The 72,089-nt window shown below is 41.7% G+C and overlaps 1 protein-coding gene across 1 annotated transcript; it reads right to left on the bottom strand.

The window, feature by feature from the left end:
• Nucleotides 1–25,340: 25,340 nt before the first annotated feature.
• LOC144593566 (uncharacterized) lies at nucleotides 25,341–71,883 on the bottom strand. Its single transcript, XM_078399318.1, has 5 exons — nucleotides 71,556–71,883; nucleotides 34,469–34,613; nucleotides 32,191–32,681; nucleotides 31,664–31,874; nucleotides 25,341–27,584 (listed from the first exon to the last, which is right to left on the bottom strand). The coding sequence occupies exons 1-5, from the start codon at nucleotides 71,616–71,618 to the stop codon at nucleotides 27,418–27,420; spliced, it is 1,077 nt and encodes a 358-aa protein (XP_078255444.1). The 5' UTR covers nucleotides 71,619–71,883; the 3' UTR covers nucleotides 25,341–27,417.
• Nucleotides 71,884–72,089: the final 206 nt, after the last annotated feature.

Genomic DNA, 72,089 nt, shown 5'->3' with positions numbered 1-72,089 from the left:
CTCTCCACATCCACTCTATCCAAGCCTTTCACTATTCAGTAAGTTTCAATGAGGTCCCCTCCATGAAGCCCAGTGCCATCAAATGCTCATCATATGTTAGTCTTTCCAGAACACTCAGCTGTTGCAGGGGATCTACCTCAACATCCAGATTAATGGCTTTATTTTGCAGCACCTTGACTAATGTACTTAAATAGAACCAACAATTTCAACTTCACCACAATCTTATGTTTTCACATGGTTATTAACAAATCGGAACCCTTCAACTGTATGAATGCAACAAATTTACCATTTAAAATAATAATTAACTCAATAAAATTGAAGATGTAAACAAAATAAATAAAAAGCTATTTTATTTATAGTTAATTAAATATGCCTGTCCCAACACATTTGACAAGCAAAAAACGAAATATCTATTTTTCAAATAATTCAGTGATTTATCAAACAAGATTTTGAAAAGTCTAGAAAGGATTGTTACTTTGCTTCATTTAAACCTTTAATAAATCTACCATTTTAGCCTACATGCATTTCCACTTCCAGTTCCCTACAAGTGTGTGCGGGGATCACTGGGCGGCACGGACTTGGAGGGCCGAAAAGGCCTGTTTCCGGCTGTATGTATATGATATGATATGATAAGTGTCCCATGTGATCACAAGTATTAGTGCCAATTGTTAAACCTGGATGTGTCATTGCATCTTTTTTGATTCGTAAGCCTCTTGGTATGGAAATCATCTCTTTATCGTCAGAATTTGTAAGAAAGAGCATTCATTTGGATTGAAGTCCCTGATGTTTATAAATACACAAATACTCCATTATCATCTTTGTAAAAAGAGCTTCTTTCGTTATGCAGTGTATCTCAAAATAAGCATTTGGTTTCCTGTTAAGAATACATCCTAATAATTCTTTGCAATGGTTTAAGAGTCTTGAAATGAGTTGACTGAGGCAGATGGAATATATATTTCTGAGAGTTCATACTTATCCAGTAGAGCTGACTTTTATGTACCTATGTGCTGGTATGGAAAGATAGTGCACAAAGAAACACCTTCATATGATTTTCAGCAATCTTAAAAGATCAGCAGAAAGTTGCAGCAGTGCCCAGCACTGTATAAAGTTTTGGTGATTATTATGACAAACTTGAAACCTTCTCAGTCAATCGTCCTTGGTCCAATCTTAATCTGGGATGGAGAACAAAATGCAAATAGCCATTCATTGATGAATATGGCAGTCTTCTCTTCTATCACTGCAGGTTCGAAGCATTAGTGAGTGATTTGTCTTTCTTAGAGATTATGTTCTTTTATCATAATTTCTATTTAAATCCATTTATGTATCCCCAAAAATATATATTTTGACAGAATATGTAAGTTTAGCAGCATTCATCCACATTAAATCTACAACCAACGTGCTCTTTCCAATTTTTATGCGTCTCCTTGGCCCACACAGTTAATCTTATCGTCTACTAATAAGATTTATTTTCCTCCCTTTCGTTGGCTAATTAAACACAAAACCTGATCACTCCTGAAGAAACAAGGAATGGTTAATGCTGGTTAATACACAAAGGGCACAAAGTTCTGGAATAACGCCGCTGTCTACCACTGAACATCGCCGCAATGGGATGGGTCAGGACTCTCCCCCACCCCCCACCCCTGCTCCACCAATGGTGGCTGCCCGGTCCTGGAGGCGGGTTGCTACGGCCTGCTTCCGGGAGGGAGGGGGGAGTGATGGGGGGGGTTGGAGAAGGGGAGGGGGTGAGGTGGGGGAGGGAGGTGGTGGAGGAGGGGGGTGGAGGAAGGGAGGGGGAAGAGGGGAGGATGGGGGGGTGGGGGAGGGAGAGGGTGGAGGAGGGGAGGGAGGGAAGTGGAGGGGGAGGGGGAGGAGAGTTGGATAGGAGAGGGTGCTGCACCAATGCAGGAGAAGCAACCCCAGGGGGGGAGAGGGAGAGGGGGGACGGGGGAGAGGGGGAAGGGGGGAGAGGGAGAGGGGGGAAGGTGGGGAGAGGGGGAAGGGGGCGAGGGGGAAGGGAGAGGGGGGATGGGAAGGGAGGGGAGGGAGGGGGGAAGGAGGGGAGGGAGAAGTGCGGCACGGTAGCGCAGCGGTAGAGTTGCTGCTTTACAGCGAATGCAGCGCCGGAGACTCAGGTTCGATCCTGACTACGGGTGCTGCACTGTAAGGAGTTTGTACGTTCTCCCCGTGACCTGCGTGGGTTTTCTCCGAGATCTTCGGTTTCCTCCCACACTCCAAAGACGTACAGGTATGTAGGTTAATTGGCTGGGTAAATGTAAAAATTGTCCCTAGTGGATGTAGGATAGTGTTAATGTACGGGGATCGCTGGGCGGCACGAACTTGGTGGGCCGAAAAGGCCTGTTTCCGGCTGTATATATATGATATGATGATATGATAAGTGGGGGGTTAGAGGGGAGGGGGGAATGGGGGAGGAGAGGATGCTGCACCAATGCAGGAGTGGTTTGGGCCCAACGGGTCCACTTGGTCTAGTCACACTCCGTAGCATGAATGGGAACTGGACTGGAGTGAGGAACAAAGGTTAGAGATTGCAGATTTTTTGTTGATCACACGTCATCTGTACTTTCAGGAAGTGACTGTTGTGCATTTCCATGCTGTCTTAGTGCTTACTGCAAGCGTGACTGGAAAGTAATCTTTTACCAGCTGTAAAATAAACATTGTGTTCTCACTATATCTCAATCTTCATGAGGTGGCCTGGGTAATAGTATAACAAAATCACCAGTCCCTGCATTCCAGTTGCTGAAATGGTAGGAATCCTCGATTTTGGACCATGGATGTTCAGAAGGAGTTTGCGATAAATATTGTAATGCCAGATTCTCCTAATAAATCTGGAGAAACCTGTTTGTTTTGATAATGGCAGTTTGCACCTCCTCTGTCTGAATGTAACTCCACACACCTTTATTTAGTGAGTGGCTTTTCCTAGCTATTATCATGACATAACTAGCACACTGCCCTCTCAAAAGACACCAATAATTCATTGCATAGGTATGTTTGTAGAATTCATACACACTTTATCGATCCTGATTCAATCTCCGTTATCATTCTTCTTAAGGAGCTGGTGCAGGGTGCCTTGTTTCCCTTCACTGGTATGACTGTATGGCAAATCAAATTCCTCATATGTTGCAAAACATAGTTGGCTAATCAAGTACTATTATCATTATGATGATTATGATTATGATAGTCGTGGTGGCTACCCCTCGAGGTCAAGGATGATGGTCTACGTTCTGATGTCAGAACGAAGACGCGTGCGCGTGTGTTTGTTTAACGTGTACTTGATGTTGCACTCCATGAAGCACACGGTCCTTCACAAATCAATCAACTAATTCCAAAGGCAAGGGAACCAAGACGATTGGAGCTGATAGATTTGTTGCAGCCTTCATCCACCTTCACAGCCGTTGAGTTCAAGATAACTTTGTCCGCCTGGTCCGCCGTTGAGGTCTTGAACGTTGGATCGTTCTTAGTCTGGACCCTCATCCTCAACCTTACCGCCATGGGTGGCCCTACCAGAAGCAAGCCTCTTCACCACAACAAGGTGAACGATCCGAAGAGGTTATGATAGTAAGCACCATGCTAAATTAAGTAAGTATCTAAAATAATACTCAACCATACCCAAAAAAAGCTGAGAGCTCTACCACTTTTCTTAGTTTCTTCACATTCACAATTACTTCAGATTTGTCATGAAGTAATAGACTCTTAAAGCACAAGAAAGGCCCTAAAGTCCAACTTGTCCACATGGACTAAGCTGCCCCATCAAAGCTAGCCCCATTTGCCCAAGTTTTGCTCATATCCCTGTAAACCTTTCCTATCTATGTACCTGTCCAACTGACTTTTAAATGTTGTTATTATACTTGCTTCAACTACTTCCCATGGCAGCTCGTTCCATATAGTCACCACCCTTTGTGTGGAAAAAGTTGCTCCTCAAATTTGTATTGAATTTTGCCTCTCTCACCTATGCCCACGAGTTCTTGAACCCTGAACCCTGGAAAACGGTCTATGTGAATTCCCCTTATCTATGACCCTCTTATTTCATACTCCTCAATAAGATCACCCCTCAGCCTCCTGCAGTCCATGGAATAAAGACAAATCAAATCATGAAGAATATCCTAGCCTGTGAACTTCTCCCTTTAGCTCAGGCCCTCAAGTCCGAGTAACATCCTTGTAAATCTTCTCTGCGTTCTTTTCAGCTTTATGGCATCTGTGCTGTAGCAAGGTGACCAAAACTGAACACAATACACCAATGTGACCTCACCAATGTATTATACAACAATAACATAATGTCCCAACTGCTATATTCAATTCCTTGACTGATTAAAGACTGCATGCCTAAAGCCTTCCTCGCCATCCAAACTAACTGCATTGCCATTTTCAGAGAATAATGTACTTGTACTCCTAGATCCAACTGTTCTACAACACTCCTCAGGGACCTGCCTTGATTTGACTTCCTAAAAGGCAACTTAGATAGTGGTATTGTAGTTAGATAGAGCTCTAGGGGCTAGTGGAATCAAGGGATATGGGGAGAAGGCAGGCACGGGTTATTGATTGGGGACGATCAGCCATGATCACAATGAATGGTGGTGCTGGCTCAAAGGGCCGAATGGCCTCCTCCTGCACCTATTTTCTATGTTTCTATGTTTCACATATTTTGCCTCTCTCATCTAGATCACCTTGTGGTGGAGAAGATGCTGGAGTCAATTATTAAAGAGGCAATAACGGCGCATTTGGATAGCAGTAAAAGGATTGGTCCAAGTCAGCATGGATTTATGAAGGGGAAATCCTGCTTGCCTAACCTTCTGGAATTTTTTGAAGATGTGACAAGTAAAATAGATGAAGGAGAGCCAGTGGATGTAGTGTACCTAGACTTTCAGAAAGCCTTTGATAAGGTCCCACATGGGAGATTGGTGAACATAATTAGACCACATGGTATTGGGGGTAGGGTATTGACATGAATAGAGAATTGGTTGGCAGATAGGAAGCAAAGAGTAGCAATAAACAGGTCTTTTTCAAAATGGCAGGCAGTGGCGAGTGGAATGCAGCAAGGCTGGGTGCTGGGGCCGCAACTATTTACAATATATATTAATGATTTGGATGATGGAATTAGAAGTAACACTAGCAAGTTTGCAGATGACACAAAGCTGGCTGGCAGTGTGAACTGCGTAGAGGATGTTAGGAGGTTGCAGGGTGACTTGGACAGGTTGTGTGAATGGGCAGATGAATGGCAGATGCAGTATAATGTAGATAAATATGGGGTTATCCACTTTGGCGGCAAAAACAAGAAGGCAGATTATCATCTCAATGATGTCAGATTAGGTAAAGGGGAAGTGCAACGTGACATGGGTGTCCTTTTACACCAGTCACTGAAAGTAAGCGTGCAAGTACAGCAGGCAGTGAAGAAAGCGAATGGCATGTTGGCCTTCATAACGAGAGGATTTGAGTATAGGAGTAAAGAGGTCCTTCTACAGTTGTATAGGGCCCTGGTGAGACCGCATCTGGAGTATTGTGTGCAGTTGTGGTCTCCTAATTTGAGGAAGGACATCCTTGCTATTGAGGCAGTGCAGCGTAGGTTCACAAGGTTAATCCCCGGGATGGCAGGACTATCATATGAGGAAAGATTGGAAAGACTAGGCTTGTATTCACTGGAGCTCAGAAGGATGAGAGGGGATCTTAGAGACATATAAAATTATAAAAGGACTGGACAAGCTAGATGCAGGAAAAATGTGCCCAATGTTGCAGGAGTCCAGAACCAGGGGCCACAGTCTAAGAATAAAGGGGAGGCCATTTAAGACTGAGGTGAGAAGAAACATTTTCTCCCAGAGTGTTGTGAATTTGTGGAATTCTCTGCCACAGAAGGCAGTGGAGGCCAATTCACTGGATGAATTTAAAAGAGAGTTAGGTAGAGCTCTCGGGGCTAGTGGAATCAAGGGATATGGGGAGAAGGCAGGCACAGGTTACTGATTGTGGATGATCAGCCATGATCACAATGAATGGCGGTGCTGGCTCGAAGGGCCAAATGGCCTCCTCCTGCACCCATTTTTTATGTTTCTATGTTTCTATATTTTAATGCAATCTGCAGATTAACTAAGCATGCCCTGTACATTCTCATCTAAATCATTGATGTTGATGACAAACAGCAATGAGGCCAGCTCCAACCCCTAAGGCATATTAGTAGTCAGAGGCCTCCAGTCCAAAAAACAACTTTCCACCACCACCATCTGCCTCCTACCATGAAGTTAATTCTGTATCCATTTAGTTAGTTCTCACTGGATCCCTTGCGATCTAACCTTCCAGAGCATCCTACCATGTGGAACCTTATCAAAGGCCTTTGTGAAGTCCATAAAGGCCAGGTCTATGGACCTGCACTTATCAAGCTTCATGATTACATCTTCAGAAAAAAATAAATCAAATCAATGCACAAAATAATGCTGACTATCCCTCAGCAACCCATCTTTACAAATGCATATATTGTTTTCCCTCTGAATCCTCTCCAGTAACTTTCCTACCGCTGGTGTTAGGCTAAATGGGTTCCTATGTTTTTTGTCCTCAACAAACAGTAAATTATTGGCATTCATCATTAATTTGAGATCAATGACTTCTGATTAATTAGAAGTGCATTTACTTCATTTTAAGTTCCATGTTGCTTGCCATGAATCACTTGGGTGCCATCTCAACCAGTCTAAGGAGCAGAGCACTCGGGGGCCAATGTTTTTTTATGCAATGGGAAATTGTTGCTGCTTAGAATGATCCAGAGCGTGAAGGCAACCTTCACATTTACGGTAGATAGGGTGCATTTGAACAATAAACTTCTGTTAGTGCCTCAGCAATGCCCCTCATCTGTCAGTAAAGATAAAGGCTACTGTAATGTGTATGGAGCACCTACGGATACAGGATCTCAAAACCAGGTAGGATGCTGGAAGAGGCATCACATATGGAGTCATTACTCTTGGGTTGAAGAACATTCTCCCTTTCAAGGTCTGAAGAAGTGTCTCGACCTGAAACGTCACCTATTCCTTTTCTCTAGAGATGCTGCCTGTCCTGCTGAGTTACTCAGCATTTTAATAATAATAATAATAATAATCCATTTATTTTATATAGCGCCTTATCACATGCTCAAAGCGCTTTACAAAAACAATTAACATAGAAACAAACAGACAAACTATCCTGACGGAAAAGCGGCGAATATTCAACGCCAGCGTCCTCTCACGTCAGGGTCCGGCAGTAGACATTAAAGAGCACAAGACACACACATACACACACATTTTAGTGTCTATCTTCAGTGTAAACCAGCATCTGTAGTTCCTTCTTACACATTCACCCACTTAAACTCATTGAAAGGGTGGATTGGAGCTTAGTTCATGGAAAGCATATATTTTGGCTTTGGGAATTTGAAGTATCCATAAATATTCAAAATATTATCCTAGATTCATGTCAAGGCTCGGGTGTAACTATATACAGGATTCCTAAACCCTCTGGAACCACATCCCATCAAACATTTAAGCATTGAGTGAAATTCCTGAGAGAAAATAATGAACTTCCTTTTGTATTATAGTCCCAGTCCCAAAGCTGAGCAATCAGATCCAAAGGCTGTATATTGACTGTACGAATTGGAAAATAATGACAGTGCAAACATCTGAATGTGATAAAGGGATGTAAAAAAAAAAGGGAAAAGTAAATGGTTTTAATGTTACGAAAGTTTTGTACATTCTGTTATGTTATATAACATGATCAGTGTTTTGTGAACACACTCTTGTTTAGATAAATACTTTTTCCCTGCCCTCTAGTATCAGCAGGTCCTGTCAAGTTCCCTTTTGAAGATCACATTTCGTTCTTGGGCCATTAACATAATATAAGGCAAGCTTTAATTATCATTTTCTTTTGAATGTTGCCAAGGCAAATGTTAGTCCCTTGAAGTGCATCGCTCAAATATCATTAAAGTCGAACAGTCACTGACAGAACAAATTAAGAGTAACTTTGTGCAGAGGATGAATTCACAGGAATTAAGAATGCTTCCAATAAACCATTTACATAGACATAGAAACATAGAAAATAGGTGCATGACTAATCATGCAAAATCAGTACCCCGTTCTGGCCTTTTCCCCATATCCCTTGATTCCTTAGTCCTAAGAGCTAAATCTAACTCTCTCTTGAAAACATCCAGTGAATTGGCCTCCACTGCCTTCTGTGGCAGAGAATTCCACAGATTCACAATTCTCCGGGTGAAAACGTTTTTTCCTCATCTCAGTCCTAAATGGCCTACCCCTTATTCTTAAACAGTGACCCCTGGTTCTGGACTCCCCCAACATCAGGAACATTTGAGTATGGTAACTCAAATTTCACTGTACCTTACATGTGACAATAAATTGATCTTGAAATCATGAAATCTTGAATTTTTCCTGCATCTACCCTGTCCAATCCTCTAAGAATTTTATATGTATCTATAAGATCCCCTTGCATCCTTCTAAATTCCAGCGAATACAAGCCAAGTCAACCCATTCTTTCATCATATGTCAGTCCCGCCATCCCGGGAATTAACCTGGTGAACATACCCTGCACTCCCTCAATAGCAATAATGTCCTTCCTCAAATTAGGAGACCAAAATTGCACACAATATTCCAGGTGCAGTCTCACCAGGGCCCTGTACAACTGCAGTAGGACCTCCTTGCTCCTAAACTCAAATCCTCTCGCAATGAAGGCCAACATGCCATTGGCTTTCTTCACTGCCTGCCCGTCAAGTCCATAATGGCTGTGCAAGTCAGCTTGTCCTGTTCCTTTCCCCTCTAACATAGCCTGGTATTCCTTCCTTTCAGATACTTACAACAACCGAGTCTGTCTGGTCATGTACTACAGGCTCCCCTCAGCTCCCCAAAACAATGTCTCAGCTCCCCAAAACATTTTTTATCTAATGTCACATTTGATATTTTTGCCTATCCCCTTTATTTTGGGTTGCCGAGTTTGTGAACTCGCTTTATCTAAACAGCCTTTATACCCAATGATTATAAATTATCCTGTCAGATTGCCATGTATCCTCAATCTAGTTCAAGGAGAGCAACTACAGTATCTCTGTTCTAACCAGATGACTAAAGTCCCCCGGGTCTGGGATCCATGTAGTAAATCTTTTCTGTATTCTCCCAAAATCAATATACTTCTTAAAATTTAGTTCCTGAAAATGGGACTCAATTGGCCAGTTATGGCCAAACCAATGATTTATGTAGCAAATAGAAAACTAACTGTTGGAGGAACTCAGTAGATCAGGCAGTATCTGGGGAGGCAGAGGGATGGTTCATGTTTGGCCAATACCCTGCAGCAAAACAATGCTTAATTTAGGTCCTTCCAGACTTTGTTTACATTGTGACCTGATTTATAAAATCCAGGATCTTTATGAATTTTGAACCATTTTCTCAGCCTGTCCTTCTTCTTAAAAAACAACCAATGTACATATATCCTTAAGTCCTCTATTCAAGTATCCTCTTTGGAAATGTGGATTTTAGTTTATATTGCCAGTCTCATTCTTCCTACCAAATTCCTACCAAGCACACTTCACAGTTCTCAGCAATAAATGTTATCTGCCACCTACCAGCCTGTCTTATCTCCTCGAAGTCTTTGCCTATCTTCCTCACCATTCACCAAGCCACAAGAGTTATAGTTATATTTGGAAATTCTACCTTGTTACACTCATGCCCGAGTCATTTATGACATAGAACAGAGAATGGTGCAGCACTAGAAGACACCATTCGGCCCACAATGTCAGTGCCGAACATGACGGCAAGTTAAATTAATCTCCTCTGTCTGCACGTGATCCATATTCCTCCATATCCTTGCCTGTCTAAAAACCTCTTAAACAGCATGATCATATCTGCTTGCACCACCACCGATGGGAGCATGTTCCATCCACCCAACACTTTGTGTGTAAAAACATTGTCCTGCAATCTCCTTTAAGGTCTACCCCTCTTAACTTAAAGTTATGCCTTCTAATATTTGACATTTCCACTCCAGGAAACATTTATATGTTTGTCACATATATGTTGGCCTTTTGTGAGCAAGTTGGGCCGAAGGGCCTGTTTCCACACTCTATCACTCTATGACTCTATGATTCAATGAGTATGTTCCTTGTAGTCCTTGAGCATCCAAACATTACTCAATTACAATAACTGGGATGGACATTAATATAATGTGTGGTTTATCTGGATACATTGGATTTTCCTTGGCATAATCTATTTTGCTTTGAACATCATTTTATTTCCCAACTCTTAGTGATAAGAAAATCGCAATTTTAGACTGGACATAAATGTCTTTTGAGAAATATTTCAGAATTATTTTTATTGTTCTTGGTTTAATAATAGAATGATATGGAAAGCTAAAATATCATGAACTGAAATGATTGATATTTTCAAGCTAAATGTTTGAAGATCTAAAGTATATATGCAGAAAGTGGAACATTTTGGTCTCTTCAACAACTTTGATTGAGCAACTTCTCTAGAGTCCATTTGTGAGAGCCTTCAATTTGTATACATTATATACTTATATTTTATATTATAGTTCTAAATATTTTATCTGTCCACAATAATGATTCAAGTAGATAGGCTTAGTTCACGTTACATAAAACTCTAGCCATTTTAAAACCATACATAAAACTGCAAAATTTATATATAACTGCTTTGCAAAATCATTTTAATTGCAGACGACTGGAAGTCATTAATATTTAAAGTATAAGTTTAAGTGTGAGATTAAATGAAAATGTTTACTATATTATAATGAAAATCCACAATTCAGACAATCTAACTGCAATAGAATATACACAAGATGATTGTAAAAAATAATTGCAACCTTTATGTCCCATCATAGGTTTGCTCTGTTTCTCAGATGGCATTTTCTTACAAGACCACAATCTGTTCGAATTGGCAGAAATACTTCTTCCTAATTAACAATCAGTACGAGAGCATCTCAAGGCTGTGTGCTCAGTATAAAAATAAAAGAGAGGAAGTATAACATAGCAAAGATGAGCGGGAAGCCAGAGGATTGGGTCTCTTTTAAAGAGCATCAGAAGGTAACTAAAAAGGCAATTCGGGGAGAAAAGATGAGGTACAAAGGTAAGCTAGCCAAGAATATAAAGGAGGATAGTAAAAGCTTCTTTAGGTACGTGAAGAAGAAAAAAATAGTTAAGACAAATATGGGTCCCTTGAAGACAGAAGCAGGTGAATTTATTATGGGGAACAAGGAAATGGCAGACGAGTTGAACAGGTACTTTGGATCTATTCACAAAATGTTGGAGTAACTCAGCAGGTCAGGCAGCATCTCAGGAGAGAAGGAATGAGTGAAATGTCAAATATTAGAAGGCATAACTTCTTCAGACTGATGTCAGGGGGGCGGGACAAAGGAGGGATATAGGTGGAGACAGGAAGATAGAGGGGGAACTGGGAAGGGGGAGGGGAAGAGAGGGACAGAGGAACTATCTAAAGTTGGAGAAGTCAACGTTCATACCACTGGGCTGCAAGCTGACCAAGCGAAATATGAGGTGGGCCTCACTGGAGGAGGCCCCGGGGATGGGGTGGTTTGGGTAGGAAGGGACAAGTGGACCAGGGAGTTACGGAGGGAACGGTCTCTGCAGAATGCGGAAAGGGGAGGGGATGGGAAGAGGTGGCCAGTAGTGGGGTCCCGTTGGAGGTGATGGAAATGTTGGAGGATGATTTGAATCTGTCTTCACTAAGGAAGACACAAACAATCTCCCAGATGTTCTAGTAGCCAGAGATCCTAGGGTGACGGAGGAACTGAAGGAAATTCACATTAGGCAGGAAATGGTGTTGGGTAGACTGATGGGACTGAAGGTTGATAAATCCCCAGGGCCTGATGGTCTGCATCCCAGGGTACTTAAGGAAGTGGCTCTAGAAATCGTGGACGCATTGGTGATCATTTCCCAATGTTCTATAGATTCAGGATCAGTTCCTGTGGATTGGAGGGTAGCTAATGTTACTTTCTTTTTAAGAAAGGAGGAAGAGAGAAAATAAGAAATTATAGACCAATTAGCCTGACATCAGTGATGGGGAAGATGCTGGAGTGAGGGGGTATGGGGAGAAGGCAGGAACGGGGTACTGATTGAGAGTGATCAGCCATGATCGCATTGAATGGCGGTGCTGGCTCGAAGGGCTGAATGGCCTACTCCTGCACCTATTGTCTATTGTCTATTGTCTATTGGAGTCAATTATAAAAGAAGAAATAGCAGCACATTTGGATAGCAGTAACAGGATCGTTCCGAGTCAGCATGGATTTACAAAGGGGAAATCATGCTTGACTAATCTTCTGGAATTTTTTGAGGATATAACTAGGAAAATGGACAAGGGAGAGCCAGTGGATGTAGTGTACCTGGACTTTCAGAAAGCCTTTGATAAGATCCCACATAGGAGATTAGTGTGCAAAATTAGAGCACATGGTATTGGGGGTCGGTTACTGACAATGGATAGAAAATTGGTTGGCAGACAGGAAACAAAGAGTAGGTATCACAAAATGCTGGAGTAACTCAGCAGGTCAGGCAGCATCTAGGAGAGAGGGAATGGGTGACGTTTCGGGTCGAGACCCTTCTTAGAGTAGGGATAAATGGGTCCCTTTCAGAATGGGGTACCACAAGGCTCGGTGCTGGGACCGCAGCTATTTACAATATACATTAATGACTTAGATGAAGGGATTAAAAGTTACATTAGCAAACTTGCGGATGACACAAAGCTGGGTGGCAGTGTGAAGTGTGAGGAGGATGCTATGAGGATGCAGGGTGACTTGGACAGGTTGTGTGAATGGGCAGATGCATGGCAGATGCAGTTTAATGTGAATAAATGTGAGGTTATCCACTTTGGTGGTAAGAACAGGATGGCAGATTATTATCTGAATGGTGTCAAGTTACGAAAAGGGGAAGTACAATGAGATCTGGGTGTCCTAGTTCATCAGTCACTGAAAGTAAGCATGCAGGTACAGCAGGCAGTGAAGAAAGCTAATGGAATGTTGGCCTTCATAACAGGAGTTGAGTATAGGAGCAAAGAGGTCCTTCTGCAGTTGTATAGGGCCCTAGTGAGACCACATCTGAAGTATTGTGAGCAGTTTTGGTCTCCAAATGTGAGGAAGGACATTCTTACTATTGAGGGCGTGCAGCGTAGGTTCACGAGGTTAATTCCCGGAATGGCGGGACTGTTGTTTGTTGAAAGACTGGAGCGACTGGGCTTGTATACTCTGGAATTTAGAAGGATGAGAGGGGAATCTTATTGAAACATATAAGAATATTGAGGGATTGGACACGCGAGAGGCAGGAAACATGTTCCCGATGTTGGGGGAGTCCCGAACCAGGGGCCACAGTTTAAGAATAAGGGGTAGGCCATTTAGAACGGAGATGAGGAAAATCCTTCTCACTCAGAGAGTTGAATACTCATGACTGTGTAGCCGCACATAGTGCAAACTCCATCTTCAAGTTTGCCGACGACTCCACTGTTGTAGACGAAATACAGATGGTGATGAGTACAGATGGTATAGAAGTGAGATTGACCGATTGACCAAATGGTACCAGCCTGGCTCTCTATATCAGTAAAACCAATGAACTGATTGTGGACTTTGGAAGAGAAAGGAAGAAGACCCACAATCCTGTTTATATCAATGGGACGATGGTGGAGAGAGTCAAAAACTTCAAATACCTAGGCGTGCATAATTCAGAAGATCTTTCCTGGCCCAGCACACTGAAGCAATTATAAATAAAGCAAATCAACACCTCTACTTCCTGAGAAAATTAAGGAGATTCGGTATGTTAAAGAGGATTCTCTTGAACTTCTACAGGTGTGCAGTAGAGAGCATATTGATCGGTTGCATCATGGCCTAGTTTGGCAACTTGAACGTACAGGAGCAGAAAAGACTGCAAAAGGTTGTGAACACTGCCCAGTCCATCACCGACTCTGACCTCCCCACCATCAAAGGAATTTATCGGAGTCGCTGCCTCAAAATGACAGCCAGCATCATCAGAGACCCACACCACCCTGGCTACACACTCATTTCACCCCTGCCATCGGGAAGAAGGCACAGGAACCCAAAAACTGTAACGTCCAGGTTCAGGAACAGCTTCTTCCTCACAGCCATCACAGGCTAATAAACCCTACAACCTCAAATAAGCTCTGAACTACAATAGACTATTATTATTATTATTATTATTATTATTAATATTGCACTACTATTGTTTGTTTGTTTTTTGATTATGTGTGTATATATATATATATATATATATACCGACCGTGTGCCGCCAGAAAAGCGCCGAGCCACCGAGGCATGGACTCTGCAAGACCCCGGAAGGTGTCCTGTGGTATCTGACACCAAAACATTAGCAGCAGATCCTTCAACTCCTGTAAGTTGCGGGGAGCCACTGTGGATTGGACTTGTCGATCCAGCACATCCCACAGATGCTCAATCGGATTGAGATCTGGAGAATTTGGAGGCCAGGGCAACACCATGAACACTTCATCATGTTCGTCAAACCATTCCCGAACAATACAGGTCAGGGACTACCATTGCCATGAAGGGGTGTACCTGGTCTGCAACGATGTTTAGGTCGGTGACACGTGTCAAATTGACGTCCACATGAATGGCCGGACCCAGGGTTTCCCAACAGAACATTGTCCAGAGCATCACACTCCCTCCACCGGTTGGTCATCTTCCCACAGTGCATCCTGGTGTCATCAATTCACCAGGTAAACGGCACACACGTACACGGCCATCCACGTGATCCAAAATAAAACGGGATTCATTGGACCAGGCGACCTTCTTCCACTGCTCCAAGGTCCAGTTCCGACGCTCACGTGCCCAATGTAGGCACTTTCGACGGTGGACAGGGGTCATCATGGGCACTCTGACCGGTCTGCGGCTATGCAGCCCCATACACAGCAGGGTGCGATGCACTGTGAATTGTGACACATTGTTCCCGTGACCACCTTAAAAATTTCTGTGACTTGTGCCACAGTAGACCTTCCATCAGTTTGGACCAGACGGGTTAGCCTTCGTTGACCTCGCGCATCGATGAGCCTTGGGCCCCCAACACCCTGTCAACGGTGGTTTGTCCCTCCTCGGACCACTGTCGGTAGGTACTCACCACTGCTGACCGGGAGCACCCCACAAGCCTTGCCGTTTCAGAGATGCTCTGACCCAGTCGTCTGGCCATAACAATTTGGCCCTTGTCAAAGTCCCTCAGGTCTTTACTCCTGCCCATTTCTCCTGCATCCAACACATCAACCTCAAGAACTAATTGTTCACTTGCTGCCTAATATATCCCACCCCTTGACAGGTGCCATTGTAACAAGATGTCTAATGTTATTCACTTCACCTGTCAATGGTCATAATGTTTTGGCTCATCAGTATATATGTGTGTGTACTTGTATGTGTACAAGTACAAATATATACACACTGAATTTTGTTTTCACTCTCATTTATCATATTGTTTACAGTGTACAATGTTTATATATTCGGTTGTGCTGCACCAAGTAAGAATTTCATTGTTTTATCTGGGACATATAACAATAAAACACTCTTGACTCTTGACTCACAAATAGAAATCTCTGTAGGATTTTACAACTAGTTTTCACTGATGCTGGTGGAAACTTTGGTTACTAATAAAGGGCCAAAGATTAAAGGCGGAAAGACAAGGTTTGGCAAGCAGAATGGGTCGCGTATGGCAGTCTTGTTGCATCTTGCATCCGTGTAGATTCAATCACTACATCCTTACCCTAGTTAAATATTTATTTGCAAAGTTTCACAGTGAATGGGATTTTGTTTGTACTTTCATCAGTGAGATCTGCCCAGCACAAAGTCTTTCAAAGGCAGTACACACCTTACCAGCTTTGAACTTTGCTCACCATTAAGTCATTGAACAGTACAATTATGTACATCTTTATGAGAAATATAGGTTGTTATGTAAACTACCCGAAGAACACACTCCAAAATGGCCTTTTTGTCTGAGTATTCCAATGCCAAAGTAGAAAATAATAAGGTTTGAAAATATAATTGAAAAATTGTAACTTTTTTTTTCCGTTGTGGCTGCATTGAGCAATAAAGTTGTCTGATGAAACTGTATGGTTAGGTGCATGCATCCACAAGTTACACAAAACAAGTATGTAGTTGCTGGAATTTATTTGCTCAGTGCAGTGCACTAACAGGCATAAAATACCTCCAATCATTGCATTCATTTTGCAACAACAACAAAAAAAAGACTTAATTGAAGATATTGATTCCAATTTCATCTCTAGATAGCTGTGGAATGTGTGGGCTTAGGTGGACACAAACCATTTTGACTTTCTGAGGTTCAGCCTTAGATTTGCCAACATGTGGGTGGTGTACAGTGGCACAGTGGGTAGAGCTATTGCCTCACAGCGCCAGATTTGATCCTGATATTGGGTGCTGTCTGTGTGAAATTTGCACATTTTCCCTGTGACCAAATCCGGGTGCTCCAATTTCCTCCCACACCCCAAAGATGTGCAGGTTAGGAGGTTGATTGAGAAACATAGAAACATAGAAAATAGGTGCAGGAGGTGGCCATTCGGTCCTTCGAGCCAGCACCGCCATTCATTGTGATCATGGCTGATCATCCACAATCAGTAACCTGTGCCTAACTTCTCCCCAAATCACTTGATTCCACTAGCCCCCACTTGCCTCTTTAAATTACCTTTTTTGTGTATTTTTTTCATTTTAGTTGCAGAGATACAGCGAGGCAACATGGCCCTTCAGCCGACTGTGTCCGCGCTGATCAGCGAACCCCATACACCAGTTCTATCCTTGAGAGAGAATTTATAGAAGCTAATTAACCTACAAACCTGTACGTCTTGGGAGTGCGGGATAAAACCAGAGCACCCAGAGAAAACCCACACAGTCACAGGGAGAACTTAGGAACTCCATATAGACAGCACCTGGAGTCAGGATTGAACCTGGGTCTCTGGTGCTGTAAGGCAGCAACTCTACTGCTGAGCCACTGTGCTGCCCTTATTAAATGGGAACACTTTATCTACCCCTAAAGGAAATATCTTCACATTACATTAGGAGTATGTAATGTAACACCCCTAAAGATATATATCTTAGACATAGAATTTTAAGCCTCATCTATATAGACTCGGTCAGATTTCCAGCTCTCTAACAGATGGAAGTGTTGCTTATGACAGTGGAAAGTCAGGCAGGAAGCAATTATTTTATTCACAAAATGCTGGAGTAACTCAGCAGGTCAGGCAGCATCTCGGGAGAGAAGGAATGGGTGACGTTTCGGGTCGAGACCCTTCTTCAGACTGATGTCAGGGGGGCGGGACAAAGGAAGGATATAGGTGGAGACAGGAAGATAGAGGGAGATCTGGGAAGGAGGGGAAGGGAGGGACAGAGGAGCTATCTGAAGTTGGAGAAGTCGACGTTCATACCACCGGGCTGCAAACTGCCCAGGCGAAATATGAGGTGCTGCTCCCCCAATTTCCGGCGGGCCTCACTATGGCACTGGAGGAGGCCCATGACAGAGAGGTCAGACTGGGAATGGGAGGGGGAGTTAAAGTGCTGGGCCACCGGGAGATCAGTTTTGTTAATGCGGACCGAGCGCAGGTGTTCAGCGAAGCGATCGCCGAGCCTGCGCTTGGTTTCGCCGATATAAATAAGTTGACATCTAGAGCAGCGGATGCAATAGATGAGGTTGGAGGAGGTGCAGGTGAACCTCTGTCTCACCTGGAAAGACTGTTTGGGTCCTTTGATGGAGTTGAGGGGGGAGGTAAAGGGACAGGTGTTGCATCTCGTGCGGTTGCAGGCGAAAGTGCCCGGGGTTGGGGTGGTTTGGGTAGGAAGGAACGAGTGGACCAGGGAGTTACGGAGGTAACGGTCTCTGCGGAACGCAGAGAGGGGAGGGGATGGGAAGATATGGCCAGTGGTGGGGTCCCGTTGTAGGTGACGGAAATGTTGGTGGATGATATGTTGGATCCGCTGGCTGGTGGGGTGGAAGGTGAGAACGAGGGGGATCCTGTCCTTGTTGCGAGTGGGGGGAGGGGGAGCAAGAGTGGAGCTGCGGGATGTAGAAGAGACCCTAGTGAGAGCCTCATCTAAAATGGAGGAGGGGAAGCCCCGTTTTCTGAAGAACGAGTACATCTCGGAAGCCCTAGTGTGAAACACCTCATCCCGGGCGCAGATGCGGCGAAGACAGAGGAATTGGGAGTAGGGGATAGACTTTTTGCAGGGGACCAGGTGGGAAGAAGTGTAGTCCAGATAGCTGTGCAAGTCGGTGGGTTTATAGTAAATGTCCGTCACTAGTCTGTCTCCTGTGATGGAGATGGTGAGGTCCAGAAACGGGAGGGAGATGTCAGAGATAGTCCAGGTATATTTAAGGGCAGGATGGAAATTGGAGGTGAAGTGTATGAAGTCAGTGAGTTCTGCATGGGTGCAAGAGGTAGCACCAATGCAGTCGTCGATGTAGCGGAGGTAGAGTTCGGGGATGGGGCCAGTGTACATCTGGAACAGGGATTGTTCGACGTACCCGACAAAGAGGCAGGCATAGCTAGGGCCCATGCGAGTGCCCATAGCTACGCCTCTGGTTTGGAGGAAGTGGGAGGAGTCAAAGGAGAAGTTGTTGAGGGTAAGAACCAGCTCTGCTAGGCGGAGGAGAGTGTTGGTCGATGGGGATTGGCTGGTTCTACGGTCGAGGAAGAAACGGAGGGCTTCGAGACCATCCTTGTGGGGGATGGAAGTGTAGAGTGACTGGACGTCCATGGTGAAGATGAGGGAGTGGGGGCCTGGGAACCGGAAGTTATCCAGAAGATGGAGAGCGTGTGAGGTGTCTTGGACGTAGGTGGGGAGGGATTTAACCAGGGGGGATAGGATGGAGTCGAGGTAGGTAGAGATAAGTTCGGTGGGGCATGAGCAGGCAGAGACAATGGGTCTGCCGGGACAGGTGTGTTTGTGGATTTTGGGTAGGAGGTAGAATCGGGCCGTGCGGGGCTGGGGAACTATGAGATTAGAGGCACTGGGGGGTAGATCGCCGGAGATGATGAGGTCAGTGATGGTGCTGCTGATAAAGGTCTGGTGTTTATCGGTGGGGTCATGGTCCAGGGATAGGTAGGAAGAGGTGTCTGATAGTTGTCGTCTGGCCTCGGTCCGGTAGAGGTCGGCACGCCAGACTACCACAGCCCCTCCCTTGTCAGCGGGTTTAATGATTAAGTCCGGGTTGTTGCGGAGTGAGTGGAGGGCTGCACGTTCAGGAGTGGAGAGGTTGGAGTTAGTCAGGGGAGTGGAAAATTTGAGGCGGCTGATGTCACGCCGGCAGTTTGAGATAAAAAGTTCTAGTGAGGGTAGTTGGCCAAATGGGGGGGTCCAAGAGGAGGGGGTCCATTGGAGACGGGAGAAGGGGTCATCAGTGGGGGGTCGGGGTGGCCCAGCACTTTAACTCCCCCTCCCATTCCCAGTCTGACCTCTCCGTCATGGGCCATAGTGAGGCCCGCCGGAAATTGGAGGAGCAGCACCTCATATTTCGCCTGGGCAGTTTGCAGCCCGGTGGTATGAACGTCGACTTCTCCAACTTCAGATAGCTCCTCTGTCCCTCCCTTCTCCTCCTCCTTCCCAGATCTCCCTCTAGCTTCCTGTCTCCACCTATATCCTTCCTTTGTCCCGCCCCCCTGACATCAGTCTGAAGAAGGGTCTCGACCCGAAACGTCACCCATTCCTTCTCTCCCGAGATGCTGCCTGACCTGCTGAGTTACTCCAGCATTTTGTGAATAAATCGATTTGTACCAGCATCTGCAGTTATTTTCTTATACTACAGGAAGCAATTATTTCCTGGTCAGAAAATGCAAAACTTTGGCATGCAAGAATTTGTAGGGATGGCTTCTGCTGCCTGCATCAGGATAGTCAAATAAAGTTCAAGCAAGGCAAAACTCTTTGTGCCTCCTCTGGTCCTGTTTCTTCTTCCTGCTGGGCTGCACTGGTGGAAGAGCCACAACACCTACTCTCTCAGTGTCCTCAAATGACAGCACCAATGTTCAATCTGCATGACAGAGGTGTCAGGGGTTATGGAGAGTCGGCAGGAGAATGGGGTTGAGAGGGAGAGATAGATCAGCCGTAATTAATTGGCAGAGTAGACTTGATGGGCCAAATGGCCTAATTCTGCTCCTCGAACTTCTGTTCAGAGAAAGACTCCAAAGGTAGAGGACTGCCCCACCTGCTCAGAAGCAAGAATCAAAATCAGAATCTGAGGGGAGAATGCACAACCCTGGTGGGTAACATTTCAAAAATTAAGTGGCTGGCTGATTACTTTGCAGAAAGTGAGCAGAGTTAATATTCTAGTTTAGGTTCATTTATTACTGTCACATGGGCCGAGGTACAGTGAAAAGCTTTTGATTCCGTGCTATCCAGTCAAAGAAAATAATACACAAGCCGTCCACAAAGGATGAAGAGTACAACATTTAGTGGAAGAAAAACACCGATATAGTCTCTGATTAAAGATAGTTCAAAAGGTCTCCAATGAGGAAGATGGGAGGTCAGGAACACACACACGCTGATGAGAGGACCGTTGTGACCCGTGACAATAGAAAAAACTTCCACGCCTGATAACAGCTGGGAAGAAACTGTTCCTTAAATCTAGTGGAACAGTTCAAACTTCTGTACCAGATGGGAGAGGGGAGAAGACAATAGACAATAGACAATAGACAATAGGTGCAGGAGTAGGCCATTCGGCCCTTCGAGCCAGCACCGCCATTCAATGTGATCATGGCTGATCATTCTCAATCAGTTCCCCAGTTCCTGCCTTCTCCCCATACCCCCTGACTCCGCTATCCTTAAGTGCTCTATCTAGCTCTCTCTTGAATGCATTCAGAGAATTGGCCTCCACTGCCTTCTGAGGGAGAGAATTCCACAGATTTACAACTCTCTGAGTGACCGAGGTGTGACAGTCCTCGATTATGCTGATGACCTTGCCGAGGCAGCATGAAGTGTAGATGGAGTCAATGGAAGGGTGGTTGGTTTGCGTGATGGTCTGGGATAGGTCCACAACTCTCTGCAATTTCTTGCAGTCTTGGATGGAGCAGATCCCAAATCAGGCTGTTTAGAAATTATTTAAGAATAAATCATGTTGCTCTGGATCTGGATTTGCAAGACTGAGTAAAGATAGCAGATTTCACCTCCTGAGCGACATTGCATGAATCAGAACTGACTTGTTATAATTACTTTTAATTTTAGGTTAATTAATTAACAGTATTTACATTCCACACCTGCCATGGAGAAATTCTGTCTTGTTGGGTTAAGTCTCTGCTACATTAACCTATGCCACCATTCTTGATGAGAAATTTATGAAAGACGACAAATAAAATAAGCAAAAATATTGTGGATCTTAATCCTTCACTGCGTAAAAACTAAAGTGTTTTTGATGGAAAGGGCATGGAATTTTTTTTTAATGTTCACAGGTCTGAAATCCAAGATTTAGAAAGTTTATTGGAAATTATTTCCTCATGCCCTGAAATTCATGAAATGTCTTAAAAGTCTAATTGGTTTATTTTAAAGGTTCTTGGGAATTTGGAGTACAACTTTTGTAACAAGTAAATTCATTCATTCTTGGTAAATAATTAGACTAAATCTGACACATTACCTCTCATTGTTTGTTTTGTGTCAGAGGTAGTAGAAAGGTATTACTCAGAAATTGACTCACAGTAGAGCATTTTGGAACAAATTTCACCATCCTGAATTCTCTCCCACCTCTACTTCAGTGGGTATGGAAAAGGTTGCAGTCCCTCATGCCTTCAGTTCACACCCTTCAGAACGTGTCATATAATGTTGGAATTTGTAATTAATAATATGCCAGGCAGCACTGTGGTGCAGTGGGTACAGCAGCTGCTTCACAGCACCAGGTTCGATCCTGATCTTGGGTGTCATCTGTGTGAACTTTGCATGTTCTTCCCTGTGACCGCATGTGTTTCCTTCAGGTGGTCCAGTTTCAATAGATAATAGACAATAGACAATAGGTGCAGGAGTAGGCCATTCAACCCTTCGAGCCAGCACCACCATTCAATGTGATCATGGCTGATCATTCTCAATCAGTTCCCCGTTCCTGCCTTCTCCCCATACTCCCTGACTCCGCTATCCTTAAGAGCTCTACCTAGCTCTCTCTTGAATGCATTCAGAGAATTGGCCTCCACTGCCTTCTGAGGCAGAGAATTCCACAGATTTACAACTCTCTGAGTGAAAAAGTTTTTCTTCATCTCCGTTCTAAATGGCCTACCCCTTATTATTAAACTGTGGCCCATGGTTCTGGACTCCCCCAACATTGGGAACATGTTTCCTGCCTCTAACATGTCCAACCCCTTAATAATCTTATATGTTTCGATAAGATCCCCTCTCATCCTAAATTCCAGTGTATACAAGCCTAGTCGCTCCAGTCTTTCAACATACGACAGTCCCGCCATTCCGGGAATTAACCTAGTAAACCTACGCTGCACGCCCTCAATAGCAAAAATATCCTTCCTCACATTTGGAGACCAAAACTGGACACAGTACTCCAGGTGCGGTCTCACTAGGGCCCTGTACAACTGCAGAAGGACCTCTTTGCTCCTATACTCAACTCCTCTTGTTATGAAGGCCAACATTCCAGTGGCTTTCTTCACTGCCTGCTGTACCTGCATGCTTCCTTTCAGTGACTGATGCACTAGGACACCCAGATCTCGTTGTACGTCCCCTTTTCCTAACTTGACACCACTCAGATAATAATCTGCCTTCCTATTCTTACCACCAAAGTGGATAACCTCACACTTATCCACATTAAACTGCATCTGCCATGCATCCGCCCACTCACACAACCTGTCCAATACCCCAAAGACATGTTGGTTTGTAGATTAATTAACCTCCGTAGATTGCCCTTGTTTTTAGGGAGAGGATGCAAAATGGGATAGCATAGAACTAGTGAGTATGGGTGATCAATGGTCAGCATGGACTCGGCCTGTTTCCGTGTTAGACAATAGCCAATGACAATAGGTGCAGGAGTAGGCCATTCAGCCCTTTGAGCCAGCACCACCATTCAATGTGATCATGGCTGATTATTTACAATCAGTACCCCGTTCCTGCCCTCTCCCCATACCCCCAGACTCCGCTATCATTAAGAGCTCTATCTAGCTCTCTCTTGAAAGCATCCAGAGAATTGGCCTCCACTGTCTTCTGAGGCAGAGAATTCCAGATTTACAACTCTGAGTGAAAAAGTTTTTCCTCATTTCCGTTCTAAATGGCCTACCCCTTATTCTTAAACTGTGGCCCCTGGTTCTGGACTCCCCCAACATTGGGAACATGTTTCCTGCCTCTAGCGTGTCCAATCCCTTAATAATCTTATATGTTTCAATGAGATCCCCTCTCATCCTTCTAAATTCCAGTGTGTACAAGTCTAGTCGCTCCAGTCTTTCAACAAATGACAGTCCCGCCATCCGGGAATTAACCTTGTGAACCTACGCTGCACTCCCTCAATAACAAGAATGTCCTTCCTCAAATTTGGAGACTAAAACTGCACACAGTACTCCAGGTGCGGCCTCACTAGGGCCCTGTACACCTGCAGAAGGACCTCTTTGCTCCTATACTCAACTCCTCTTGTCATAAAGGCCAAAATACCATTAGCTTTCTTCACTGCCTGCTGTACCTGCATGCTAACTTTAAGTGACTGATGAACAAGAACACCCAGATCTCTTTGTACTTCCCCATTTCCAAACTTGACACCATTCAGATAATAATCTGCCTTCCTGTTCTTACCACCAAAGTGGTTAACCTCACATTTATCTGCTTCTGCCATGCATCTGCCCACTCACACAACCTGTCCAAGTCACCCTGCATCCTCATAGCATCCTCCTCATAGTTCACACTGCTACCCAGCTTTGTGTCATCTGCAAATTTGCTAATGTTATTTTTAATCCCTTCATCTAAGTCATTAATGTATATATTGTAAATAGCTGCAGTCCCAGCACCGAGCCTTTACTGCCTGCCATTCTGAAAGGGTCCCATTAATCCCTACTCTTTGTTTCCTGTCTGCCAGCCAATTTTCTATCCATGTCAGCACCCTACCCCCAATACCATGTACTCTAATCTTGCCTACTAATCTCCTATATGGGACCTTATGAAAGGCTTTCTGAAAATCCAGGTACACTACATCCACTGGCTCTCCCTTGTCCATTTTCCTAGTTACATCCTCAAAAAATTCCAGAAGATTAGTCAAGCATGATTTCCCCTTCGTAAATCCATGCTGACTCAGAATGATCCTGTTACTGCTATCCAAATGTTCTGCAATTTCTTTTATAATTGACTCCAGCATCTTCCCCATCACTGATGTCAGGCTAATTAGTATGTAATTTCCCATTTTCTCTCTCCCATCTTTCTTAAAAAGTAGGTGACATTAGCTACCGTCTTAAAAAGTGGGATAACATTAGCTACCCTATTAACGTGTTGTACGGTGCCCTCCATAATGTTTGGGTCAAAGACCCATCATTCATTTATTTGCCTCTATATTCCACAATTGGAGATTTGTAATGTATAAAAATGGCCTTTACTAAAATCTGACTATGTGCACTTTAACCACATGTGATTTTTTTCTATTACTAATCTCAAATTGTGGAGTACAGAGGCAAATAAATGATGGGTCTTTCTCCCAAATATTATGTAGGGTACTGTATCTTTTAATAGCAATGAGGCTGATTGGAGTTTAAAATTAAGTGTTTCGGAAAACTATTATGGTAACAGTTAAAGTTACCGATAAGGCCTCAAAGACCCACTGCTCTGTGACATTTCCAGTCAAAACTCTAGTTTTAGAATCCTCTGCCCTGGGGATAAGCCTGCATTTTATTTGTTTGTTTGTTTGTTTGTTCGTTCCAGTAAAGGTGCTGTGCACATGGCAGCCAGCCAGCCAACAGTTGCTTGTATTTTCTCTTTGTTTTCACTTTTAATTTCAAGTTTTCGTGTACCTTGTTGTGTGATGTGACTGTTGGCAGACCAATTTCCCTCCAGGGATGAATAAAGTTGTATCGTATCGTAGAATTGGCTGTTGCTCATTGAAGGCCAAATTTCATCATCCCATCAACTGGTGGGCAGGCTCCACAGCATGCAACATAATGCAGACACTACACAGATCAGATAAGATTCACTGAAACCCGTTGTGCTTTTCAGGAGGTTAATATAAAGTTTATATTATCAATTTGAAATTTCCACGAAGATATTTCCTTCTGCAAATGCTTCACAAAACACAGGCTATTCCACACCAATGGCCAGGGGTCAATTGGTGTTAAACATTAATCTCCAGCACTTATACCACATTTAAGGAGATCAACAAGGAGCACATCTTTTCATAGCTTCGAAATCATTTAATTTCAGAGTTTCCATCAAATGGGTCCTATCACATTCACAGACCACAGAAATTAGTGTGTCAGAGTGCCTTTATTGCTTGATACAATTAGAAATAGCACAGATAATAAATAGAAAACAGTAAGACATATTTCAACACTTGTGGAACCAATCACTAATTCATAAACCCTGTGTTCAACCAAATCTTTTGATAACTAACATTTTTGGTAGTTACAAATGGTTCAATTCACAAATTGGCCACTATTTCTGTTGTACAAAAATAATTATATGTTTTAATCTTTGTTACCTTGGAAATGTTATGCAGATTTCATACTGCAGAGGAGCCAGGTTAGGAGCACAGCTAACTTTCACAGACTAATTTAAATTAAATGGCATTAATTAGAAGACACCAAAAGGCACACATCCCTGGTTATAAACCATTTGTTCAGAATTTCACAACAGTTTTAAAATACAAGATGTTAAAAACAACAAATTGGGAATGCAGAATGCTGATCAAACTTTGTAGGAATAGTGGAGGGAGCTGAAAAAAAGAAAAATCTCCTGCAAAGGCAAGATTATGCCAAGGTTCAGCTCATGTGTATTGATCTATGCAGAAAGGTGCATAACTGTTTTTTAATGCTTGGTCACATTCAGTAAATTACACCAATTGAGGAGCTTTCAAAGTCTCAGCATAAACTGGCTACACTGCATGACTGCTTACTACAAGCATACCATCATTTCTCAGACAAAATAAATATCTGGGAAAAAAAGTGAAATGTTTTATAAGAGTTACAGGGACTGCAAATGCTGGTTTACATAAACAAAAAAAACATGCTGGAGTAACTCAGCGGATCAGGCAGCATTCCTGGAGAACATGGATAGGTGACGTTTTGGGTTGGGACCCTTCTTCAGACTGGCTGGAGGGGAGGTAGAAAGCTAGTGGAGGAGGGGGATGAGTAAAGCAAAACAAGTGATAGGTGGATATAGATGTGGGGTGGTTGATAATTTGATGGTTAGATGTGTTTTAACAAAACATCCCCTCACCTATATCCACCTATCACTTGCCAGGCCCCCATCTCTTTTCCAGCTGCCCCCCCCCCCCCCCACACACAATCAGTTTGGAGAAGATGTCCTGACCTGAAAAGTCACCTATCCATGTTCTCCAGAAATGCTGCCCAACCTGCTGCATTGCTCCAGCACTTTATGTAAGTTTTATTTAGTTAAATTAGATCACCAAGTGAAGATCAGGAAAAAAACACCTATGTAAAATGGTGGTGGAGCTGAGAGGGAATTGCCAATATTTAATATTTTACAAACTCAGATGTCCAGCTCTCTAAAATAGGTCAGGTGCTTCAGTGGCTGATGATATCATGAAAACATATTATTAACAGGAATGAGGCAAAAAAGCATTGGGATCAAAAATATATGTAACTCGAGAAAAATTCAGCTATTCCTGCCATCCGCCATTGATTAATTAACTTTTCAGTAAATACATCATTTTTCAATTAATCCTTCTGTTGTCTTAAAACTGAAGCAATTGTTAAAATTACTGTCAGTTCTTTAAAATGGTTATGTATTTTCTCAATTAGCTACATAGTACAACACAAAATATAAACAAATGTGTAACCAAAGGTGTCTCTATAGTCTATACCTATATTATTAGATACACACCTTAAGCTTTCATACAATTTGAAATCATATCAATACAAGTATTTCCCACCCATTTAGTAAATATTTTTACATTATAAAAATTTACATGTGTAGTCATTTTGCAGCTTTACAATGTAATATTGTAGATTCCCAACTGTTTGATTGGGGTTCAAAATAAAAGCCTAACTTTGCTTACCCTAATTTTGCACAAGGCAGCTATCCATGAGAATATAAAAATTGAAGCCAAATTGCAATGCTTCCTGTTAAAAAAATTCATTGTCTCTACCTGTCTGAGAACTGTCGGAAAGTACAATTATCATGGAGATAGAGATTAGACTGGCAATTTTCTGATTCAATTGTTAATGCAGGCAAGAAGAAGGAAAAAATAAAACAACTTGTTCTTTTGGCATAAAGGAATAATGCAAAACTTTAAAAACATATTTAGGCGTAGAACTCCTCCTGTTTTATTGGCTTTTGGTAGCCTCCATTTGGCTGCTTTGCTTCTTCCAAAGAATAGCTTCCCTCATCCTTTTTCTTCATCCGATATACCAACAATATTACCAGCAGGACAGCGATCATGAGTCCCACAAGTCCTCCAATCACAGCAGCTTAAAAGCAACAACAAAAAAAGTCGTTGTTAATCACCTCAATGGATTTTGTAATAATAAGTTATGTTCCAAATTATAATATCCACAGCAAAAAAATCACAATTATTGAACACTGTCCTCCCAAAATAAATCCAGTGAGTTGTTTCAACCACAATATATGTGATTCAGTACACACATATTATTCCTCAGGTCTATCACCACGTAATCATTGCCATCAATATTTCCTGTTCTACTGGTCCTTTGAATCTGGTAGCAGAAAATAAGTACCGCACAAAATAAATTAGCTTTAGAAATTGGAATACAAATGCTTGGAAGGGTTTACAGTCAGAATTTACTGAAGTTTAACGATAGTGCTTTTGGAATAATAAGTAAAAGTTAAAGGACATCACACAGTAATTGTCTTCCTATATGTATGTATATATGTATATATATGTGTGTGTGTGTGTGTGTGTGTGTGTGTGTGTGTGTGTGTGTGTGTGTGTGTGTGTGTGTGTGTGTGTGTGTGTGTGTGTGTGTGTGTGTGTGCGCATGATGGAGTAACTCAATGGCAACAGAAGACATGGATAAGTCACATTTCAGGTTGAAATCCTTCAGACTCCATCAGTTTTCCAAAAAAAATCAAAGATTTTTTAAAGGGAGAGCATTATATTCTTGTCAACGTGAATACCAAAGCAAATGAATTGTGTTAATTTTAGAAAAAGTTGATCAAGAAGAAGTTTAGCCAAAGTAAATGTAGGCCAGCATGAATTTCTTGAGGAAAAATCAAGTTAAACCTTTTTGATAAAGTCAGGACCGATTTGATAAAGTTTTTTTAATGCAACAGACAGAGCTCATGAAGATGATTTATCATTATTGTGTGCATCGACTTCCAAAGGCTTTTGATAAGGTGACATAAAAAAGGGCTATCAACAAATGTAAGCATATAACATAAAAGGAACATAGATTGCATGGAAATGAAGTTGCCAAAGTGCCAAGAGGGTTGTGGTAAACGGTTGATTTTTTGGAATGGAGATAAATATATAATCTCCAATTCAGTCTGAAGAAGGGTCTCGACCCGAAACGTCACCCATTCCTTCTCTCCCGAGTTACTCCAGCATTTTGTGAATAAATCGATTTGTACCAGCATCTGCAGTTATTTTCTTATACTAAATATATAATCATATTGGTTCATTATTGTCATGTGTAGCGAGATACGGTGAAAAGGTTTGTTTGCATGCTATCCACTCAATTCATACTATACATGTGCAATCAATCCATACACAAGTACAACAGGTAATGCAAAGATAAAATACCAAAAAGCAGCTTTATAGTGCTACAGTGACAGAGAAAATGCAAGGTCTACAATGAGATAGGTTGGAAGCTCGTGTCTACAGCATAGTTTTTCAGAGGTAATGTGATAACATCAGGAAAGAAGAGGTTCCTGAATCTGGTGGTACATGTTTTCAAGTTTTTGTATCTTCTGCACATTAGGAGAGAGGAGAAAATGAAATGATATGGGCAAAAATAATTCTTGATTACGTTGGCTGGTTTCCGAGGTAGCGTGAAGTATAGATGGAGTTGACTGATGGGAGGCTGCTTTATGTGATGTCCTTTGTGTGACATGACTCCAGGGTGAAAGTGGTAATTTCTAATTTTGTGGATGACACAGAAACTTGGGACTATTATGAACAGCAAACAGGAAGTGAAAGATTGCAGCAGGACATAAATATGCTGATGGAATGAGCAGATGTACTTTAATGTGGAGAAATGTGAAGTCATGCATTTTGGTAGGACGAACAAGGAGAGGCAAGATAGAATAAAGTATTCTGTTTTAAAAGGGATGTAAAAGAAAGAAACCTAGGGTATTTATGCACAAATAATTAAAAGAGGTTTTAATTATTAATTAAGGTTGAGAAAATGTTTGTTAAGCCATGCACAATTATGGCTTCATCAACGGGAACGAAGTATAAAAGCCGGAAAGTTATGCCTGACTTTTATAAAAGGTTGATGTGGCTAATTTCTTTTTTTTTAAATGATGAGAGACTTGGCACTGTTGAGATATACCTCACAGTGCCAGAGACCCAGGTTCAATCCTGGCTACTGGTGTTGTCTGTGCGGGGTTTGTGTGTTCTCCCTGTGACTGGAAAGGGTATGCTTTGGATCCTCTGATTTTCCCCTGCATTTCGAAGACGTGCAGGTTTATAGGCTAATTGGCTTTGTAAATTGCCCTTTCTGTGTAGAATGCGAAAGTGAGTGACCGATGGTCAGTGTGGGATCAGTGGGCCAAAGATCTGTTTCCATGCTGTCTCTCTAAACTAAACTAATAGGTATGTAAGTAAATTGGCTTGGTAAATGTTAAATCTGTCCCTAGTGTGTGTAGGATAGTGATAATGTGCGGGGATCATTGGTCTGCTCAGACCTGGTGGGCCGAAGGGCTTGTTTCCGCGCTGTATTTTTAAATTAAAAACTAAAACTAAACTAAATATGGCAAACATCCCTCCCAAATCATGAATAGTTAGGTAGAAATTAAATGATGATAAAACTTAAAACAAATTCAGCTGGCACATCTCACTAATTCGCTTATCTAGTATCATTAGAGTGCATTGGCAAGTCAGGTGGACAATGTAGTGAGGAAGATCCGCTTTGGTCCGCTTACTTCATTGGGACGGGTATTGTGTACAAAGGTTGGGACATCATGATGCAGCTGTGCACGTCATTGGTGAGACCATGCTTGGAGTGCTATGTGCACTTCTAGTCACCTAGCAAAAGGAAGGGTATCATGAAGTTGGAAAGGGTACTGAAGAGCTTCACCAGGATGTTACATGGACAGACGGCTATAGTGAGAAGTTGGATAGGCTCAGATCTTTTTCTTTGGAATATAGGAGGACCTTTTTGAGGTGTATAAGATCATGAAGAGCATAGAGAAGGTGAATGCTCATTATCTTTTTCCCTGGGTGAAAGATTCTAAAACTAGAGGGTGTCGGATTAAGATGAGAGGCAAAAGATTTAAGAGGGATTTCCAGAGCAGTTTTTTCTGCCAGAGGGGAGTCCATACCTGGAATGAGCTGTCAGAGGAAGCTAAAGAAGTGGATACAATTATGACTTTTAAAAAGACATTTGTATTGATACATGGATAGGAAGGATTTTGAGAGTTATTGGTCAAATATAGGCAAATTGCATTAGGCCAGTTTGCATATTTGATTGTTGTGGATAAGGTGGGCCGAAGGGCCTGTTTCCTTGCTGTATAGCTTAATTACTTAATTGGAACATGGTTTAATTATCCTATCTCACAGAACATATTACTCAATTTATCTTTTTTAGCTGGAAAATTGTGCATTCACAGTAAATATTCAATTGCTCAAAATGTAAACCGCTGTAAATTAAACATAATCAACTTTCTAATTCAGTTTGAGGAACCTATTTGAAACTGTGAAATCTAGTCAACATGGTTTCTCTAGAGGTTAATATCCATCAAAATCTAAAACCAGCTCTGAATTCCAGTGGAAAATTCTAAATTGCACTTTTTACTGAAACTTTTCTTTTTGTTAAATTGCTGCTTAAAAGCAGTTCAGCAAACTTGCTACAACACATTTAATGCCAGTTATTCAAACCTAAAACTAGAATTTCAGCAATATCATGACTTTGCACAGTAATGAAATGCTTTTAATCTTTAGATTCCTCTGAAAAAACAACTTGTGAAAATTATTGATGAGTTAATGTTTGGATTATAGATATGTATTTGACAATAAAGAAAAACACAAAGTCAATAAACAAACGGTGGCACTTCAACAATGATAGGGAGAACTTGTTAACATTTGAAATGTCATGTCTTCAGCAGAAAATGTCAATATATATTTTTGCGTGCGCGAATGAATCATGGGCAGTTTTGCACGTTTCGCTATTTATCTGCATTTAGAAACAATGAAACATGGAAAACAGGTGCAGGAGTAGGCCATTCAGCCCTTTGAGCCAGCATCGCCTTTCAATATGATCATGGCTGATCATCCAAAATCAGTACCCCGTTCCTGATTTCTCCCCATATTCCTTGATTTCCGTAGCTGATTTAAATTAGTTTGCTGTAGAAAATGAAAAATACATACCTGCCAATAATTCACGTCTTTCCAGAAAACTGCCTGATGTACTGAAGTCATGCACGTGGCTTTCTTTTGGTGGCTGCACCGAACTTTGGTAATCTTGAATGAGGTCTTGCTTCCGAGCATTTGTGCTCACCATTTCATCACTAATGAAAATGTCATCTATTTCATTTGGAATTTTCATATTTACTATTTCCACATCCTTTTTCACTGCAATCTGAGTAAACCAATTAAGATTGGTTAAGAATTTAACAACAATCATGGTTTTGCTGAATTTAATTGTTTTTATACGACTTTAAGAATACTTTGACAAAATGTATTTTAGTATTTGATACAAATATTCACATTTAGACAAAATGTTCAACTTGCTAAGGGTGGCTTTCTCACTAGAGTTGTTGTTTAGTAGCAGTTTTCAGTATGTGAACTCTCTACTGAGTGAACAGAAACAATCCTGTGACTGGGGAATAATTCCTAGTGCACTTGCTAACCCCCTCGCTTATCAGCATCATAAACAATTTTTTTGCAAAACTCACCTCTTCAATTATATTAACTTTTGTGTCTACCGTTGTAGCTATTTCATTTTCATTTTCCTTTTCTGCAACCATATGTGACCCAGTGATGGATTCATTCTTGATAATGGCAGTTGTATCATCGGGTAACGTGCTTTGAACATTAGGACCAGCACTACTCGTATGTGGAGCAGCAACAGTTGTGTTGTGCTTGATGTCAACAATACGTGGCCTGAAATTGTTAGCTCTGGTTTCAGGCACAATGTCATTAAAGTCTTTTGAAATGGTGGAGGAAGGCATAGGGCTGGTCAGTATGGCATCAGTAGTGGTGTCAACAGCAAGCAAATCAGTAAGCACTGGTATTGTGCTCATATCTTTCACGACATCTTGGCTTGGGATGTCAGTCACAGTCACTTGGCTTGAAGAAAGCGGACTGCTTGAAGATGTTGAAGGAGCAGCAGGGTAATCTGTTGTAAACTTTGCAATGAAATAGTCTTGGTTCAGCATAAAACCACCTGCAAACATAACCAGAGCAAGAAACAGTTAGACTAATATCTACTTCAGATGCAAAATTCTCAAATTGATTCCTGTCATGATGATTCCTGTCTTCATCCTTATCTGAAGGAGCTTCCCGCTTTGCAGGTAGTGGAACGGTAGATCTTCCCTATCACATGGTGGCGGTCGAGTTCGTCATTACCCTGTAGTACAAACACTATCACGACACTGGATTCTCTCCATTAAAATAAAACTCCACCATAATCAAAACTTGGGGCAGACAAAGCTGTCAGGATCTGGATTCATAAAGAACATTAGTCCATTCTTCCAGATGCTTAGCCCAATTACTGCAAAGAGTGCTCTAAGAGTGCAGAAAAGATTTATGAGGATGTTGCCAGATACTGAGCTAAAGGGAGAAATTGGGCATGCTAGACCTTTTTCCTTGGAGCGCAGGAGGCTAAGGGATGATCTTATGGAGGTGTATAAAAATCATGAGGAGAATTGAATTGGTGATTCATTTACTCATAGGCGAATCAAAAACCAGAGGACATAGGTTTATGGTGAGGGGGCGAAAGATTTAAAAGAGGGGCAACATTTTCACAGCGAATGGTGTGTATATTGTATGAGTTGCCAGAGGAGGTATTTGAGGCATTTAAAAGACACTTGGGTAGGTATATCAATAGGAACAGAGGGATGTGGATTAGATGCAGGCAATTGGGACCAGCTCTAGTTGAGGCATTTTGGTCGGCATTGATGAGTTGGGCCAGAGCTGTGGGACTCTATGACTCTATGTATAATTAACTACACCTCGAGCAGGAAGTTATCAGATGACTGAAGTACTAATAAGCATCTTGTTAGCATTATTGCAGCTGTGCAATTTATTATTGGCGCATAATCTTGTTTATCCTCTACAGATGGTATAAAGGAAACATAATACCCAGATATTCAATGCACCGGATGTGGAATCTTTGTTCCCAGATACTGCATCAAGGTGAAAAGAAAACCAAACCGCAAGGCCAAATAAAAGAAAAGAAATTCCAATTTATTTATTTTGAACCTTTTCTCCACCTTGCTCCACACAGAGAGTCACAGTGCATTCTTCTTCACTCACACAATATGCTGGTGATTCACACAGTTTGGAATTAGTGGTGTAATACCGAGTCGCAGAGCCATACAATGCGGAAACAGGCCCATCAGCCCAACCTGCCCACACCAGCCAACATGTCCCATCTACACTCGTCCCACCTGCCTGTGTTTAACCCATTTCCCTCTAAACCCATCCTATCCATGTACCTGTCTAAATGTTTCTTAAATGTTGCGATAGTATCTGCCTGAGGCAGGTACTACTTGGCATGCGAGAGGTAGCGGAATTGATGCCCGCATCCTCCATGTTTTCACCCATGGTCAGCCATGACCGAGGGGAGCCTAAGAAAAGTACCTGCCTCAACTACCTTCTCCGGCAGCTCAACCTCTCCATATAGCTCAGGCCCTCAGGTCTTGGCAACATCCTCATAAATCTTCTGTGCACCTTTTCCAGCTTGATCCTTGTCCAAAGCCAGTCAGCTGTTGGGGGAAAAGGTGCCTTCTCTGTGCTGGAGGGGATGGTGAAGTGGAGAAGAGAGGATGGCTGTGACAAATTGATTTCCTACCTGCCATGGCATAGCACATCACATCACCTCTTCTCCCACATTTTGACTTGGTGGGGATTTTAAGAAGAGTTGGCTCTGGCTAAATTTTATTTGTATTCAAATTCCAAAACAAAAAAATCAGATGAAAAATGTCTAGGAAAAATATGATAAACACTCACCACCAGAACCAAATCCAGATCCAGAACCAGAGCCAGAGCCAGAGCCAGAGTATAAATCATCATCATCGCCTTCTTCAGAATAGATGTCAGACTCTTCCACTTCATTGGAAGATAAGGTGTGGTGTGACTTTGTTGGTCTGTTGGCCTAAAACAGACAAGACAACATTTACAATGATGGTTGCAAGGAGGAAGATAAATAATTGATTTATACATTTGTAGTTTCACTATCTTGTATTCATTCTGGCCTTGCTTTTGTTTTTTTTTAAATTTCACACATCCAAAGCATTGTAAAATAATGGAAAGTCATAATGTTTTTTAAACTGCAGACATTGGTCTGCTATAGAATACAAAATGATGTTTTCTGCTCTAGTGAATCGACTTGAAATGGTTAAGCATCCTTTGAGTCTGCTTAAACAAATGAAGCCCAATAGCCTGATCTCCTTCACAGTTCAGCTGCAGACATTAAATAAACCATTTCAAACCGAGTACAGTATATGTGGTTTCACTTCAAAACTAGTATCTTCCTGTTGACTGAACTATTTCCCCTTCTGCCTCCAAAGCATATTGGAAGCAATGTTACAGGATTTCTTTTTGAGGGGATTTGCACAGAGGGAATGGTCTGATATTGATTAGCCCTTAGTTTGATGTACGATTCTTCAGAACAAAATTCATAACAGCTTTTAAGAGGATTGTGGATAACTATTTGAAGCTGGGTACTGGGAAAGGGGAGATAATTGATTAAGCAACTACCTCTTTCAGAAGTAAACTGAAAAAAGTTTCACTTCTAGCACCAGATGTCAGACAATTAAAGATCAGTCTGTCTTTACTATTCACAGAGTTTCAGCTCAGTAATGCATTGTATATCCTCATACCCGCTCCTTCCCTCACCATAGTATTTAGTTACCATACTTGGGAAATCTTGCAAAAATACTAAGATGGGTTGGAATATTTAAAAGTGCATGCTCATGAGTCATGTGCTCCGGGAACGGAACAATAAAATTCTTACTTGCTGCAGCTTTACATGCACATTATTGTACGTTTATTGTGTGTAATTGCATTAATCAACCGTATAATAACTTAATACTCAGTAATACTTGATAACCAGACATAATGGCACAAAATCAAAGTTTGTAGTGTAACCAAAACAAACTCCACGGGTGGTGTTGCTGGGGTAGGGTTGTGGTTAAGGTTGTGCAGTGAGCTTTAAGAGCCTGATGGTGGATGGGAAGAAAGGGAGCCTGGAGGTCACAATTCTCAGGCTCCTGTACTTTCGTTCCAATGTTAGCAGTTAGCCAGGGTGAAGTGGGACTTCAATGATAATAGCAGTCTTTTTGAGGCCAGTGCTTCCTCTAGATCTCTTCAATGGTGGGGAGGTCAATATCTGTGATGGACCAATATCTGTAGCCTCCTTCGTTCCTGGGCATTTGTGGTACTGGACCAGGCCTATGCAAGCTGTCAGTATGCTCTGTACCGTACCCCTGTGGAGGTTCGACAAAGTATATGGTGACATACCAAATCTTTTCAATCTTTAAAGGAAGTAAAGGCATTGATGTGCTTTCTTTATGCTGGGGGCAGGACAGACCTTTAGAGACATCCACACCCAGGATATAACTATATCCAAGTTATCCATGATTCAGTTTCATGGGAACCCACATGTAGGAATTGCACATGGATTCAGATCATTCGCATGTGCTCCAATGGACGGCACAAAGACTTGTGCCTTGTCCAACTTTCTGCCAAACTCCCCTCTCCTGTATCCACTCATCTCTTGTCTAGCTTTGTCGTCGTCCCCCCCCCCCCCCCCCCCCCATTTCTCTTCCAGCTTTCTCCCTCCAACTACAATCAGTATCTGTGTTCTCCAGAGATGTTGCCTGACCTACTGAGTTACCCCAGCACTTCGGTGTCTTTTTTTTGTAAATCATCAACTGCATTTCCTTGTGTCTACATTTTACAGTTGTTATTCAGTTTATTTTTTTAAATCTATCAATTACATTTTGCCAAAAAAAGACACTAAATTATTGGATTTCTAGGCCTTTTTCATTAATGGCCATTGGACAAATCTTATTCATTGTAACCTGAGAGCAGAAAGCATCTAGGAAGTTATTGTGAATTAAGCGTTGAAACGTAAAACAAAATATTACAGATTAATGTCACAAAAAAGTGTGGCTGCTGAATTTTTTAGCAGCAAAGTTGAACTGGGATTGCCTGACTGCTTTGATGTGTTGAGTAGGAGTGAAGAAAGCGAATGGTATGTTGGCATTCATAGCAAGAGGATTTGAGTTTAGGAGCAGGGAGGTTCTGCTGCAGTTGTACAGGGCCTTGGTGAGACCGCACCTGGAGTACTGTGTGCAGTTTTGGTCTCCTAACCTGAGGAAAGACGTTCTTGCCTTAGAGGGAGTACAGAGAAGGTTCACCAGATTGATCCCTGGGATGGCGGGACTTACATATGAGGAAAGACTAGATAGACAGGGCTTGTACTCGCTGGAATTTAGAAGACTGAGGGGGGATCTTATAGAAACAAATAAAATTCTTAAGGGGTTGGAGAGGCTAGATGCGGGAAGCTTGTTCCCTATGTTGGGGGAGTCCAGAACCAGGGGTCACAGCTTAAGGATAAGGGGGAAGTCTTTTAGGACCGAGATGAGAAAACATTTCTTCACACAGAGAGTGGTGAGTCTGTGGAATTCTCTGCCACAGAAGGTAGTTGAGGCCAGTTCATTGGCTATATTTAAGAGGGAGTTAGATGTGGCCCTTTTTGCTAAAGGGATCAGGGGGTATGGAGAGAAGGCAGGTACAGGCTACTGAGCTGAATGATCAGCCATGATCATATTGAATGGCGGTGCAGGCTCGAAGGGCTGAATGGCCTACTCCTGCACCTATTTTCTATGTTTCTATGTTTCTAAAAGCACTTGTGCACAGTGCGAAATAACGCATGTATGTATACAGGTTATTAAATGTATTCAGGTTATCAAAACAAGATTCGTAAAGTGCTTATGGCAGATTACGTGAAAACAAACCTGCATTTATGAAAAGCTTTTCATGATCAAGCTTGAACGCACCACCTTGTTCAAGAACAGCTTCTTCTTCACTGTTCACAGACTCTTGAACTGGCTGGGGATGAATTACCTGATCTTCCAATCTACCTCATTATGGCCTTTGTACATTTGTAAATCTGCATTTTCTCCATTGCTGGAACACTATCATCATACAGCACAGAAACAGGCCCTTTGGCCCAACTTACCCATTCTGATCAAGATGCCCCATCTATGTTAGTCCCAATTGCCCACATTTGCCCCATATCCCTTTATACATTTCCTATCCATGTGCATGTCCATATGTATTTTAAATGTACCTGCCTCAACTACCTACTCTGGCACCTCGTTCCATTTACCCACCATCCTCTGTGTGAAAAAGTTACACAATGGGGATGTAAAGAGTCAAGAATGGGATAAAACCAGGTCACAATGGCATCATTTTGTCACCTGAGGAAAATAGACAAAGTTCAAGACTCCAACCCAGCTCAAAGACCATGTTTTATCAGTAGCAGTGAGTGCAGCCATCTTGTTTGCCACTGAGACTTGGGCTACCAACAGAGGTACCAGCAAGCACTTGAGATCTATCACCATCTCTGCCTCCACAAAATCTTCCAAATTCAACAGCATGATTAATGAACGCAACTGATATAAATGTCCTCTCCCAGACTAACTTCAGCATTGGGAGGCCCTAATTCCATCCTATCAGTTTTGATATGCAGGTGATGTTGCTACATGCCCAATATTGTTTTCCTGAACTAGACACTGTACACTAGGCTGCATCATTGCCAGGGATTACCAGGAAGGCAGAGGGGAAAGGATTGAAAGAAGGACGTTCTCAAAACCACCTTGAAAATGTGTAACATCCCCACTGATTTGTGGGAAACTCTGGATCATGGCCAATTAAAATGGAGGAGCGTTTGGGATGGCAACGGGAACCATAAGTCCATCTGTCCGAAGCACAGAGAGCCCAGGATAAATAGTGCAACGATACCACCTCCAAGACTACCCAAACATCCACCACTTTCTGACCTACTCCCAGCTGTGGGCAAGTCACTGGATCCATATTATTCTCATCAACAAACCTCAGTACACACAGAACTGGGAGGAAACACATAACCCTGTCTGGTTAGCACAAGAAAACAAGTTAGCATAATCCTGTCTGGTTAGCACAAGAAAATAATCTGTCTGGTTAGCAGAAGAAAACAAGTTGACAAAATTGAGCATAATGTTGTGACATTGGAAGTCATTCACTCTGAAAGAATGTAAAAACAACATCTTTGAATGGTGAAAAATGCTGTATGGAGTGAAATAGTTTTCTGGATAAAATGGTTCAAGAAATGCAGGACGTAATCATGCAGATACCTCAAGCAATTAGAAAGGCAAAGTTTGGTGCCCTTTCATTTAAATGTTGTGGATTTCATAGGTAAATACGTCTTGCTGCAATAACACAGGGCTGGGACGATCCCTTTACTGAGAAAATATATACAATATTAAACCAGAAACTTTTACTCCCTTTAGAGTCAATGTCACTCATTGTTCCTGGGAAAGGTTGTGTTGCGAGAAATGTTTGAGTAAGATGGATTTCTCATGGAAGCACAAGAATTGTAAGATGGATTAACAATGCAGTTGCTAAGAGGCAGTTGCCTCTGGATGGAGAGTCGAGAACTCAGACCGTGAGACCCAAGCTCACCAGCTCAGGCACTAGTTATTTTAGATGTAGATGAGGAGAAGTGTTTCTTTCAGACTTAAAAAAAAAAATTCAACCTCAAAGTCTGTGGATGCTCAATTGTAAAGAATATTTGAAGTTTAGACCAAATGGGCAGCATTGCAATGCTGTCTCACAGTGCCAGAGACCCGAGTTCAATCCTGACCTCGGGTGCACATTTTCCCTGTGTCCATGTGGGTTTCCTCCGGGTGCTCCAGTTTCCTCCCACATCCTAAAGACAGGTAGGTTTGTAGATTAATTGGCCTCAATAAATTTTCCTCAGTGTGTAGGGAAAGGACGTGAAAGTGGGATGACGTAGAACTGGAGTGAACAGGTGATCCGTAGTCGGAGTGGACTCTTAGGCTGAAGTCCCTGTTCTCTAAAACTAATAACTAAAAACTAAATGGACAAGCAATCAAGAGATGCGTGTCAGGCAGAACATGAATCACCACCAAATCAGCCAAACAATTTTTGAAGGGAATACATAGATAAGGCCAGAGACTTGCTTACAGCTTTTCTTTCTCAGGCTATAATGTAGTTGCCATTTCAGGAAACACTGCTATGCCTGTCTCATGAAACAGCTAAATAATGACCAGCTCGTGAATGTTTTTGCATGTGTTGTTTTTTTCAAAAGGTTAATGCAGAAGCTCAGATTTCAAAATAGACACTAAAAAAAAAATCGAGCGCATCCTATCAAAGAACACAACTTGTGACTATTATGAAATAGAAATGCACCTGTATTTTAAATGAGATAACAATAAAATATTTTCTTCTATATCTTCTATGTTTCTGCAAAACCTGTCGATATACTTTCATGTACTTTGTGGTAAATTATTTTTTACCAGCAAGGAGTGCCAATGAACTTTATACTTTGAATGTGCTTTGGTAAAACGGAGTTGGTTTTGGGTTGGAAAATGTGTAATCAAATAAGACTGTACTTTGAACTGCAAACAAAGCTAGAGGTCAAACCATTTTCTATTTAGATGTACCTTTTTAACTCTTCCCTTTTTGCAGAAAATGGTATCACTGCAGTAAAAGTACAGTTCCTTCATTTAGAAAGCTCACTTCAGAAAATGGTCATGATTGGTCAAAAAGTCACATTTCCAAAAACTTTGAAATCTTTACAGGTACCAGAATTAAGCCTTTAATGTGTAGAATAGATTCCACTAAGGAATAAATTTAACCTCAATGGTGAGCTGACACACAAAATCTGGCATTTCGGAAAAGATTAAAACTAAACATTGAATTAAAGTTCAAAGTATTGATACTGAAATAATTATAAATTATTAATTTCAATATTGCAAGGCAAGCCATAATTTACTTTAAAATAATCCTTAGCACAATACTTAAATATCCAACAGTCCCCTTTGAAACACAAGTAACTGCAGATGCTAGTTTACAAAAAAAAACGCAAAGAGCTGGAGTAACTCAATAAGTCAGGCATCATCTCGGGATTGATGACTTTTTGGATTGTGACCCTTCTTGAGACTGGTCCCTTTTGATGTGATATATATCCATAGGTCAACATCTCAGATGAATTTGTTCAGGTTTCTGGTTATACACGCCATCTTGTTCTTATTTTTCCTTCCTCCATTTCACTAAATCCACACGTCCCAAATCAGTTCTGTACTTTAATGGTCATAACAGAAGATCATTGCCCTTTAATTTTATCTGATTCTACCTCCATAGATACTGCCTGAATTGGTGACTATTTCCAGCATTGTCTGCTATTAGTACAGATTGCCAGCACATGTGTTTTCTTGCAAGTTATCAAAGAAGTAACATATCTGGAAAAATATTGTACATCTTAATTCTGAAAATGCAAATCTTTTCCAACATTGTTAGTTGGCAACATTGATGTTTGCCAATATGGAAGAGAATCGCTTCCATGACATCAAGAAGTTTAAGATCATTTACGAGCATCAAGATAGTTGGATTTCTATCAACTAGAATAAAAAATAAATCAAAGAAAGTGATCACTTCAGGGAGGATAATGCAGTTCAAAATAGTATCTTGTATACCAAGCTGAATAGCAGTCAGTAGAAAATCTTGTAAAATGCATTTTAGTGATATCACACCAGAGAATTCCTTTAACATATTTTAAATAAATATTAGTATGCCATAATATGCAATAAAATTAGTAATTTGTTGCATGCATAAAAAACTAAATGGAATTTAAGAGGTGAAAATTTGACTGGAAATACAGTATGGAGGCAAATAACTCTTATTCACCATGGGTTCTATACTTCGCATTTGTAGGCCAAGACGATAAGAAACACCTAAACAATCTATGCCAGCCTCTGATGTATCTCATGTCTCCATGCATTCACATAAACTCCTGAGTTCACCTTTAGAACCTTCATATTCTCACTCTCTCGCCCCTTATTATCTCTTCTAATTCTGCATCTTTGCTATTGGCAAGCAAATAATGGAAAGCAATCAAAGCGCAGTTAGTTTCCTTTAAAGTTATTTTCAAAACTCATATGCCATGTATTCAACAGATGTCCATTGCTAACAAACTCCACAGGACAGCACTGCTTGCTTTTGATATCTTGTGCAGTAACTGGGATGTATTATGAGCAATATACTGAAATCTGCTTGAAGCATTTTTGGGGAAATATGTAATTCACACAGGATTTCGATATCACTGTCAATGCCATTGTCTACCACAACTGCCCTTAAGGAGTGAGCCACTTTCTTGACTTGCAGTAATTGTGGTCTTCAAGTTATTCTTGCAGTAGCTGTTGGGGAAATGAATTCCAGTACAAGATCTCCCCATGACTTACAGAAATGTGTTTTTATGCAAGTTATACCATAAATATATTTTTTAATGTTCAAGAGAAGTAAGTTAGTTACAGAAATCCAAACATCCTCATGAGGTATGGAATACGAGTAGCTAGTTAATTTAAAAGACATATAATCTTTAAAAAACATTTAACCTCCCTACAGTAATCAAATGAACAACATTGTCTGTCAAGAAAGATCGGCTGCTGGTTTACAGTGGAAGATCAGATAAGAGATTTCATTTGGAAACTGACAAGGCAATCTCTTCTATTGATATTTACACAATATTTCATCAAATAATGTAACATCCTTTGGTACCTTAAGGCTATTAAAACTAGCCTATTGGATGCGGGAGAGAGAGCTGAAATTGGCTTCATGGAAGGAAGCAGAGGGTGATGGTGGAAGGTTGTTTCTCGGACTGGAGGCCTGTGACTCGTGGTGTGCCTCAGGGTTCGGTGCTGGGCCCATTACTGTTTGTCATCTACATCGATGATTTGGATGAGAACATACATGGCAAGATTACCAAGTTAGTAGATGATGCAAAAGTGCGTGGTTTTTGCAGATAGTGAAGATGGTTGTGAGAAATTGCGGCAGGATTTTGAACAATTGGCCAGGTGGGCTGTGGAATGGTTGATGGAATTTAATATGGAGAAATGTGAGATGTTGCATTTTGGGAAGTCTAACATGGGCAGAACCTTCACAGTGAATGGTAGGGCTCTGGGGAATGTTGTAGAGCAGAGGGATCTAGGAGTGCAGGTGCATGGTTCCTTGAAGGAGGAGTCGCAGGTCAATAGGGTGGTCAAAAAGACTTTTGGCACATCGGCCTTCGTCAGTCAAAGTATTGAGTATAGAAGTTGGGAGGTCATGTTGTAGTTGCATAAGACATGAGGGAGGCTGCATTGAGAGCATTGTGTTCAGTTCTGGGCACCCATGTTATAGGACAGATGTTGTCAAGCTGGAAATGGTACAGAGAAGATTTACGAGGATGTTGCCAGGACTAGAGGGACTGAGCTACAGGGAGTGGTCGAGTAGGCTGGGACTCTATTCCTTGGAGCGCAGGAGGTTGAGGGGTGATTTATAGAGGAGTATATAATCATGAGAGGAATAGATCGGGTAGATGCACTGAGTCTCTTGCCCAGAGCAGGCAAATTGAGGACCAGAGGACATAGGTTTAAGGTGTATAAGAAAATAACTGCAGATGCTGGTACAAATCGATTTATTCACAAAATGCTGGAGTAACTCAGCAGGTCAGGCAGCATCTCGGGAGAGAAGGAATGGGTGACGTTTCGGGTCGAGACCCTTCTTCAGACTGATGTCGGGGGTGGGACAAAGGAAGGATATAGGTGGAGACAGGAAGATAGAGGGAGATCTGGGAAGGAGGAGGGGAAGGGAGGGACAGAGGAGCTATCTGAAGTTGGAGAAGTCGACGTTCATACCACCGGGCCGCAAACTGCCCAGGCGAAATATGAGGTGCTGCTCCTCCAATTTCCAGCGGGCCTCACTATGGCACTGGAGGAGGCCCATGACAGAGAGGTCAGACTGGGAATGGGAGGGGGAGTTAAAGTGCTGGGCCACCGGGAGATCGGAAAAGATTTAATAGCAATCTGAGGGATACCTTTTTACACAAAGTGTGGTGGGTGTATGGAACAAGCTGCCAAAGGAGGTCGTTGAGTCTAGGACTATCCCAATGTTTAAGAAACAGCTTGACGTGTACATTGATAGGAGAGATTTGGAGGGATATGCAGGCACGTGGGACTAATGTATCTGGGACATGTTGGCCAATGTGGGCAAGTTGGGCTGAAGGGCCTTTTTCTATGCTGTATCACTCTATGAATCTATCTGGTTGGTCCACATACAATTTCAGATCAATACTCATCTCAAAGATGTTGATAGTGGCGGCCTTGTCAAAGGCAGCATTTCTGTATGTCTCTAAACAAAACAGGTGAGTGGAATTTGAAGAATGGTGTTGTAAATGATATTTACAGTACTGGAATACAAATCAGGGCTACAAAAAAACAAAACAAGATACCTTTGTGCTTATGAGTTCTGATTGCACACAAATTGGCTGCCTGCTTTCCTCAAATACAACAGCGAAACTGAAGCGGAATGGTAACATGTAGTTTGAAAAGGAACCTACTTAGTGTGGAGTAACTGAGCACCTATGGCCTTTGTCATCAAAGGTTTGGAGAGGCTGCTGTAAGGAGCTCTGATGAATTACATTGCAATACTTTTTTTTAAAGTTATGATGTACTGAAAAGAAAGAGTAAAGATTTAGGGAGGAAAATCTGGTGTTTTGCACATCATGTGTTTTGGTATTGTCCATCTCTAATTTTTCCTTATCAGTTAAGAATCAACCACAATATTAAGCCTGCAATCAAACATAGACCCAATAGGTATGAACCCATGAGTAAACCATATGGTTTTTTTAATACTAATGTCCATAGTCACCTCTACAAATACCAACTCTCTGTTATAGATTTATTTAGTTGTACAAATTTAATTTCATCATGTAATGGTTGGATTTAAACTCATGACTGGATCTAGGGTCTAGGGTTCTATATGCTCTTCCGGTGTCAACTACGCTGCTACCACACCCTCATCTATGGTAGCTGTAAAGTACTTTGGAACACCTTAAGTCACGAAAGGCATTTCATCAATGCATATTGCAAGAAGGTGAAGCAAAGTTGGATTGTTCCCTTATTTTAGCTGCAGTATCAAACTTCCATCAAACTGATCATTTTGGAGTCTCTTCAATTCAGAGAGATTTCCAGGTGAGCAGCTGGAAGAGTAATCACTTATGTTTTGCTGTACAAGTCAAGTCAAGTCAAGTCCATTTTATTTGTATAGCACATTTAAAAACAACCCACGTTGACCAAAGTACAAGATGTGAATCACAACACAGAAATCAGAGCTCATAATCAGCACAACTCGTGGTAAAGAGGAAGTGTGCTGTCATTGCCCTTATTTTAGATGCAGTATGCAGAATTCTACCTACATATCTTTTAGTTTTGACCATGTGGATTGCCAAAAATTAAAACTAAATACTCTTGCATTAAATGAATGTTAAAACTTTAGCAAGATCTGCAGAAACACTTCCTCTTGAACCAAAGTTATCTTGAAGGTTACTACATCTAGATCATTCCATAATTCACTGGGCAATCCAGGAAGCACAGAGCTCAGAATAAAAAAGAAGCAAGGCACAATATAAAAGATGAAAAGAAAAGTGCTTCAAATATAAATTCTGACTTTAAAGTAGAAAATGTCTAAGAGGTTATCAATGTCTGAGAGATAGTTTTCAGAAGATAAATCAGTTGAAAATGTGTATCCAAAGCATTCATATACTTCTTTTAAGTATTTAGATTTAATTTGAAGGGTTAAAAAACTATTGCATTATAGAATTCTTGGACATAGTCAAACATTTCTAAATCTCCTGTAGTTAAAGTTGGCAAAAAAAATCTACTTTACCCAATCTAAAACAACCATAAATATGGGTCCCAAATTTTATCACCAATTGGTCGATTCAGGGTTCAGGTTCAAGAGACAATTGAACTGATCATATGATAAATGTAAATTATGTTGAGAAACAGAGTGGAAAACGGTGACCTTGTGAAGGTAACAATGTTTATGTTTTGCAGTATGCTTGTTTGCTCAAAAATGCATGTTTTCAGATGCAACATCACCATTCACAAAATCAGTCCATGATAAATTGCTTTATGCCCAATTACAGAGACCGAAAGAATTAGTGCACAATAAAAATACTGGTGTATAAATGGTCCTAAAAACTGATAACTCCCAAGAACGATGACCTGCATACCAGTGCTTTGAAAGATGTGGCTATAGAGATCATGGATTCTCCAGTTATTATTTTCCTAAACACTGAAGCTTGTGGAATAATTTCTGCTGATCGGATGGTAGTAGATTTGCTCATTTATTTAGGAAAGGCGGGAATGGGAAAACAGGAAACCACCAACCTGTTAGTCTGACAATAATAGGCATGGCAGGCGAGGTCACGACCCCTGACTCGTACCGTTGCCACGCAACGCCTTCTGTGCAAAGCAGTGAACTTCAGGTAAGCACTCTATGGCTGGCAGTACATCTGTCCCAGCATCAACGCATTGAAGAGTTCGGATATTTGCTTAGACTTTTTATTCTATTTTATGTTTGGAATGACGTCTGTTGTGGAACAATTCGAGAGGGTGGTGCTGTTGAATGTTGCGGCTGCACTTTGCTGCAGCTCGGCTTCCCCCGGACCCTCCGGTTGGTCTTCTCCCATCAGCGCATCTCCGGCTCCCTCCCGGCACTCCGAGTGTCCCACCACCTCTCCCCATTCCTGTGCTAATGTTGAAGTTCAATTTAATGTGGCTGCTGCATTGTAATACACGTCACACCAAATTTCCCAATCTTTCCAATGGTAATTGTTATCCTGCCATTTTAGCACAACACTTTGAGAAATCGAAGTTCTCACCACACGAAGGATTATTTTTGGCCAATATCACTCACTGATTCATTCTTCAAAACTCGGTTTCACCATGTCCAGACAGTGCATGCACTGATTCACAGAGTTGTCTTGTATATGCCCATGAGGACCAAAGCTTCTGACGGATAATAGCTGGTCAAAACAAAAGATCTTGCACAAGTCAGAGCAGATCGTTGTGAGGCTTTCTACAGAAACACTACATCTATTTAAGCAAGGGGAAAGATTTCATAGGAACCTGAGGGGTAACTTTTTCACACAAAGAGTGGTGGGTATGGAAAAAGCTTCCAGAGGAGGTAGTTGAGGCAGTACCATCACAACATGTAAGAAACATTTAGACAGGTACATGAATAAGACAGGTTTAGAGGGATATGGGCCAAAAACAGGCAGGCGGGACTAGTGTAGATGGGACATATTGGCCAGTGTGAGTAAGCTGGGCCGAAGGGCCTGTTTCCACTATAAGATTCTCTGACTCTATGAATCTATTTACACTGAGGCAAGAAGGAACACCTTCATAGAAACATAGACAATAGGTGCAGGAGGAGGCCATTTGGCCCGTCAAGCCAGCACCGCCATTCGTTGTGATCATGGCTGATCATCCACAATCTGTAACCCTTGCCTGCCTTCTCCCCATATCCCTTGATTCCACTAGCCCCTAGAGCTCTATCTAACTCTCTTTTAAATCCATCCAGTGAATTGACCTCCACTGCCCTCTGTGGCAGAGAATTCCACAAATTCACAACTCTCTGGGTGAAAAAATGTCTTCTCACCTCAGTTTTAAATGGCCTCCCCTTTATTCTTAAACAATGTAGCCCCTGGTTCTGGACTCCCCCAACATTGGGAACATTTTTACATTCTCTGATTTATCTCCAAACTAAACTAAACTAGACTCAACTAAACTCAGTCTGAAGAAGGGAATCGACCCGAAACGTCACCCATTCCTTTTCTCCAGAGATGCTGCCTGACCCGCTGAGTTACTCCAGCACTCTGTGAAACGTCACCTATCCATGTCCTCCAGAGACGCTGCCTGACCCGCTGAGTTACTCCAGCACTTTGTGTCTATCTTTGATGATAACTCAGCTTCTCTTTCACCCGAGCGTCATGAACTGCTGAGTGTTGCTTGCAGGTACTGTTCTGATTAAAGACGGCAGCTTATTTGCCAAGTTTAGCAAGGAAAATATCTTGCTCAATATTCCTCACTCACAAAACTTCTTTGTTTCAGTATACAAGCAGTAAAAAGCATTTTAGAAGACAATTTAGCTTCCCTTTTCACATCACACTAGACTCTGGACACTGCTCTTTTTTGTAGCTTCTAGACCTCAACTATTTTTAAACTTCTGCTATGATACTTACTTAACAATGGTTCGCAAAAGTACTTCCCAATACCCGCACTCTGACACGGGTAATGTTTCCATGATGCGCTACGTGACCAAATTAATCTGGTAAAGTCCAGGAGCAGGAGTTGTTTGCATGGTATTCAATACCTAGGGTTGCCAACTGTCCCGCATTAGCCGGTACATCCCGTATTTTGGTCTAAATTAGTTTGTCCTATACGGGATTGCCCTTGTCCCGTATTAGATGGGTTGCCAACTTCCTCACTCCCAAATACGGGACAAAGGGTGACGTCACCGCCCCGCGCCCCGCGTGACCTCACCCAGCTAGCGGCCACGTGCTCCCGCTCCACCAATGGCGGCCGCCCGGGCTGGGAGGCGGGTTGCTATGCAACCTCCGTTAGGCGGCGCCCGGGCCTTCGGACCTACACTGTCTGGGCCTTCATCACATTGATCTCCCCAACTCTCATGGTTCCATTTGGCTGAAAGATCCAGGTTTAACAAAGCAAACCTACATTTTGGGCACCAAACTTCCATCGAACTGGTCATTTTGGAGCCTCTTCAATTCAGAGAGATTCCAGGTGAGCAGCTGGAAGAGTAATCGCTTATGTTTTGCTGTACAAGATGTGAATCACAACACAGAAATCAGAGCTCATGATCAGCACAACTTGCGGTAAAGAGAAATTGTGCTGTGATTTCCCTTATTTTAGCCGCAGTATGCAGAATTCTATCCACGTATCTTTCAGTTTTGACCATATGGATTGCAAAAATGAAAATTCTAAATATTCTTGCATTAAATGAATGTTGAAACTTTAGCAAGATCTGCAGAAACACTTCATCTTGAATCAAAGTTATCTTGAAGGTTACTACATTTAGATCATTCCATAATTCACTGGGCAATCCAGGAAGCACAGAGCTCAGAATAAAAAAGAAGCAAGGCACAATATAAAAGATAAAAAGAAAAGTGTTTCAAATATAAATTCTGACTTTAAAGTAGAAAATGTCTAAGAGGTTATCAATGTCTGAGAGATAGTTTTCAGAAGATAAATCAGTTGAAAATGTGTATCCAGGCTCGGCGCCTCTGCTCCACGCCTCGCTTCCTTTGGCTCTTTGGCTCCTCGCCACTCCTGCAAGCCCTCCAGCCCTTTTCCCTGCTCGCCCTCTCCATCAGGCGGGCTGCTGGGCCCTGTTTCCACTTGGCCGGCGTTCAACACCTCGAGGCTGGGTCCACCGAGCAGAGCCGTGCCCTGGTCCTCCGCCTCGGCTCCCAGCGCCCAGTCCAACTCTTGCTGCTGTTCGGCCTCCGCTGCCGATCGGCCTCTCCCCAGCTCCTCTTCCTCCTCCTCTACAGACTCGGCACTCCGCTCTTCTTCCTCTTTCATCGCCTCCTCCTCCAAGGCCGTCGAGCATGGCTCCCTGGGCCCTTGTGACCCGGCAGGTCGCCGACTTCCAGCGCTCGCTGCTTCTGCCCCTGCTTTTGCCCTCTTGGCTCGGGTTCTTCCCGCTGCTCCTCTCCCAGCTTGCTCAACCCCGTCCTTTCCTCCTCCTCCTCCTCGTCTTCTTCTCCCCTGCCGGCCAGTCGGTGGCCCTCTGCTTCTCAGCCTTGCGCTCCTGCCTCCCTTCTTGTGGTGAAGGTGTGGAATTCTCTGCCTCAGAAGGCAGTGGAGGCCAGTTCGTTGGATGCTTTCAAGAGAGAGCTGGATAGAGCTCTTAAGGATAGCGGAGTGAGGGGGTATGGGGAGAAGGCAGGAACGGGGTACTGATTGAGAGTGATCAGCCATGATCGCATTGAATGGCGGTGCTGGCTCGAAGGGCTGAATGGCCTACTCCTGCACCTATTGTCTATTGTCTATTGACCACGTTTCCCCTTCTCCCGCCAGCTGGCTAGACGTCTACCCCAATTTCCACCATATTTTTACAGCACAAAAATTGACAATTTTGGCGGGTTTTTTCTAGGTAAAAATGTACGTGTTGCATGTGTTACTAGTGTATGCTGGGAGCTGCCATGTCCTCCAGATGGCTTGAGCGATTCCGTACGTCACGCCCTTTGATCTTATGACCTTACGTGCAGGGGCTCTATAGATGAGAGTTTACAATGTTTGGTATTTTCTACCCCTGAGTGCTGCTGAGTAATTTCATTGGTGTGCACACTATCAAATCCTTTCTTCGCTAGAATAAAACATTGAAGATGCTTCTACACCAAGCATGTAATTGAAAGTCCACCTGGAACCAGTGTAAAAATGACAGAAGAGCGCTGTGGGATTAAAGGAAAGTACTACGGAAAACACCAACACCAGCAGCTTTAAATGTAACTCATTAGTATTTACAATAAGTTTACTCGAACTCTGCCAGAGATTAGGAGCCTGATAGAAGAAAATAAAATTATGAGAGGCATAGATAAGCCAGACAGTCAGAGCCTTTTATATCAAAAACTAGAGGGCGTTGCTTTAAAGTTAAGGGAGGGGAGGCAAGGTTAAAGGAGGTGTGCAAGACAAGTTCTGTACTTTTCTATGTTCTACGTTCTTATTTCTTTGATAACATTAGTGAGAACTTAAAACCCGGTTACCCAGATCTGGCCAATTCAAAATAGTCCTGTTTCAACAAGAGTAAAGGGAGGTTATTAGAGCATTGATACATTGATAACCTTGAAGGAGAGACAACACCAAAACAAAATCTCTCTTTTCACAACACTTGTGGCCAAAATCAAATGTCATAGGCCTGATGTTTATAGTGTCAACTAATGTACCATTTATATTCATACATATTGAAAACACAGCTCAGGACCAATCAGGTTAGCGAAGGTTTTGAGTAACTTGAGAGTAACTCAGTTGAGGGCTGGAGTTAGTTAGGACCAAAAACTAGTTACTTATCTTGATAAATTCAATCACAATAGTTCTGTTCTTTTCTTCAGCACTATGTCATTGAAAATTGATTTTATCTATAATATAAATGTAATAACAACTAATGATTGGCTGAATTCATATTACTCTGGAAGTTCAGCCCGTCACACAAATGACACAATTTCTGCATCAGTCACGATGCTATCACATCATTTCTACCGCAAAGTTCCTTTAGAGCATTGTGGGAATATTGTACCTAGTTGGCCCTAGAGCGACCAGTATTGGCTACTGCTGTGGAACTAAGTTCTAACAAAGTAATGCTAGACATTGGATGGTAGGTCCCAAACTTACCATTAATCCTTCAAGGCTACAACAACGTGATCTTGCTTCCAATAACACAACTGACAGAGGTGCCAAACTCATTGACACGAGTCACTCAACCCAAGCTGACCATCTAGAAATTGCCCCAATATTGTAAACTCACATTGCAAATCACAATTCCCATCCACCACCACCCCACCCCTCACCCCCTCTGCCTCTACTTACTTTACCCAATCCTCATCTTTCTTAAAAAAACTTCAGTCTGGACCCAATTCTTCCATCCCTCTGACAGACAGCTCACGTCACACAGATTATCTTGTTTGCTGCCTGACCCCAGAGCCTGATTATTATCCTTTGTCTGCTGCCTCTTCTCCCTGCTGAGGCCAGGCACAACATTGAGCTTACAGTGGGAAGGGTGCAGGTTGCCCATGACAGAAATGGTCTTCATTGACATCTGACATTTGTATGGACTGGAATTTCTAGATCATAATGTTCAACTGGAAGCCCATTTCTTAAAATTTGGAACATGACAATCAGCTTGCTGGTTACAGTACAGTTGGGACTGATTCCCATTCTAGCTAATCCTATGTCCAGTAGGAGGCACTCTGATGCACTGAGCTGAAGGACCATCATGTCCACACCAGGTTGCTGGACAACCCATTCCCTCCGGTTACTTCCCTGTAATCTATCCTATCTCACATACCAATGCACGCTCCTGATTATGTTGCTATACACCTACACTGAGAGCAATTTAATAGTCAAGTCTTTCATTGTCATAGATGCTGAAAAAACAACAAAATCCTTAGGAAGTCTGAAGAAGGGTTCCGACCCGAAACGTCACCTGCAGTGTACCTCCAGAGGTGCTGCCTGACTGACCCCGAGTAATTGCAACACTTTGTGACCTTTACTGAAATGTTTACTTGTTGCAGATTTACAGCCCTTTAATGCAATGACGGAGAGGTAAATATATAATAATCAATAATACAATGTTAATCAGTAATACTAGGTAAAGAGACCATGATAGTACAACAAAGCCAAAGTCCATAGTAGGTCATAGTTGCTAAGATAGGGTTATGGTTAATGTTGTGCAGAGTTCACGAGCCCAATGATTTCTGGGAAGAAGCTGTTGTTGAACCAGTTTTCAGACTCCTGTACCCTCTTTCTGATGGTATGGTATGGTAATATTCCACTGAGGCAGTGGAGGCCAATTCACTGGATGTTTTCAAGAGAGAGTTGGATATAGATTTTAGGGCTAAGGGAATCAAGGGATATGGGGAAAAAGCCAGAACAGGGTACTGATTTAGGATGATCAGCCATGATCATATTGAATGACGGTGCTGGCTCGAAGGGCCGAATAGCCTACTCCTGTACCTATTTTCTATGTTTCTGTGTAATAGCAAGATGAGAGCAGGCCAGGGGTCTTTGATGTAATTGCTGCCTTTTTGAGGCAGCTCCTCCTATAGATCCCTTCGATGGTGGGGAGGTCTGTCCTATGATGGACTGGGCAGTGTCTACCATTTCAGCATCCTCCTTCGATCTTGGGCATTCAATTTACCAATGCAACTAGCCAGTATGCTCTCTATTATACTTCTGTAGACGTTTGATAGAGTATTCGGTGACATCACCTCAATCTTCTCAGGAAGTAGAGGCGTTGGTGAACTTTCTTTGTGATTACATCAATGTGCTGGACCAAGCAAGGACAGATCTTCCCTAGCTTTCCCCTCCTGATGTCAACAAGTAGCTCTTTGCTATTGGTGACGTTGCCCTTGCAACATTCTCACTCCTGTACACTGAATCATCCTTACTCGTTACTCGTCATGGGTATTGAACAAGTAGAGCAGAGAGCAGGGGACACCTTGAAGTGCTCCTGCGTTGATGGCTATTGAGGAGGAAGTGTTGTTACAGTGGCCAATTTCCCTACCAGCATATTTTTGGGATACAGGATCAGAGCACCTGTAAGAAACCAAGTCACAGGGAGAATGTACAGTATAAACTCTATCAGCTACACTGCAGATCAGGATCGAACCAGGGTGGCTGGAGCTGAGAGGTAACAATGCAGACCTACACCACTATGTCATCCATTTCTATATCCTCTAACTCTGAATTTGCCCACAAAGAAAAGCATCCTTTTAGCTTGTTAAAACGCTGGAATCCTATGTGTCATTAAGATCTCAGCTCTAATTCTTCTAGACTTCAATGAGTATAAACCCAATCTTTCCTCGTTTAATAATCCCTACATTTAAGCAATCAACCTGCCAAACCTTCTTTAAACTACTTCCAATATCAGTATAATCCTCTTTATAAAAAGTGTTCAAATTTGTACTTGATAATCCGGGTGTGGTCTCACCTATTTTCTGTAAAATTGTAACAAGACTTCCTTATTTTTACACTTTATCTCATTTGGGGGAAAAAAGCTAGCATTCCATTTGTATTTGTTAATTATTTGCTGTGCCTGCACAGTGTTTGTGTTTCAGGTACAAGGACACCATGATCCCCCTCCCTGCACAGTAGCTTTCTGCAGTCGTGTAAAATTGTTTCCTTTACCACACAAAACCCTGAATATTTATTCATATAATTAAAGTTGGAGCCTACCTAGCACTTACTTAAAGCATTTCCAAAAAATGTGAAAGCTTGCAGTATTGGCTCTCTCCCAAAAACTAGATTCACAAATTTTACTTGAAAGGGGCTTTTCTTATGGATTCGATAATAATCTCAAACAAAGTTCAACTGTGGAAAACTTAAAACAATTCTACTGTGGGAACTGCACTGGTCTCATATCCACATGGAATTCTTCACATTATGTTTAGTTCCTGCAGGTACTCTGATACAAATAGATTCTAAAAGATTCATTTACATAGTTTATTCTGGAACTTAGATTTAGTCAAGGTGCCTTGAGAATTCTAGTCAGGAATCCTGACCTTGGATTCTCCCTATGTCCATGTGGATTTCCTCCAGGTGCTCTGGTTTCCTCACATATCCCAAAGACGTTTGGGTTTGTAGGTTAATTGGCTGCTGTAGATTGCCCCTACTGTGCAGGGGATGGATGAGAAAGTGGGATAACATTAATCCCATGTGAATGGGTGATCGATCGTCGGTGTGGATTCGATAAGACGAAGGGTCTGTTTCCATGCTGCATGTCTAAACCAAACTAAACCAGTATGGGCTAGTGTGCGACATGCATTTGTACACAACTGCCATTAATCCAATACCACCCACCAACGGGTATGGAGAATGATAAGTTTTATCAATTCTGTTGCATGGAAGTGGTTGTCCTAACATCCTAGTAACTCAGCTTTCTGGTGAAAGCTGTGGAAACATCCTGGAAGAATCAAAACAAAGAATCAGCTCTTTCTGGAGAAAATTAAAACCTATCCTTGGTGGCTGTAATCACCAATGATAATTCACTAGACTGTGTTTAAGGAAAAACAGGCTTGATGTTCCACTTGCTCATTATCGTTGTTAGGACCCTAACAAAATTAACTCTCTTTCCATGATTTGTTTGTCCCTGTATTATCCACAACTCAGCAGCAATTTATTTGAGTTCATCCACCAATTTAGGCAGGACCTTAATACTACTTTAACAATTGCATTTATTTTGATTGTGAAAACGGAGAGGATGAGACGGAACTTCTTCCCACAGGCCATCAGGACTGTCAACTTTTATAACCCCAGAGACTAAATTTTTGTCGACACTAATAGTAACTTATTAACTTTGTTTATATGCTGTAACTGTAATTCTTTTTGTGCACAACCCGCAGGCATTGCCACTTTCATTTCACTGCACATCGTGTATGTGTATGTGACAAATAAATTTGACTTGACTTGACTTGACTTGATTCCATTTTATGCAATAGAAAAGGCACAAAGGAAAATATTGGAATATATTTAGTAGGACTGTTTCATTTCTATCAAGTTCAATACTTCCACCTCCTTGCTCATTTGTATTCCTAAGCTTAAACCTTCTGTGCATATCCATTTTGCCCCTCTATTGACTACTGATGTTTTTAAGCACAAGGTTCCAAGTTCTGAAATCCCTTCCGAAACCTCTCGGTTTCCTCAATATAAAACCAGGTTTGTTTTTATCTTTTACCTTCTCTAATACAAATTCCTTTTGCACACATAGGCTCCCAACTCGCTGGGACATGTCCCTATTTTTGCGTATCATATAATTAGAGACACTGAATATTACATCCCAATTAAAACATTAGTCTAACCCTTTAAATGACAAATTCCACTTTAAATTACATTGAATTTACAGGTCAGGCACAGACTGTTTGGCCCAACTGGCCTGTCCCAGTTTTATAGTCCTTGCAGTCTAGGGGAAATAAGCTTTGAATATGATGGAAGAGAGCCAATGCTGAAAAAGCCCCAGCACACTGTCAGGTCATGTACTTGGTTCTAGAATAACTTACAACATTAACAATCCTGCAACATTACTCGTTGCATTGCAGAAATCTAAATGATTTCATGTAAACAGACTATCACATTTTACCACAGAATTTCAGGACATGCCTTTGCAAGTAAATCAGATCCTACCAATGGTATATTAAGTGGAGCATCAAGCAGCCTTGGCTGTACCCTAAATGTTCCTGCCCCTAAAACAAATAGGCAGCTACATTCACAAGTCAGAGCCTGTTGCAATATCCACTGTTAGTCAGGATGCCTAGCAACATTAGGATAATGCCAAATCATGGAACTAACTAAAAATTCGGATACTCAAATCATTTGTTTGAGCGGATTGCTGTTAGTGCACTTTCTAGCCTACAATGTTTCATCTCTGTTTTGCAATCATAATTTCTCAGCCACCACCCAGTTGTCAGGGAACTCATGTTCTGGCTTGCAAAAACTTAAATACTCAGACCACTTTTTCCCGCTTATTCCGCGGTTAGGGAACAGGCCAACTGTATAAAGGAAGAGCATCTTTAAAACCACAGACCCTCCCTCCTTTTCTACACACACCTTCAATGAGACTACTAAAAATGAGGAGTGGGGCATTACACGGAGGGTTTGTGGATTGTTTACAGCAGATAACTGCATATAGTGGAACCAGAAACCATACATTGTCTTAACTAGATAGCTGCTATCTTGTTACAATTTAAAAAAGCACAACTCATGTGGAGACCTATAGCATAGAACTAATGGTAGCATGACCCATTTTTGTACAGTGATAGATTATGGTTCTTTAAACAGCACCTTTCCCATTATGAAATTGCATAATAATTTCCAGTTTGTGTGTAATTTCAAATATTAATATCCTTGGATTAAATCAAAATTCATTTTGTTGCACTGCATTCTAATATCAAAATGCTAAATGTAAAATCTATGTGGTGATGATAAACAGTCTTTGTACTTCACACTGGGGGCAAAAATGAACCAAAATGGTGTCCAAATTATCATTTCTAGAAGGTCAAAAATGAAAAAGGATATGCAACAACACAAAACCTTTTGTATCCCCTTTAGTACAGCCCTAGGTGCTTACAGCCAATGCAGCACTTTCAAGGTAGGGTAACTTTTGTAAGTAGGAATGATGGCAGCTAAATTGAACACAGAAAGCTCCCATAAAAATAAAAGCAAATTGTTAATGACCAGATTGCTTTGGAAACATTGACTGAGGGGGCATCCTTCCTCCTCAAAATATTACCATGCCATATTTTCTTATCTATCCAAGATTTAAGATGGGGTCATTTTGACTGCTCAACTATTGCCACCAACAGTGCAGCACTTTGGGCTGTATGTCCACACTTTGAGCAATCCATCGGGGAGCATAATATTAATATGTCCCATGCTCCAAAATTCACTTCAGCAAACGCCAGGACAAATTGGTCTAAAGTACGTCACAGAACTTGTAAATAATGAATTCTCAACACAAAACTGTTTAATTGTAGGCAGCTTTAAGGTCAACCAAGTGACATTTGTGAAACCATGTTCAAAGGGTCAACAATACAAACTGATGAGGAAATTCCAAATTTCCCAATACAATATTGCAAAACCAATGAGGTGGGCAATTATTTCCATTCTGTGAGATTGCCAGAACTTTGAATTTAAGTTAATGAATGTTGGAATTTTAAAGTAAATGGTGAAGTGCGCAGAATGAACAGAGTTTAAGGTAAGTGTTGAATTCATTCCACATTCCTTCTTGAAACTAAATATTGAACTCTGAAGCCACTGCTTATGAATATTAAGGAGAATCATCCTGATCCTATAAACAGATAAACAGATCGGTTCACTAAAAAAAACTTCTGAATTATGACTTCAAATCCAAGACTAGAATCCATGGGAGCTGCACTTTCACATCTAAAGTCAGTGCTGATGGAGCTCTGTTAACAGACTTGTGGAAGGTTATGGGAACATATTCAGTACTAATGTTGAAGTTCTATTTAATGTGGCTACTGCATTGTAATACACGTCACACCAAATTTCCCAATCTTTCCAATGGTAATCGATATCCTGCCATTTTAGCATAACACTATGAGAAATCGAAGTTCTCACCACACGAAGGATTCTTTTTGGCCAATATCACTCACTGATTCATTCTCCAAAACTCGGTTTCACCATGTCCAGACAGTGCACGCACTGATTCACAGAGTTGTCTTGTATATGCCCATGAGGACCAAAGGTTCTGACCGAAAACAGCTGGTCAAAACAAAAGATCTTGCACGAGTCAGAGCAGATCGTTGTGAGGCTTTCTACAGAAACACTACATCTATTTAAGCAAGGGGAAAGATTTCATAGGAACCTGAGGGGTAACATTTTCACACAAAGAGTGGTGGGTGTATGGAACAAGCTTCCAGAGGAGGTAGTTGAGGCAGTACTATCACAACATGTAAGAAACATTTAGACAGGTACATGAATAAGACAGGTTTAGAGGGATATGGGCCAAAAGCAGGCAGGTGGGACTAGTGTAGATGGGACATATTGGTCAGTGTGAGTAAGCTGAGCCGAAGGGCCTGTTTCCACTATAAGATTCTCTGACTCTATGAATCTATTTACACTGAGGCAAGAAGGAACACCTTCATCACATTGATCTCCCCAACTCTCATGGTTCCATTTGGCTGAAAGATCCAAGTTTAATCAACTAAACCTACATTTTGGGCACCAAACTTCCATCAAACTGGTCATTTTGGAGCCTCTTCAATTCAGAGAGATTCCAGGTGAGCAGCTGGAAGAGTAATCGCTTATGTTTTGCTGTACAAGATGTGAACCACAACACAGAAATCAGAGCTCATGATCAGCACAACTTGCTGTAAAGAGGAAGTGTGCTGTCATTGCCCAATTTCCAAGTGTTTTAAAGCTTTAAAATATTCCTGCCAAGAAGAAATTTAAGAATCAGTTGCCTAATTCTCCTAGATTAAATCTGATGCATCCTGTCAAACTCTGACATAGAATCCATTGACAGATCCTGTGCAGAATGAGGTCATTCTACTGATCATGTCAGGACTGGCAGAAGCAGACCCACCCAATCCAGAAACCCACATTTCAGCTCCCGATCCACCTCTTAACACTGTTAGCCCAAACCTACCAATTTTTAAAATATATGAAGGATGTTTTCGCTATTTTAAAAACCTTTTTAAGAAATGCATTTTTGACCCTCAGAACACTTGAACCCATGTTCTCCAATTAGGTCCATGCACCACTGGTATAGATCTTTATGCTGAGGTAATAGGTAATTCTTATCCACTCTTTTTAAACTCTTCAATATTATATTCCACAACTAAACCTGTCTTTAGCTTTCACCTTTCAATGTTGTAACCCAAGCCAAGGCCTCTGTATTTCTACCTACAGAAGGCACTTCAAGACACTGGGAAGACACCATTAATGTTGTCAATGGACCTCCTAATTCCATGTAGGCCAAATAATCCAACATCGTTGACCTCTCGTAGACCAACACCACCAGCAATGAGACTTCAGTTGAACTCAGTGCTCAGCCTGATGGGCAAGCCACAGTTGGTGTACCTGACACCAAACCCCGAGGCCTACCCCACTTCAGTCAGGGATAGAGATTACTAATCAGACAAAAGAAAAGATTCAAGTTTGTGCTCAGAAGCCAAGTAGAAAAATATCCACCTTTATTGACTCCTTGAAATCTCTGGGCCATGACTACCGGCGGTGGGGAAGAAGCCTTTGGAATGGTATTGCAAATCTCATGGAAGCTCATGCATCAGGGGCACATAGAAACTCTTTGTAAATATTGATCGAGCACAGCAGTTCACAAACTGTTTACCTGCCCAACAGATCAGATACCTGCAACCCCAAAGTCTGTGCTGTCCATTTTGAACACATCAGTCACCTCAGAACTCATAAAACATGAGTGGAAGCAAGTCATCCTCTCATGAAACTGCCCTGGAAGAAAGACTGTAGTGCAATCACATCATTCTGAAATGATTGGGAAAATTAAATGTGTACAATATTCCACTGGTGGGATAACTTGTGCTTCATTTTGTGTCAATCTAAGCTTCCTATCTTCTATACGTTGGGAAATTTGGAATCCCGCAATAACACCTTATCTGCCTTTCCTTTATTCATTGTAAATCAGTAGATATATACCGAGAAATGATTATCTGATGACTTCCTATCTGCAGATCGTCCCACGCTCAAAGTCAGCCCATGTATTAACCGGCATGTAGCCTGGAGGTGCAGCCAGTGATAGGGTCTAGAGCCTGGACCAGGTGTGGCCGGAACTGATGTTAGAGTCAGATAAAAAGAGTGAGATTTCTAAACATACAAGGGAAATAATAGCTGCATTGTGAAATTTGACAATATTTCTATTCAATCTTCAGATAGGTTTGGGGATTTGATTTCCAAATCATATATCAGATTTAACTATTAGTAAAACAACAGCTATGAAAATAACAAGCATTAAGAAGGCTTCTTTTTTTTAAAGTGGAAACACAAGTGGTGCAGATGCTGGAATCTTGAGTGAAACACAAAGTGCAGGAGTTACTCAATTGGTCAGGCAACATCTCTGGAGGGAATGGACAGAATGTACATACTCCATTGATTCTGTAAAGTTGAATATTTTGCTGTGAAGGTATGATTCAAATGTGGATCAATAAACATATATTTGAGATAAATAGAAACAATGCACATAATTTAAAACTTCAATTTAAGCTCCAATAAGCTCCAATCGGGATTAGTAAGTGCATCATTATGGAGAAAATGTTAAGCAAGATCAGATTTTCATGTTAATGCTTTGCAGTATCTTGATACTAATCTTGCCATGCAACAAGTGAAACTTTATTTCAGGCTTCCTGTGGTGACATTTAAGAGATCTTTAGATAAGCGCATGGAAGAGGGATATGTATCAGGTACAGACAGATGAGATCATAGGTAGACACAAAATGCTGAAGTAACTCAGCGGGTCAAGCAGCATCTCGGGAGAGAAGGAATGGGTGACGTTTCGGGTCGAGACCCACCTTCAGACATGTTACATGATGTAATGAACAGATTTGTTAGATTTTTTAAGATGAAGCAAATGACTTAGATTTCAAATGATTAGTAATTGACTGTTTTAAAGACCAGTTCCATAGTATTTTATTTTTCCATCTATTTTGCAATATTTCATGAATTGCCAGAATTGTTTTTATCAGTAACTATAAAATGGCAGACTGAAAATATACATTTTGCCCTCCAGAGCAACTGCACAGGCAAACAAACCATCAGAATTAGTTCCCTTTAAGAGCCAATGTATTCTCCAAACAACTGTTACCATTGGAGTTATTATGTAAATATTTGGCAGTTACGGTAAGCACTCTGAACTACAGTCATCCAAGACCATATAAGTTCATTGAACTGTTACTTTCAAAGATTACAAAACCAGCAAACCAGCTTTACGCAGAATTACGTATGTGACAAATTAAAAATAAATTGTGTATAAAATCATGAGAGGAATAGATCAGGCAGATGCACAGAGTCTCTTGCCCAGAGTTGGTGGATCGAGGACCAGAGGACATAGGTTTAAGGTGAAGGAGAAAAGTTTTAATAGAAATCTGAGGCGGCACAAATGGTGGTTGATGTATGGAACAAGCTGCCAGAGGAGGTAGTTGAGGCTGGGACTATCCCAAAGTTGAAAAAACAGTTAGACAGGTGCATGGATAGGACAGGTTTGGAGGGATATGGACCAACCGCAGACAGGTGGGACTAGTGTAGCTAGGACATGTTGGCCAGTGTGGGCAAGTTGGGCCAAAGGGCCTGTTTCCACACTGTATCATTCTATGACTCTAGCAATGTGGATCAACAATTTAGAAACTTTGCCTCCTATCCTTATAATCACATGCTCTCTACCATGTAACACAGAGACTCGGCTACAGACAGGTACCTGCCTGCTCAAACACACCAGCCTTTCTTAAGGGAGAGAAGTTGTCCAATAATCTTTTTTTGGTGTTGAGTCGGGAAAAGAAAAAGCAAATTAATACTTTTTCATGAATACATTCAAACTTTAGGAATATATTTAGCTTCAATGTGGTGTTATATTTGTGCACAAAATAAATCCCTTGCATGTGCTCTTATGTAGTGGCTATTTTAATGACTAGATATTATACCTATTTGTAACAAAGAATTAGGAAGTTAAATTTCACATCTGTAAAAGGACACAAAGTACTGGAGTAACTCAGCGGGTTAGGCAGCAACTCTGGAGAACATGGATAAGTGACATCTCGGATTGTGACTTCTATGAAACTTTGTTTAATGCGGAATAGGATGGTGTCTAAAATTAGAAACATCATTGAGTATTCATATTGCTGATCAATGCTCCTTGTTCATTTCGTGGATTTAATACAAGTTCCTCAATTACTTATAAAATATACAATGCTGAATTTCAAATGGAGATCGATAGCTTTAGAAGTGAAACAATGTGGACAAAAGTAATATAATGACACTATTAAATGAATGCCGAAACAAGGTTCTTGCTCCTGCATAGAAATGGAGAAGTTAGGGTAGGGTGACAGGGTTAATAGAAGAACAGGATCGATGCAATCAAATCAGATCAAAAGCCCACACAGACTTCAGATGTTGTTACCGAAAACAAGTCTTATTCTCTTTATGCATTCAGCAGTCATCACATCAGTTCTCGTGACGTATCTAGTCATTTACTTCCAGACATAGCCATGGTGTGACCAAATGGCAACGTTCCATTCAATAAATTATACAATAAATCTTAAAATATGGGGCCAATAGCACTCTAATTTCAGAGATAATTTGCTCCACATGGAAATATCTACCACCAATATCTCAACTGCTTTTCTTTAAAAAACAAATCAAAACATTATATTCTCCAAATCAATGGTTTGATGCAGATAAGCAACTGATTAGCATAAATAAAATGGGCTGAAGGTTCTGTTTCCACGCATGTAACGATCTTTACAACTCAAGCAGCCACTACCACAGTATATGGCAAAATTGTTGAAAAGAATCCCAATCATGTTACGCCATGGGGGAAAGAGAAAACAAGGAGGGAAAGAAGGTGTTTACACAACATACATTTGCACATTGTGTCTAAGTAACTTTGGCAGTCCTTCAGTATAATACACAAAAATGAATAATTTACTAATAATTGAGTAATAATAAAGAGTATCGCTCTTTGGGACTATGGATGTCTTTTGCAGTTCATAAAAAGATTCCTGTATTTTCCAGTGCAAATGTCAAGAGTTCTTCTGAGAACTGCCAATATTTCCCCACACAAATACAAAGAAGTTTGGAAATCCCACAGATATGTGTTTGCCCAAGAAAGCCCAGTGTGCTGAACTGATCTCCAAGATCTTGCTAACTGTGTTCCATTGATGAACTCCCCATGGGAGAGCAACTTCACTGCTTTGATGGGGAAGAGAAATGTTTTGAGAAATTTTGAGTTGTCCATGCAATCTGTTCTGCATGGTAAAGAAGGCCTTAATGCAATGTTGATTACGAGCCAGGGCAACACTTTGGAACACAACTGACCTTGAGAGAGAATGAGAAAAATGTGCTAGTACTCTGAACAATGACCACATTGGAGCAATCTTCAACTGAAAAGTTCAAGTGCATACTGTACATTCATATTGAACCGCTTCATAAAGTTACAATGCTTCCATTAACTTCTGAATAGCTTGCAACACCCATCAGGAGCCCACATGTTAAATAACAGCAAAGAGCATGACAAAAAAACAAATAATAGTCTTGAATAAATGTGGCACACTGCATATGAGGACGGGGGCCTTCAGAATACTACGTTTGCAACTGCTGCCAATGTGGATTGATTTTGAGAGTTCCCCAAAATGGCTGTCAAAAAAAACTTAAGGAAATAATTGAGGACGGCATGGAATATACATCTGCAGATGTAACATTTATCCTTTAACTTGAATGCAATTGACGATTCAGAACTTATGCATTCACCGTTTCTATTCCCCTCATGATTTTATGCAACTCGATATGATCACTCCTTGTTCTCCTACACTCCAGGTACTAAAGTCCTAGTCTGCTCAACATCTACCTATAGCTCAGCCCTCCGACTCTTGCAACGTTCCCGTAAATCTTCTCTGCACTCTTTCCAGCTTAACAACATCCTTCCAATAGCAGGGTGGTCAAAACTGAACCAAGTGTAGCCTCACAAATGTCTTGTACAACAGTAACATAATGTCCCAAATTCTATACTCACTACCCTGACTGATGAAGGCCAATGTACCAAAAGCATTCTGACCACCCTATGATGCCAATTTCAGGGATCTTTGTACCTGTCTCTCTGCTCTACAACACTCTCCAGGCAGCTACCATTCACTGGGAAGGTCCTGTCTGATACTATCAAAGTTGGCCATGCTTCAATTCATAACTTTAACTTGGGAACCACCCTGTCCTTTTCCATAACTACATTAAAACGTCCTTCTGAGCTGCATAAAAATTGACATAATTTTATACATGTAGGAAGTGTGGCATAAACTTTCAAAGAGATGGTTTGCCACAAAATGATAATAATATATATTCCTTTATTTTTGTCCCACACTGGGGAAATTTGCAGTGTTACAGCAGCAAAGTGGATAGCAAGAGACATGTCCAGATCATTTTATATTTAAATTGATGTTCATTTTGGAGTAAATATCTGGCCACCATAGTGCCGGTGCCGAAAAAAGCAAAGATCACCAACCTGAACGACTACCGTCCGGTTGCCCTAACTCCTATAGTCATGAAGTGCTTTCAAAGGCTGGTCCTCTCACACATCAAATCCAGCATCCCTGCCTCACTGGACCCACATCAATTTGCATACAGGGCAAACAGATCCACAGAGGACGCCATCTCTCTGGCTCTTCACACTGCCCTGACTCACCTGGAGAGACAGGGCACGTACGTGAGGATGCTTTTCATTGACTATAGCTCTGCCTTCAACACGGTCATCCCCACCAAACTCATCACCAAACTCCACCAGCTAGGCCTCAGCTCGTCATTATGTGACTGGATCCTGGACTTCCAGCTGGAGCGACCGCAGGCAGTGAGACTGGGCCCGCACCTGACCTCCACTATCACCCTGAGTACCGGCACACCACAGGCCTGTGTTCTGAGCCCCATGCTCTACTCCCTATTCACACATGACTGTGTTCCTGCATTCGACACCAACAACATTGTCAAGATTGCAGATGACACAACGGTGATCAGGCTGATCACCAACGGTGATGAAACAAACTACAGAGCGAAGGTGCAGAACCTGGCGGAATGGTGCTCTGATAACAACCTGGCCCTAAATACCACCAAGACCAAGGAGCTGATCATCAACTTCCATAGGTCACACAACGGGGAATACGCCCCGATCTTTATCAAGGGGGACAATGTGGAGAGAGTGTCCAGCTTCAAGTTTCTGGGCACTCACATTCCGGAGGACCTAACATGGTCCAATAACACTGCTGCGCTGGTCAAGAAGGCACAGCAACGACTGTTCTACCTAAGAACACTGAAAAAGTCTGGTCTACCCCAACAGCTGCTGACGACCTTCTACCGCTGCACCATAGAGAGCATCCTAACACATGGCATCCCTGTGTGGTATCTCAGTTGCATGGAGGCAGAGAGAAAAGCTCTTCAGCGGGTAGTCCATAGAGCTCAGAGGACTATCGGAACACAGCTACCAGCCTTGGGGGGCATCTACAACACACGATGCCTCAGAAAAGCCACCAGCATCCACAAAGACTCTTCACATCCCTGCAACTGTCTGTTCGAACTTCTACCATCGGGCAGACGATACAAGGCCTTCTACGCCCGCACCTCCAGACTCAGGAACAGCTTCATCCACAGGGCCATAGCTGTTATGAACCGGTCCTGCTGAGCCGGATGGTCACATCGCACAGTGAACCGCCACAGATCTACTTGCACTTTATTCTGTTTTAAAACTGTTCTAATTTGTTTCATTGGGTTGTTTAAATTAATACTGATTAGCTAATTCATATATTGCATCGTATGGGAGGCGCATTCCCAATCTCGTTGTACCCCTGTACAAAGCCAATAAAGATATATTGTATTGTATTGTATTGTAAATATTGGGGAGAACAATAAAGTTCTCATTAAAAACAGTATCACATGATCAACATCTGATGCAAAAGGTGACACCTACAATAATGCAATATATCCATTTAAGAACCATCTAGACATGAACTTGATTATCTTGCTGGGCTGGAGGCAGCAGTTCCAATCAGAAGAGCTGAGTTTCAGCCATGGAGGCTTCAGCAAGTTTTGTGCTTTTAAGTACATGGTGCCAAACATGGAACTCCAAGATTATTGAGTGTCTCACCTGTCAGCACACCCCAGGCCTAGACTCTCCGAGTTCACACTAGGGACAATTTCCAATTTACAGAAGCCAATTAACCTACAAACCCGCATGTCTTTGGAGTGTGGGAGGGAACTGGAGCACCCAGAGAAAACCCACATGGTCACGGGGAGAACGTGGAAACTCCGTACAGACAGCAATGGTAGACAGGATCAAACCCGGGTCTCTGGTGCTGTACAGCGATGGCTCTACCGCTGTGCAACTGTGCCACCCTGGGAAAATATATTTTTTATTTCAATGTTATTTTCTTAATTCTGAAAGTTAGCTGCATTAAAAGAACTTAAAATCCTTGCAGCGTTTCCTGGAGGCAAAACTCTGCCTCCAGCTGTGCCTTCTGTCGAAACCTGTCAGGGACATTTGGGGTTAGCGCCTCAGCGCTTTGCCCTCTGAAGCCCCGTTGGACGGCCAAACTGGAGGATGTTGCGTTTGGCCATCCCTATCTGTGCCAGGTTAATGAGCACGGGCAGGAGTCATGGTTGGACTATCCAAGAGGTGGGCCCGGTCCAGTCCAATGCCAGCGGCAGTCAGGAATGGTGCCAGACACAAAACTGCCCTGCTTGAATTTCACACTGGCGGGATTTGGAAGCCTTCAGGCAAAGCTAGCGAGAATCAAAGAGAGAGCTCAAATATATATATATTTTTGGAAATGTAACAAAACTAGCAAACATCCAACATTTGATTCAAGTATGAGAAAATGGTGGAGACTCAAGAAGTGTCCTTTCATAATTTAATGCATAGTAATTTAACTAATAGTCACAGTAAATTATGATAAAAAATATCCATGGAGCACAAGTTTGGAATTAGGTGGAAAAACAGAAGGATTCAGTTTCGCCTCACGAACTATGGCAAATACTTCCTTAGTACTGTTATTATATCTCAATTCCAAAACATGCATTAAAACATAATTGTATACAAGTAAATAACACATTCAAATGGAGCATCCTCGTGAGCAAGGTTGTTTCTTGGACAAACATAGATTTAACTCATTTTGTTCTCTCTTTGATGTTATTTTTTTTTCAGTCAACTGATCAGGACTTGTATGTTGCTCGTAGCAATGAAATAAATACTCATTTGCTTGGAAAGGTCTTAATGCCACATTAGTCACCACACCCTTACAGACGATTTGAAAGGGCAGAATTTGCCTCCAGCAATCAACAAGAAACAGTTAAACATAAGCAGATATCAATGTACAGTTACCTTAAATTATTTCACGTATGAATAAGATTTCGTCTGCATCTCTTCCACTGAAAGTCTGTGTAGAAAAACTCTTAAGTTTGAGAGTGCTATTAAATGCAGTACCTTACTCTAATCATTAATCCTCCACAAAGGAACAAATCCAAAACTAGTTGGGAATCTTGGACAAACATAGATTTAACTCATTTTGTTCATCGCCCGGCTCGGTCACGGGACGTTTCAGCGCCCGGTGCGGCTCGGCCGCGGGGACTTCCATCCCCTTGCGGGGGGACTGTGCGGGTCGGTCGGGGACGAGCTGTCTGTCCGTGGGCGTGGGGAAGAGAGTGGAAGTTTTGTTGCCTCCATCACAGTGAGGGGGTGTTTGGAGTCACTGTGATGGACGTTTGTGTTGGGGTCATGTGTCTTGTGTTCTTTTTTGTGTATGACTGCTATGTAATTTCGTTCGGTACCTTGGTACCGAATGACAAATAAAGCTCTGTTGAACTGTTGTTGAACTGTTGAACTGTTGAAAGCAAGCCACAAGAAGGACGCAATAAAACAAACTGAGGCAAAAACATGAAGTGAAATATATTGTAGAGATTGTGAGATTAGTCACCTTGCTGAAAGACCAGTAAATGTCAATGTGCAAAAAAATATCTTTACAGACAAAATAGAAAAAGAATGATGAAAGTGATCTGTTTACCATACCATACCATACACATACAGCCGGAAACAGGCCTTTTTGGCCCATCAAGTCCGTGCCGCCCAGCGATCCCCATACATTAACACTATCCTACACCCACTAGGGACAATTTTTACATTTACCCAGCCAATTAACCTACATACCTGTACGTCTTTGGAGTGTGGGAGGAAACCGAAGATCTCGGAGAAAACCCACGCAGGTCACGGGGAGAACGTACAAACTCCTTACAGTGCAGCACCCATATTCAGGATCGAACCTGAGTCTCCGGCGCTGCATTCGCTGTAAAGCAGCAACTCTACCGCTGCGCTCCCGTGCATCAGGAGTGTGCAGAGGAACATAAAGCTTCCAGCTTTTGCTGAAGTTATTTATCCTCGAGCATCAGAGGGCAAATATGTGCAAGCAGGTCTACATATATTTATAATGTGGGTCTGAAGATGCACGGTGACCTGCATATCCACTTTGTGCTGCCTCATTGGATATCATTGCAGGGGGGGTAGAAAAGGAGGGATGGTTTGCTGCAACTGGCAAGTCCACACTGTTACAACTATGCTGCTTTGTTCTGCATAACCAAGGATGGATACACTTCCTTTCACTGCTTCGTAGGAGGGACCTTGTATTCACTATAATTTAGATGAATGAAAGATTATCTCAGGATCTAGAAAAAAATTGACTGAATGACGACTGCTGTTTTGTGTTTCTGCAGAACTAGGTGCAGTACATCTGGATAAGAGGGTGATCTTTTATGACTGAGAGGAGAAAAAAGAATTCTTTATCCAGAGGATTCTCAATCTTTGGAACTATCCAGAAAACAGTGGATTCTTAGTCAATGAGCATATTTTCAGCTGTGATTGATTTCTGGATTCTTAGGGGATATGGCAATCGGGTGGGGTTATCATATATTGGAGGTGATCTGCCACGATCTCACTGAATCAAAAATCAGGTGAGACGGCCTCTATGGTCCACTCCCATTTCTTGTTTGGATTTTATTAAAAAATCACCAAGACATGAAAAATTAAAGAAATTAAAATAATTTTTCATTAAATAATTATTAAAACAGTCTTTGACAAAAGTCACATTTTATGCAAGGTAAGCAATAATTATAATTACTGGGCTCAAAGTTAATGAAACAAAACATGTCTACACCTAGTATGCACACACAGAGCCACCTACAAAACTATTGCAAGATTCCCATCAAGAGCCAACAATTATTGGTCATTTATAAATGAATTTGTATTTTTCCTCACAGGTACTTAAATGTACTTTTATGATTCATAAAAGAAGATCATTGTTTTACTTCAAAGTGAATTTTGTAGAAAATATCAAACCAATTCAAAGCTTTTTACCCCAGTCAATTGGTCTGCCATGCCAATGAAACAGAGTTTTGCAGAAATGGCTTTAATTACATGGTTGGCAGATAATTGGATAATAACAATTAGCTAATTCTAACCAACTGTATTTAAAGCTGCCCTGCAACAGCAAAATACTACAAGGGTGAAAATGGCATTCAATAATCTAAACCGGAAGCAAATAGCAAATAGAATATTAACTGCATGTTATGTACAGCAGGAGCCAGGCTCTTTGGTCCAACTTGCCAATGCCGACCAAGATGCCGCATCTACTGTACATTAGTCCCATCTGCCTGCATTTGGCACGTATCCTTCTTAATCTTTCCTATCCATGTGCTTGTACAAATGTAATTGAAATGTTGTTATAGTACCTGCCTCAATTACCTCCTCTGACAGCTTGTTCCATATACCCACCCACTCTGGGTAAAAAAACTCTGTACATCTACCCTATCTATGTCCCTCATGATCTTACATACCCTTATAAGATCACTCCTCATCTTCCTGAACTCCAAGGAATAAAGTCCTCGCCTGCCAAACCTCTCCCCATAGCTCAGGCCCTCAAGTCCTAGCAACATCCTCGTAAATCTCCTCTGCGCTCTTTTCAGCTTAACTTTAAGGGCCTGAACAGGGACTTGATCCTGGACCCTCAGATTAAAAGTTTGATGTTCAATAGACTAATCTACCTAGGCACACCTTCCTGACATGCAATAAATCGTAAATGTAGTACCAATCCACCATAAGATTAAAATCAGTAAGATTTTCATTTGATCAAATACAGTAAATCTGTAATTATTACACTTAAATCATATTCAGCAATAACAGTTTGAAAGGCCATAGCGTCTTTCATAAAGTAGCTTAAATATCTGGCAGGTCATCAAGACTCGGTGTTCTGCAGATTGTCATGATTGAACTTTTAGATATTTTTGAAGGGTTAGTACATGTCTCATTTGAATGACATATTTTCACAACACAATAAAATTGGATTCTTCCAGTACTTGCTGTGCTGTGTATGTGCAGGCAGGAATGGGCAATGAAAATAAGTTTCTTGTACGCAGGTGTACATTGTGACAAATCCAGTCAGGCCAATAACATCCCCAACCATGTTGAGATCATCTGGGGGGATGATGTCCATTTTGCTCAAACCTTTCCGTGTTCCTCCCACGCCCCATCTTCAGACCCATGCCAGCATTTCTCAGTCATGCCCATCATTTGACATATGTAGAGCTTGATCTCCCTAAAGTTGCCAGTCTGTGACTTCCCATATATGTACCGCAATACTGACATCCTTGCACACATTTCACACCCAAGGCCAACAGAGCAATGGACCAACCTGGCTAGACTTCGTTAAGTAAACAGTTAGTTAGTTGTAATGATAGGTCTGGTTTTCTTGACTGCTGTCCAATCTTAACCATTACATTGGATTTAGCATCACGTCCTGATCAAGCCACTAAAATGAATGGATCTTAGGGAGGAACGTGAACTAAGAGGTGACCTTTATGAAATGTTAATGTTATAATTCAAAAGCAGATTTTAACCACCTCAAAACAAGTGAGTGTGGAGAAACATCACACACAAAATAAGCATCAAGTAGACCAAATCTTTAGTGGGACGCCCACACCCCACCAACACTGACCTCACCCCAGCCTATACCAACCATCCATCACTCTCCTTGAATTCATTCTTGGAGGAACACGAGGATCCTGAAGTTGCTATTCTAGTTAGATTAGGAAGTAAATATCTAAAGTATTCAAAACATTGAGTCTAGATTATAATTAAAAGTTTTGATTATAATAGTCTTATTGATGTTCATTAAAGCTCATTAAAACACGTGGGATAGAGGCTGACAGAAATACGCACATACATCACATACATTTTAAAAATATTTATTTCAAGAATCTTGTTGGGGTCATCAAAGAATATCGTCTCGGAGTTTTAAAATGTTAACAGAACACAAATATTCTGATTTATCCTAACTATGTCAGATTTCCTTCAGAAAGGCATTTCACGGCTGTATCACATTCAGAATAAGACCTGGCTCACAATGATACCTTCAGGTAATTGTATCTCACGCAGATTGCATTCATCGGTGTAAAGTCATTCATGTTGCCCACTGTGATGTGCAACAGTTTAGTGTGCACGGCAATGATTAATCAAAGAATCGTAGCGAATTGCTTCGTCTTCAGTTAAACACTGAACGAAAGGGGCAAGAAAGTTACAATAAATCAATGTTTAGCTGAAGTTCTGTACTTAGTGTGTGCGTGTGTGTCTATGGGAAAGGGGAGTGTGGAGTGCGCTTTCTAGACATGTATTGCATTAGTCCAAAATAAATACTTAGACCGATCCAGGAGCTACAAGGGTAACCCTTTCCAAGGCACAATCGGACCCAACGTTCATATTCTTTCCGGTCCCCCTTGCAAGGTAATTGTGTCCTCATGTTTCCAGGCGATATTTTAAATGAATATTTAAACACAATTGTCTCTCTATTTAGGCACATTCTCGGGACGTTGTAACTTACGTGGCGAGTTTCCTGCCTCGTCAAACTAGAACGACGCACTAATAAAGACCACTGGCTGTACGATCACCTGAACAAACCACGAACACTCACCAACAGGACGGCGGGGTAGACCATGGCCAGAAGGAAGGCGAGGCTGAAATTTGGCATCTTCATTGTTAATTTGAAAAGAAATATCCGGCAACGAAATCCCCTTTTTATCAATGTATGGAGCTGCCTTTACTGAGTTAATATCTCCCAGCTCCGAACTAATATAGTCTCCTGTTCCTGGCGTCACTGCTGTATCTCAACCACCCGCCCACTCCATGCACCGAGATCAAAAACCGGCCTGCGGCAAATCTGTGGAGCTGCCTTAGTCACCTGCACAAAACCTGCTCATTCACTTTATTTGCAATAATTATCTATCCGTAGTTGAAAAAAAAATAAAGATACAAACTACTAAATCGTGTGTACGGACATTTTTGTTTTTAAGTTTCCAGTTTTTGGATGAATTTTATTTTATTGCTGGGGGCGGGCTCTTTTATAAGAAAGAGAAAGAACCTGGTCACATTTAAGTAAATAAAGTATAATGTTATTCACTTAACTCCTACAATGCCGCGATAGAAATATGTGGTGCGACGATATAAT

This window comes from Rhinoraja longicauda, chromosome 5 (genome assembly GCF_053455715.1).
Source record: "Rhinoraja longicauda isolate Sanriku21f chromosome 5, sRhiLon1.1, whole genome shotgun sequence".
Classification (NCBI taxonomy): Eukaryota; Metazoa; Chordata; class Chondrichthyes; order Rajiformes; family Arhynchobatidae; genus Rhinoraja; species Rhinoraja longicauda.
The sequence above is the reverse complement of the archived record's forward strand: the minus strand, read 5'-3'. Positions and strand labels throughout refer to the sequence as shown.

Excerpts from the sequence above, each read along its gene's own strand:
- LOC144593566 (XM_078399318.1), bottom strand. The coding sequence starts at position 71,618 with ATGAAGATGCCAAATTTCAGCCTCGCCTTCCTTCTGGCCATGGTCTAC. Across the intron at positions 34,614-71,555 it reads TCTACCCCGCCGTCCTGTTG|GCCAACAGACCAACAAAGTC; the intron begins GTGAGTGTTCGT and ends TGTCTGTTTTAG. Across the intron at positions 32,682-34,468 it reads ATCTGGATTTGGTTCTGGTG|GTGGTTTTATGCTGAACCAA; the intron begins GTGAGTGTTTAT and ends TTATGTTTGCAG.